The sequence below is a fragment of the Oratosquilla oratoria genome, chromosome 17 (assembly GCF_046742065.1).
Source record: "Oratosquilla oratoria isolate Oo_2021 chromosome 17, ASM4674206v1, whole genome shotgun sequence".
NCBI classification, from domain to species: domain Eukaryota; kingdom Metazoa; phylum Arthropoda; class Malacostraca; order Stomatopoda; family Squillidae; genus Oratosquilla; species Oratosquilla oratoria.
The window spans coordinates 32,462,129-32,534,217 of record NC_134793.1 but is presented as its reverse complement, the minus strand read 5'-3'; the positions used below and the strand labels follow the sequence as shown (position 1 = coordinate 32,534,217).

Here is a 72,089-nt window from a genome sequence, read left to right as displayed (position 1 = left end):
AAGAAAAAGAATATGTAAAATACTGGTACAACAAAAGTTGTAGGGAGTTAAAAGACAAAAGAGACAAAGCCTGGACCAGATGGAAAAAAGACAGAAGACCTGAAAAATGGAAAATATATACCTGTTATAGAAATGAATATGTACAAACGTGCAGAGAGGAAAAGAGAAAATATGAAAAAGATGTCATAGAAAAGTGTAAAGATCAACCAAAAATATTCTACAGATTTGTAAACAATAAACTGAAAAACAAACAAGACTTGGAGAAATTAAGACAGGAGGGAGTTGAATACACTGAGGAAATGGAAATGGCGGAAATTATGAACAAATTTTTTAAATCAGTGTTTACAAGGGAAAACAAAGAATGAAATATTAACACACTTGAGTAATCTTGATGTCAGAAAATCGCATGGACCAGATGAAATAGCAAACTGGATACTGAAAGAATGCAGGAATGAACTGGCAGACAAAATACATAGCATACTAAATAGTTCCTTGAAAGAAGGAAAAGTTCCAGAAGATTGGAAAAAAGCAAATATAGTACCTATATATAAAGGAGGAAATAAAGAAGAACCTACCAACTATAGACCAGTCTCTCTAACAAGTACAATAGCAAAAATTTGTGAAAGAATTATCAAAAGTAGATGGGTAAAATATTTAGAAAAAAACAAAGTGTTAAATCCTAGGCAATTTGGATTCAGACAAGGACGATCATGCGTCACCAATTTAATATGTTTCTATTCAAGGCTAATAGATATAATACAAGAAAGAAATGGATGGGCGGACTGTGCATTCCTAGACCTAAAGAAAGCTTTTGACAAAGTACCACATAAGAAGTTGCTTAAGAAATTAGAAACTGAAGGAGGAATACAGGGCAAACTACTGAATTGGATGGAAGACTTTTTGCAAGAAAGAAAAATGAGAGTAGTGATAAGAAACCAGCACTCAAAATGGGATGAAGTAATAAGCGGTGTTCCGCAGGGAACAGTTCTGGCCCCAATAATGTTTGCTATATATATTAATGATATGGATGAAGGAATTGAAAGCTATATGAGCTTCTTTGCAGATGATGCAAAACTACTGAAAAGAGTGAAAACTGAAGAAGATTGTGAATCACTACAGACTGATCTAAATAAAGTACAGGAATGGAGTAGGAAGTGGGAGATGGAGTTCAATACAAAAAAGTGTAGTATAATGGAATTTGGAAAAAGCAAAAACAGAATAACAGGAGCATATAAATTGGGAGAAGAAGGAATAAAAAAAGTAGAAAATGAGAAGGACCTGGGAGTCATTGTTATGAATAATATGTCACCTGAGAAACATATAAATAAGATTTTTGGAGAAACTTATAATCTAATAAGAACAATCAAAGTTGCATTTACATACCTGGATGAAGAAATGGTGAAGAAAATCCTAATCACCCTGATAAGACCAAGATTGAAATATGCAGCAACGATATGGTCACCAAGTACAAAAAAAATGTATAAAAAACCTCGAAAGAATACAAAGAGCAATTACAAAATTGGCACCAACACTCTCAAAACTATCATATGAAGAGAGACTAGCAAAACTTGAACTACAGACACTAGAGCAAAGAAGAGAGAGAGGAGATTTGATAGCCATTTACAGAATCATGAAAGGCATAGAAATTACTGACAGAGAGAATCTGATAAAATGGGATGACAGAAATACAAGAGGACACAGAAAGAAAATAAAAAAAGACAGCTATAGAAGAGATTTGAAAAAGAACAGCTTTCCTCACAGAGTAATAGACAGTTGGAACAAGTTAGATGAGAAAGTGGTGTGTGCAAAAACAATACATGAATTTAAAAATAGTTTAGATAAAATGAGATATGAAGACGGGACCCCACGAGCATAGCTCCCCTTCCCGTAAAATACAACTAGGTAAATACAACTAGGTAAATACACACACACACACACACCCATGCATGCATGCACACCCACATACGTGCGTGCCTTTCACATAACTAGATTTTGCAAATATAAATAAACAAACAAATAAATAAACGAAATAAGAATAGATAAATGGATAGATAAATAATAATAAAATAATAAATCCCTTTCCCGCTACATTCGTACCCAAATATCTAAAACTATCCACTTCCTCCAGTCTTTCACCCTTAATACTCTATTCCAGTCTGCTGCCACTGTCTCCCCTTGTACATCTTATTACCCTACTTTTAACCACATTTATATTCAACTTCCTTCTTTCGCACACCTTTCCAAACTCTCTCACTAATTTCCTCAATCCCTCCTCTGATCCTGCCACAAGCGTAGTGTCGTCAATAAACAACTTGTTTATCTCCCACTTTTCTCCATTTTCTTTCACTATCTTCAATACCCGACTCTACCCTTGCATTTATCTCTCACACCACCCCATCTATGTATAAATTGAACAACAGACGACATAACACATCCCTGGCGAAGTCCCACCTTTACCTCAAACCACTCACTCTCTCCATTTCTAATCCTAACACACGCTCTACTACTCTCGTAAAAACTCTTGACTTCCCGCAAAAGCTTTCCTCCTATCCCATATATCTGCAATACCTCCCACAGTTCCTTCCTGTCCACCCAGTCATAAGCCCTTTCCAAAGCCTTAAAGAACCGAAAAACGTCCTTACCCTTTCCTAAAAATTTCTCACTAATCTGTCTTACCACAAAAATCTGATCCACGCAACCCCTACCTGTCCTAAACCCACACTGTTCCTCACCAATTCCTGCCTTTATTCCTCTCCTAATCCTCTCACTCAAGACCCTCCCATAAGCCTTCCCAACTACACTTAAACTGATCCCTCTAAAATTACTACACTCACATTTATCCCCTTTTTCCTTGTAAAGTGTAACTATACAGGCACTCCTCTAGACTAGTCCTCCAGCACTCTACCCCCTTTTAAACAACCCAGGGACCTTATCTGCTCTCATCATTTCAACAACTGCCTTCACCTCAGCTTTCCTTATTTCTCCTCCATTTTCCTCACTCATCACTCTCATTTTCTTAACGCTTCCCACTGCAACTACCTTTTCCTCCCTATCCTCCTTCACATTTAGCAACACCCTAAAATATTCGTACTTTGCCCATCTTCCTCTTACTGCCGTCTCTTCCATTATCATCTCTCCATCAGCACCTTTTACCTTTTCTACGCTACTTAATTCGTCTCCTCTTCCTCTCTTAATTTCTTTCCAAGACATCTTTTTGTTACTTTAAAAAAAGTTTGTCATACTCTTACCCCATTTCATATCTGCTCTCCTCTTTGCCTCCTTTATCTTATGCTTTACTTCTCTTTTCTTTTCTTTGTACCTCTCATATGATTCTCTCGTCCTATTTTGTAACCAATCTGTGAATGCTTGCTTCTTCTCTTCTACAACCTTCTTTGCTTCCTCATCCCACCACTCACTACCCTTCCTTCTATTTCCTTCCGTCCTCCTTGTTCCACACACTATCTTTGCACACCTTGTGACTCCCTCCTTGAACCATCCCCATTCCTCCTCATATATAATATTTGTATTTATTTCTTCGCTTACTTCACTTACAAATCTTGATTTTGAACACGGTGAAAAAATTGGCTCTATTTAATGTATTATATATCTAACAATATAGTTTGATGTCTAATGTGCACCTTCACATATTGATTAAGTAGGATTGAAATTCTGCATTACACATGAATTACCTTCATAGTGAGTCCAGCCATTATTAATTATCTCGTTTAGCCTACTGCCTAATTTAGGCCACCTTACGAGGCAAGAAAACATTACCTGTCTGAGCAGGGTCTGGGAACGCGATACAGCTGTACCAGTTATAAGTTCTGGCGTTCGATAAGGTGCCACACCAGAGACTACTAAATAAAATCAAAGCCCATGGCATAGGAGAGAAAGTGTCAGAATGGATTAGAGCTTGGGTTAGTAACAGAAAACAGCGGGTCACCATAAATGGAGTAAAATCTAGGTGGGGCAATGTTACTAGTGGGGTCCCCCAGGGCTCGGTTTTGGGTCCTTTGTTGTTCATTATGTACAGAAACGACTTAAACGACGGGATAAATAGTGATGTTAGTAAGTTTGCGGACGACACTAAAATAGGACGCCTAATTAGGTCAGGAGACGACGCAGAGCTTTTGCAGAATGATCTTAACAAATTGTTCACATGGTCGGTGAAATGGCAAATGAACTTCAATATCTCTGAGTGTAGCGTGCTAAACGTAGGGCTACACAACCCCGAAAATAGATACAACTTAGATAACACGCCTTTAAAGAAAACTGAGTGCGAGAGAGACTTGGGAGTTCTAGTGAGTCCGGACCTTAAAACCAGGAAACAGTGCATTAGCACCAGGAATAAAGCTAACATAGCCTTAGGTTTCATTGCTAGGACGGTAACGAATATAAGTGCAGAGGTAATTATTAAACTCTATCTAGCGATAGTTAGACCCATCCTTGACTATGCGGTACAGTTTTGGTTTCCGTCCCACAGAATGGACATCAATTCACTGAATCAGTACAGAGAAGAATAACCAAAATGATACATGAACTCAGAAATTTGCCTTACGAAGAGAGGCTTAAGCACCTTAACTTACACTCTCTGGAACGACGCAGAGTGCGGGGTGATCTAATAGACGTGTTCAAGTGGATCAAAGGGTGATGCAAACAAGGTCATCATATTAAAACAACAGGGCAGGACTTGCAGTAATGGTTATAAACTGGACAAATTTAGATTTAAAAAGGAAATAGGAAAGAATTGGTTTACTAATAGGGTGGTCGACGAATGGAATAAACTTAGTAACCATGTAGTAAGCGCTGAAACTATCAGTTGTTTTAAGAAACGATTAGACAACTTTATGGGGATGACAGGTGGTGATGGATACGGAGCTGCCTAGTGTAGGCCTTATGGTCTCTTGCAGTCTCCTTCATTCTTATGTTATTCTGTTCTTATGTACATGCATGCATGCACACACATATATATGCATACATACATACATACATACGTATATGTACATAATATATGTACATGATGTATTCTTCACCTATGACATCAGCCGCACAGGAAAATCATAAATTTCCACGTGATCCCTTAGCTTACTCAATGACGTAATCAAAATATGGAAAGATACAATAAGAATATCTACTGCATATACCAAGGTGTAAATATTAGATCAGTTCACTTTGAAAATATCACTGATAATATGACGTCATATGAGGGTACGAAAGTTGACTAATTTGACTTGTATATTCATTTTTCTCATGGGATCCTGGCGCACCTCATAATGACGTCATGTCGTCATTTCTCTTCCCAAAGTGAAAAAGCTGTACTTATTCAAACCTTGAAGTACGTGTTTCATACTTGAGCGAACATTTGATCAGTCTCGTACTCTCTGCAACTCATGGTGACGGTAAGTAGATTACATTATAAGAACCTTAGGTGATAACAAAACCGTCATTTCCAGCCAACGTGTTTGGACTGACAGGATAAGTCTAAGTCACCGTCAGCCATTGGATTCGAGCCCTGGTTCAAGAAATATCAAATGAAATCGAAACCAGCGCATCACAGCAGCATAGTATATTGCTCCTTTTTATATATTTTTTGTCTACTAGAGAGAGCACGTCTAGAGTATCACGAAAGTTGTTGCACGTAAGTGGTTAAATAAAAGTTCGACACCTTCCACAGTGACGTGAAGAAGAAAACAATAAATGGCGTCGTCCGAATCGTGACTTTTCGACGTCGTCCTCCCGCTTTGTCCTGGCAAGGTCAAGGAAGGAGAATGAGAAAGAGTGATACAACGGAGAATGAAGTGAGAAGGGTTGAAGGAAGAAGTGGAACTAAAGATGGTGGTATGAAGCATGTATAAGCAAGGTAATCGTAATGTTTGGGAGAAACTGATGAGGAGGGAAATCACCTTGAACGTGGGTATGAAAGGTAAAGAATAATGTAGAAGCTCAAATAAAATAAAAGAGAGAGAGAGAGAGAGAGAGAGAGAGAGAGAGAAGCACAACAATATACTGGGAAACCAAAAGAGAACATAGTAAATGGGAAGAGAAGACCAATTTACACAGAGAATATCTCAAGGATGGATGAAAATCAAATATACGTAGCTATTGCCTTCTCCTGCCACGCAAAGGGGGACGGTGAGTCACCGCTCCCATTTCGGGGGAAGTGGGGAGCCTCCCCCCACCCCACCCATCCTACTGCTTTGGTAAAACGCAATACAACGACGTAACCTCCAAGTACCCCGAGAGACGACACCAAAGAGATGATTGTAATAAGGGAATTCACCACAGTGTCCGGTACCTCTTCCACATAATAATTCCTCTTTCATCATTTCCCTACTCCGTCTTCCTCCTCCGTCCTGATAACATTTCCTCCTAACCCTTCACCTCCATCACTCCCTTCTCTCCCCCCCCCATTACTCTCTCCTTATCCTTTCTATCCTCCCTTTCATCTCCTAGCCAATGCATATATATATATATATATATATATATATATACATACAATTTATATATATATATATATATATATATATATATATATATATTTGTGTGTGTGTGTGTGTGTGTGTGTGTGTGTGTGTGTGTGTGTGTGTGTGTGTGTGTGTGTGTGTGTGTGTGTGTGTGTGTGTGTGTGTGTGTGTGTGTGTGTGTGTGTGTGTGTGTGTTCACCTTTTCACCTTGGTCTTTGGATCACGTGTTGGACTCGTGATCGACAGCTATTTCCCTCCCGGAAGAGAGCTCAGAGCTCGTATGACCGATCTATGGGTAATGCTGTGTGTGTGTGTGTGTGTGTGTGTGTGTGTGTGTGTGTGTGTGTGTGTGTGTGTGTGTGTGTGTGTGTGTGTGTGTGTGTGTGTGTGTGTGTGTACGAGGAGATTTTGAGTCTGGGACCCATATTGGAAAATTGTAAACACTAGACTCAATTGAGGGTCTATTTGCCCGACGTTTCGATTCCCGTCCAGGAAACGTCTTCAGGGGGTATAATGGTTACAAGATTGTGAACTCAAATATAAGTCGTCAAAGTGGTAAACCTGGGAAAGACACACTTTCAATCACATACACAAAGCAAACCTCTTTACAATATCAAATACACTACAATTGAAATAAAATATTGGCACCAATTGAAATAAAATAAAATATACAAATAAAATAAAACAAGTTATATGGCTGTGAACACAAACGTAAAAACACCAGAACATAGGACAAAGACGCAAATGGAAGTTGACCAAATGTTCGCAACGACCTCTGTGAGAATCAACACCGCGTGCGAGATCGAAACCTTTATTGGTACGACGTTTCGCTTGTTACCAATAAAGGTTTCGATCTCACACGGTGTTGATTCTCACAGTCTTGTCGGCTTTTGCCATTGTGTTTCAACGGTCGACCTCCCTTTGCCGCTAGTTAAAACAGCAATTGAGGGATCTCTGCGTAGTTCCGCTTAAGCTTTGGTTTCTTCAGTGGTCAGGGAACGGCTGGTCTGTACAAGCACTCTACAGAACAACAGCACAGGATTGATTGGGATGGAGTGACAACTCTACACAAAGAAAATAACAAAAAGAAAAGACTATTCTTGGATGCATGGGAAACTAAGAGCAACTGCATAAACAAGTGCATTGATCTCAATCCTATTTATCTAGGAACGAGGAGTAACGCGGTCTAATTAGTCCAGTGGCTAAGGGGGGTCCTGTGTGCACTACAAGGTCCCCTAAATTAGTTAATAGTTTCATGTTAGGGACCACTTCAGGTGTAAAAAAAACTTGGGTAGACATTCTGAATCATGGTAGCAACTCTGGAAATCACGATTTAGTATACGTCAAAAACGGCTACCTCGTATGAAATTTCCGTCACTATTTTACTGTGAATATGTTAGATATAAATGTCAATACGCATGTTTTTGTGCATAGGAATGATTATATGTTGAGATCTCTTAAATAACACTTTCTTAATTTTTCAGCAAAGTAGTGAAAAAGCAACAATTTTGTTCATTACATTATCGCTTTTTCACATTTTTTGACACATGAAGAGTAGATGCATGTTAGTTATTGAAGTATTTTCTATTTCGGGTAAATAACTAACATCATGGAGGGCGTTCCACTAAAGAGGAGAAGACCGTCAGAAACAGACTTTCAGAGGTGCATTATAATCCAGCAAATCACAAACTGTGCGGTGACCAGCACTGAAAATGGCCGAGAGCGTATTCTTCAAGCGGCAAATATCAGACAAGATATTGTTCATGAGCGGCTGCTGCAAGGAAACACTTCACACTTTGTTTATCACATGAACAATGATTGCTACAAAAAATACACATTGAAAAAGACCTTAGATAGAATTAGTGACAAAAAACTATCACAGGGCTCTACGCCTGGCAGTGTAGAGACTACTGGTGACCAGAGCAAAAGGTTCTCCACACGATCCAAGATAAAACCACGTGAGTCCCCTAATCCTGCAGACATTTATTCAACAGCATGTGTCTTATGTGGTCAGATCAAGCACAAAGGTGTATGTGAAAAGTTCCGCATTGCAGAAAGCAACAGAGCAGAAGTATTCCTTAAAGCAACAGTTTTTTATCAAGATGACGTTTACACAAGAACATGTGATCTTCAAGACATTCACTCAGTATTTTAGTGGGGCGGCTAGGGGAAAAATCATGCATTTGATGATACAAGCACCAAAATTGGCTTGATGACTTCATAAGGTATAATAACAGATCTGTCCGACTAGCCACCTAAAAATCCAAGATGGCGGCCATTTTTCAAGATGGTCGCCATCAGGAGCTCGCGATGACGATATTCCTCATAGATTGGTATCCATTCAACCGATTTTAGTGATCTTGGTATCAAATGGTATGTTTTTGGGTATGCTGAACTCATTTATGATACGCTTGAAAGCATTTTAGCACCACTTACATGACTATTAATGAAATAAACCAAAAATTACATCAAAACACATTTTATTAACGACATATCATATACTAGATTAATAGACTGAATGATTATAGAGTCTAAATCAAAAACTGACTTAGTTAAACATGAACATGACATTAACGCTGAAACAATAATGCACAAATTATTCAAAATCTTCTGTCAAATGTTCGAGAATTGACCTCGGTTCACTACAACATTACTGGTCACAAACACAGCTGCATAGAGCGGTACAAGAAAGTCCGGCGCGGAAACATTTGCACCTCTTGAGGCAGTCTTTCTTGCAACAGCATTTGGCTAATTCCTGGTAGCATGCAGCTATTGATGGAAGGGTTGTCCAATGTATTTTCCACACCTCTTCACTTTGAATCCAACCCCAGTCAGCAGGGGTACTGGTTTCTGGATTTGAGGCAGTCGCCTGACCCCATATGACTCCACCCTGGTAGGCCGCACGCTTAGCGTGCTCCCTCAAGGCAGCTCTAGTTGGTGGAATCGCATTTGGAGCTGATTTGCTGTGTCACAAAAACTGTATCAGGTCATACATCCGTAGATATGAGAAAGACACAGGATGTAGTGACCCCCAACAAGAAGTTTCTCCAAAAATTAAGGTATTTCATGAACTTATTGCTTCTGTAGATGCTAATCTCCTTAAAGGTGTTGGGTATCCTCTTTGTGACATTAGAGACATGGCAAATGTGCTTGGTAGTGAAGTACAATGCACCTTTAGTAATAGGGAACTACGCATCTTGCTTTGTCATCATTACAAGGGAAACTTATCGATTTCATTTCCAAGAGAGCCAAACAAGTCTGGTATGGTGTTCTTGAAGGATACCACATCAGTAGAGGACATGGCGGACACAATACGATCTATTGATCCCACTACTGCTTGTGCCAAAATGATTCGGGAAGCATTGATGGCAGAAGATTTCCACCTGAAAGACAAATTTTGTGATGCAAACGACCTGGAGACGTCATGGAACAGCATTGTTATACCTCCTGTAGTGTTGAAGTTCCTCGAAGTCTTATTCCAGTTTGATCCCAATCAATTCCCACAAGTTGAAGGACTGATGGCTGATGATGTTGATGGTGAAGACGATGATGGCCAGTCTACTGTATCTCACAGGATAAGGAGACGAATGATTGCACTGTACCAGATACTCTACTACAATGTCCATCATTGTAGGTAAAGAACACCTCTACACATCATGAATGCTCAAGCTATACATGAGGCTTGCAAAAGTTCTACTCTCATCGATTTGGCCTCACTATTAGCTATGATGAACTTCTTCGGTATCATAATGACATGGCAAGTTTGATAGTTCAGTCAGAAAAAGAACAGAAATGCACAGAAGATATTAGACATAGCTCGGGTCAGGGGATGTGACATGAAAGAAGTTTTTCGATATGACCTACTGCCGACAAGCAGCCTCATAGATGGTGATGGGTATATGACGAAGCCCACCAAAAGTTCACTCATAATAGAACTTGAGAAGGTGTTAGCTGCAGAAGACTACATACATCCCTTTCAGTGGGACTACACATTTCCAACAACCTATATTGTTGATGTTATGGCATATGAGACGCATCAGGACTAAAAATGTGAAATCCTTTGGAGAACTGTGTGAGCATCTTTGGAACATGATCTTCAACATTTGCAAAAATCCAAAAAGCATTGATTTTGTCTTTGACAGCTATGTAGAAGGTTCAGTAAAGGATTCAGAAAGATCCAGAAGGGCCACTGGCAGAGGCATAGAGATCAGTGCCTTGAATGAATCATTTCCTTTGCCAGTCTCAATGGAATCCTTCTGGGCCTCAGCATCAAACAAAACAAAACTCCAGAAACTTTTTTCTGAATGGCTGAAGACTCACCGTGAATCCAACTGGCCAGATGTTGTAATTAGAGGCATGAAAAGTACCGACGACTTGGGCACACAGCACTGCCAACTTACCCGTGATGAACTAGAGGTTGATCTACCACAACTTGATATTGCCATTGAGGAGGCTGATGTCAGACTGGTTCCCCATGCAGTACAGGCAACAATAACTGGAACCAAGGGGATATGTGTTTTATCTGCAGATACAGATGTACTTGTTATTGCACTTTATCACTGGCAAATGCTCTGCCAGCATGGGCTAGCTGAGCTTTGGATGAGAGCTGGTGTCGGCGACTCTACAAGGTACATTCCTCTTCACACACTTGCACAGAAGATTGGGCCCCTGTGTGATGTACTCCCGGCAGTCCATACCCTCACAGGCTGTGACACAACAAGTAAGTTCGGTACCAAAGTAGGTGCCCTGAAAGCAAACTCACTAAGCTTCCTACAAGGGTTTGGACTAAATCCTAATGATCCTTCCATTAAAGTTTTCATGACAAAAACAGAGGCATAATTGGTTCAGGTGTTGAAGCCAGGATCATCATGCAAAACAATGGATGAACTGAGATACCAGATGTATCGTCAAAGTAAGGCTGTAACGACTGATCAACTTCCTCAAATTCTCGTGCCACCTTGCAGCATATTCGTAGAAGCTTTTATGCTGCACACATACAGATGAACTGCCTCAACGGAACCTCTCTTTGTCCACTACAATACAGCTTCATAGAAGTGGATGGTTTGTTAATGCCAGACATCAACATTCACATGCTGCCAGATGACATTCCCTTCACCTGTTCCTGCCAGAAATGTGCAGCAAAACGATGTGTCTGTAGGCATAATCTTGCCCCATGCTGTGTATTTTGTAAATGTCAGTCTGACATATTACAATGCATGAACCCCAATAGACTATAATCTGTTTGAATGTGCCTGAGAAAACATGAATGATTCATAAGATGGAATTTTTGAACAATGCATTTTTACTTGTGTTCTACTGCATACAATGTGAATTGCTTGGTACAATTTGAATTGTCTGAATTCTGTAATACACATAATATGACTATATGTGTGTAATATGAAAAAGTAATCAAAATGCTACATTGTTAGGTATCAAAAGGAACTTGGTCCGAATTATTTTGCATGGTCTTTTAATTAAACTGATATATTTTATGTCGTTTTTTAAATTTTTATGCTAAATGCCCACGTTAAATTTCATGAAAGGCACTATATGTAATGTGTATAAACACAACAACGTTTGAGAAACACAAGATGCAGCTCTTTTGATACTTTTTATATGGTTTATAACTTTTATTATGTAAATTGAAAATCCTTGTTTTTCGGCTCTCGGTAACGTTTAGGGGCATTTACAAACTAATGATTTCCCAAGTTGCTACCATGATTCACCATGTCTACCCAAGTTTTTTTTTTTGCACCTGGGGTGACCCATAACATAAATCTGTTGAGTGATTTAGGGGACCTTACAGTGCACACAGGACCCCCCTCAGCAAGAGGACTAAATTCCTTTTTCTGTTTTTCCAGTTTCTATCTGCTTCTTTGCTAAGTGACATTTGTTCACCAGGTGGCTTTTGTCCGACCTCCTTTCTCGAAGGCGGTCTTCCAATGCACCTTCCCTGATTTTTTTTCTTCCTTTTTTCAGTTTTAGTCTGCTTCCTTTTTTTCTCTTCTGTTCTATCTTTCTTTTTATCTTCTTTGTATCTCCTTTTTTATTTGTCTGTAATTGAGTCGTTTGCTCTTGAGACCTTTTCCTCCTCCTGTTCCCCCATCCTTCATTGTGGACATTTGATCCACCTCCACTTGCGCCTTTGGACTATGGTCTGGTGTTTTTTTTATGTTTGTGTTACTTATTGATGTTTTTGGCTACACTTGTTCTGTGTTCACAGCCATTTAACTTTTTATCTTGTTTGGTTCTTATTTTTATTTATCTGATTTTAATTTAGTCGTTTGTTCTTGACACTTCATTGCGGACATTTGGTCCACCTCCATTTGCGTCTTTGCTCATTGTTCTGGTGTTTAACGTTTGTGTTACGTATTGATGCTTTTTCCATACACTTGTTTTATGTTCACAGCCTTATAACTTGTTTTATCTTATTTGTATATTTTATTTTAATTAATACCAATATTTCATTTGTAGTGTAGTGTACTCTGTAATTAATACTGTAAAGAGGTTTGCTTTGTACATATGATTGAGAATGCGAACCTTTCCCATGTTTACCACTTTGACGATTTATATTTGAGCTCACAATCTTGTAACCATTATACCCCCTGAGGACGATTCCTGGACGGAATCGAAACGTCGAGCAAATAAACCCTTCAATTGAGTCTAGTGTGTTTACAATTTTCCAATATATATATACATATATATATATATATATATATATATATGTATATATACACGCATATATATATATATATATATATATATATATATATATATGTATATATATATATATATATATATATATATGTGTGTGTGTGTGTGTGTGTGTGTGTGTGTGTGTGTGTGTGTGTGTGTGTGTGTGTGTGTGTGTGTGTGTGTACACACACACACACACACACATATATATATATATATATATATATATATATATATATATATATATATATACATATATATATATATGACAAAAGCGGAGTAGGAAACACAGGAGTCTTAGTCTTCAGTTTATTCCTCACTAGTTTCGCAGGTATGTAAAACTAGTCAGGAATAAACTCAAGACCAAGACTCCTGTGTTTCCTATTCCGCTTACATCAACCTGTCAGAATGTCTCAATATATATATATATATATATGTATATATATATATATGTATATATATACATATATATGTATATATATATAGAATTGAATACGACAGCATTTTGACAATTTGTACTAATGTTTGACTTTCTTCCTAAACACTGTATTTGCTATCATCACCTCTCTTTCTAGACACATCTCTATAATCAACTCTCCAATAAGATTTTTTCCAGGAACTCCACATATCTCAACCACTCCGTTTATTGGTTCATATCCTACCCTAGAATTGAGGTCTCCCAATACCACTACATTCACATTTCTCCCTAATCCACCTATGCACTCATTTAAATCCATCTAAAAAGCTTCCCTTTACTCTACATTCTTCTCACTATTAGGCCAATATACACTTACAAAATCCCACATCTTCCTTCCCAGCTTCACCTTCATCCATATTTACCTTGAAGAAACCTCCTTCCACTCCACTACACGTTTACCTATCTCTTCACTTACTAGTATAGCCACCCCTTCTCTCCCTTGTCCTCTCTTCACTCCTGAGAACCTCCCAACTACACTTACAAACTCACACTCCCCCCTCCCACTCAACTTAGTTTCACTCAATACCAACACATCCATCTTTCTTCTCACAAACATACTGCCTATCTCTTCCCTTTTACTCTCATCTGCACCACAAGAAATTTGTTGGTAGAACATGACAGTGAGAGGAGGAGCAGGCCTGTGGGTAATGTACTACTGGACATGACTATGGAATATACATTGACTCCGTGGGTCAGTGAAAACACCAGATACAGAAACAACGAGGAGCCGCCGAAACTAGATTTGATATTTACAACAGAACCTGAAATTGTGGATAAAATCCAATACAAGACACCAATTGGAAAGAGTGACCATTTTTTCATTGAGACTGAACTAAAGGAAGAAATATACATGGAGAGAAATTAAAAGCATAGGAAAGGAAGATTGATGTACAACAAAACGGACTTATGAAAACTAAAGAAATTCTTCCAGAGTGCAAACTGGGAACAATTTTACATGGAAGAGACAAAAGTGGAAGAGAAATGGGATATCTTGATGGATAATTACAATGAAGGGGTGAATAGGCACGTACCAAGACAGAAGCTAGAGAGAGTGTACATTAAATGCTGGCTCAACAAAAGATGCAGTGAGGCAAAAGATAGAAGCGACAGAGCTAGGAAAAGATGGAGAAAAGATCAAAAACCTGGAAAATTCAAGTTTATATAAACTATAGAAATGAGTATGTTAAAGTGAGAAGAAATAAAGAAAAGGAACCATGAAAAGAATATTATATATAAATACAAAGAGCAACCCAAGAGACAGAATGGTAAAGAGTAGAAGAATTTTACCAAGAGCTTTACTCGTTCGAGACCATAGTTCAGTCAGTATATCTATATGTAGACGTTAGAAGTGTACCAGAGATTACAAAGGAAGTAGAATTTACTCTAAAAATATGAAACGGGGAAAAGCACCTGGGCAGGATGGTATATCGATAGATCTTTTGAAAGACGCAGGGAAAGAAGTTCATATCAAATTAGTTCAGTTGCACACCTAGTGATTGCGTCAAGAAAGCGTTCCTGAATCGTGGTGCAATGATATAGTGATTTTGCTTCATAAAAAAGGAGACCAGAAGGACCTTAGTAACTACCGACCGATTGGTTTGCTGTCAAATATATTTATAGACTAAGTGAAGTTTTAGATGGAAAACAACCGAGAGAACAGGCAGGCTTTAGAAGCGGATATTCGACTCTAGATCATTTGCAAGCGATGAGCAAAGTAATCGAAAAAACAACAGAATACAATATTCCTCTTTGTTTAGCTTTTGTAGATTACGAGGTCTTTCACTCGGTAGAACAAATAGCAATACTAAACTCGTTACGCAAGCAGGGTACAAACGAACAGATCGTAAAGGTTCTAGAAAAGATTTATGCGAAAGGTACCGCTGTAATTCGACTACATAAAGATACAGAAAAAATCAAGATCGAGAAAGGAGTACGGCAAGGCGATATAATTTCACCCAAATTATTTACAGCTTGCTTGGAAGCTATTTTCAGAGGATTGAGTAGGCAAGAGAAAGGTTTGAAGATTAATGGCGAATATTTTAACCACCTGATATCTGCAGATGACGTTATTTTCATTTCAGAAAGAGCAGAAGACTTGGAAGGTATCAGGGGAAAAAATACTTTTTTTCAAGAGCCATTTTTTTTTTCTTTTTCTTAAATTTCACCAGAGCCATTTTTTTTTTATTACCAGGGCTTTTTTTGATACTTCCAGAGCCATGTTTTTACAGGTTCGATTTCCTTCAAACTATTGGAAGGCTAAATCATTACTCATGTGCATGAGGGTGGAAATGCACGACAAACCTTGCAATACACCGTTAGAGTACCATCACTGCCCCGATCCACTTCAAGCCAATCTAGGTTCCACAAGCGTATAGTAGATTCATGCTTTACTGGTTTCGTTTTCCTTGGCCCTTGCCCGTAGAGTTTGAATTAGGCTTTGCTGGTCCAGAAGCGGTTCCTGCCGTCAAAACACTCTCCCTCGATTCTGAAAAGACTGAATCTGAGGGCAAACCATCTTCACTCATCTTCACTCGCTTCACTAGAAATCGCTCCATAATGTACGATCATCGAAAGTTTGGCATGGACGTGACGTACAAACGTAGACCTAGCTACCGTAAACCTAGCTACCGTAAACCTAGCTACCGTAAACCTAAGCTAGCTAACGAATAATTTTTCATTTTTGTATTTTCTATTCTCCCTCCAAAGATCCATATTTATGAACTAAATATGTAATTATCAAATGTTCATATTTATACTTAAATTTATTTACTTTCAATTACTAACCAAACATTTGATTCTATTTTGTTTTCTCATAAATACGCGAACGAGGTTATAAATGGGATTTCCCAGTTTCCCTCCTAGGCCTCGAGCGAGTTTGCATATGTACAGTGTACGTATGCATGCGGTGATGTGGTATTGGGTATGGTGCATTGTACATGTAGTCAGCGCGTTGATTGGGCAGCTAGCTGCATGCAACCAATGAACTTCCCTGCATACAGGTACCATGCGGTTCGCAACTAGCGACATTATGTAGCACGATAGTCGTGTAGAGTCTAGTCAACATGTACTAGTATACGCGCGCATGCAGCTGATACGAAGCTAGGCTAGGTAAGCCATTGAACTCTAGCAGCTATACCGCGTACACATACGTACGTACATCAACAAATTAAAGTTGATTGATGCGTTGCGTTTATGATATCGATTGATAATGCAATGATTGATCACGGTTAAGTTGTGTTTGCTCTGATCCTTTCATCAATGGTGATGGGATTCAGGGATTGCCAAATGATGGATAATGCATGAAAAACGTTGAATCTTGCCGCGGGAGCGATTTTTTATTTATTTTTTATTTATTTTTTTTTTGGGGGGGGATCGCTCCCGCTATTTGATTTGCGAGAGCGACATTGGAACTTTCCCGAGCGAAATCGCTCGTCGCTCCCGTGAATTTTTTTCGCTGGAAGGTATGCTGAGTGCTCTGAACAAGGAAAGTTTCAAAGTAGGTTTAAAAATGAATATAAAAGTAAAACCAAAGTAATGTTCAACACAAAAGTTCGAAGTAAAGAGATCATAATCGATGGTGAGAGTCTTGAAGAAGTTGAAGAGTATAATTACTTAGGCCAGATGGTAAAAGTGGCCAAGAATCATGATAATGAAATAAAAATACGTATTGCAATTGGTTGAAAAGTGGTAAGTATAATAAAATCCTGAGAGGCTCTCTACCTCTATGTCTGAAACGCAAAATTTACAATCAGTGCATTCTGCCAGCAATGGTGTACGGGTGTGAGACTTGGAAACTGAGGAAGGCGATGGAGACAAAGCTAAGAACTGCACAGAGGAGAATGGAAAGATCAGTGATGGGAATAACGCTGAGATACCGAAAGAGAGCAAGTTGGGTGAGAGAGCAGACTAGAATGAAAGATGTTGTGGAGGCGTTAAAAGAGAGGAAGTGAAATTGGGTAGATAAGTTAGTGCGAACGACTGATGAGCGATGGAGCAAATGTGTTACTGAGTGGACGCCGCGAGATGGGAAGCGTGAGAGACCAGACAGAAAGTGGAGAGACGAGATAGAGAAGTTTGCAAGAGTGTTATGGCAGAGGTTGGCGTGGTTATGTGAAACATGGAATGCTATGAATGAGGCCTTTGTTCAGAAGTGGACTCAGTATGGCTGAATTTATTTTATCATTATTATTATTATTATTATATATATATATATATATATATATGTGTGTGTGTGTGTGTGTGTGTGTGTGTGTGTGTGTGTGTGTGTGTGTGTGTGTGTGTGTGTGTGTCAATCAATCAAATCAGCCATCCTGAGTCCACTGCTGAACAAAGGCCTCATTCATGGTATTCCATGAATCACACGATTGCGCCATCCTCTGCCACGTCACTCCTGCAAACTTCTCGATCTCGTCTCTCCACCTTCTGTCTGCTCTCCCTCTTCCACGCTTCCAATCTCGCGGCGTCCACTCAGTAACACACTTGCTCCATCGCTCATCAGTCGTTCGCACTAACTTACCTGCCCAATTCAATTTCCTCTCTTTTACCGTCTCCACAATATCTTTCACTCTAGTCTGCTCTCTCACCCAACTTGCTCTCTTTCGGCCTCTCAGCGTTATTCCCATCATTGATCTCTCTATTCTCCTCTGTGCTGTTCTTAGTTTTGTTTCCATTGCCTTCGTTAGTTTCCAAGTCTCGCACCCGTACATTATTGTTGGCAGAATGTATTGGTTGTAAACTTTACGTTTCAAACATAAAGGTAGAGAGCATCTCAGGATTTTATTATACTTATCAAACACTTTCCAACCAATTGTAATACGTCTTTTTATTTCATTATCATGATCTTTCGTCACTTTCACCATCTGCCCTAAGTAATTATACTCCTCAACTTCTTCAAGACTCTCACCATCAATTACAATCTCTTTACTTTGAACTTTCGTGTTGAACATTACTTTGGTTTTATTTCTATTCATTTTTAACCCTACTTTGAGACTTTCCTTGTTTAGATCACTCAGCATATCTTGCAAGTCTTCTGCTCTTTCTGAGATAAGAATAATGTCATCCGCAAATCTAAGGTAGTTAAAATATTCGCCATTAATATCTAAACCTTTCTTTTCCCAACTCAATCTCCTGAAAATATCTTCCAAACAAGCTGTAAATAATTTGGGTGAAATTGTATCGCCTTGCCGTACTCCTTTCTCGATCTTGATTTTTTCTGTATCTTTATATAGTCGAATTACAGCGGTACCTTTCGCATAAATCTGTTTCTAGAACCCTTACGATCTGTTTGTTTGTACCTTACTTGCGTAACGAGTTTAGTATCGCTATTTGTTCTACCGAGTCAAAGACCTTCTCGTAGTCTACAAAAGTTAAACACAGAGGTATATTGTAGTCTGTCGTTTTTTCGTTTAGTTGGTTTATCGCCCGCAAGTGGTCTAGAGTCGAATATCCTTTTCTAAAGCCTGCCTGTTCTCTTGGTTGTTTTCCATCTAAAACTTCACTTAGTCTATATGTAAGGGTCTTGGAGAATACTTTATATACATTTGATAGCAAGCTAATCGATCGATTGTTACTAAATTCCTTCTGGTCTCCTTTCTTATGAAGCAAAATCACTATGGCATTGCACCACGATTCAGGAACGCTTTCTTGACGCGCTGGGTGAACAACTCAGCTAATTTAATATGAACTTATTTACCTGCATCTTTTCATAGATCTATCGATATACCATCTTCCCTATGTGCTTTCCTCGTTTCATAGTTTTTAGAGCAAATTCTACTTCTTCCTTTGTAATCTCTGGTACACTACTAACGTCTACACATGGATGTACTGACTCAACAAGTAAAGCTCTTGGTAAAATTCTTCTACTCTTTTTTTACCATTCTGTCACTGCATTTAGTGATTTCTCCATTTCTATCTTTCAAACTTACCATTTGCTGTCTTCCTAAAGCATGTTTGCGCTCGGTCACTTTAATACTTTTACCTCTCCGAATAGTTTCCTCTATTTCATCCATGTTTATCTTTCTTTTCTCTAATGACTGTCTTTTGTTGATATGCTTGTTTAGTTCTACTCTTTCTATTTCGTCTCTCCTGCTTTTAATCTGCATGGTCCTTCTTCTTTTAATTAAGTCATTTGTAGCTTCGGAGTATTTGTTTTCTCTAATGTTTTTTGCGCTTCCTACTTTCTCTGCCGATTCCCTAATGATATTCACTAAATTCAAATTAATATCTTCCACGATCACCTCGTTATGTCTTAGATCTTCGAATCTATTTTTAATTTCTAACTGAAATTTCTAATTATTATCCTTAACCTTTGCAAGGCTTATTTTCTTTCTTAGAATTAGTTTATTTCTCTCGGCTCTGAAATTAAATTTAGCTGTGCAACCTACCATTCTATGGTCACTACCGATGTTGACTTTATTTATCACCGTAACATTACTAACGCTTTTGCTCTCGCCTCTTAATATGAAGTCTATTTCGTTCTTTGTTGTTCCACTTGGACTTCTCCACGTCCATTTATGACCTACTCGCTTTGGGAAGAAAGTGTTCATTATCCTCACGTTGTAGTTCTTTGCAAGATTGACTAACATCTCGCCTCTGTTATTTCTTTCACCTACCAATGTACGTTTCAACTCCCATCTTCTTCCCCACTTTAGCATTAAAGTCGCCTATTACCAACATGTACTTACTTTTTTCTTGATCCATTATCTGACTTAAATCATCATAGAACAACTCAATTATATATCAATTATGTATATGTATATATCAATTATATAGGCAATATGAATATATGTATGCTGATAAGAACACGGGTACGTCTGTACACTCATGCAAAGTAGACCAATTGGAAAAAGTGGTCTACTTTGCATGCATATATAAATGTGTGTGTGTGTGTGTATGTGTGTGTGTGTGTGTTTACTAAATGTATTTACCTAATAGTAGTATACAGGAAAGGAGCACTCTTTGGGTACCCTCTCCAATTATCTAATTTTCTTACATACCTAGACTCAAATACATGTGTGTGTGTAATATTTTTATGAGTAATCAAAATAAAGCAATTGTTAGTAAGTACCTTTTCCCCCAAGAAATATACTATTGTTGCGAGAGATGTGTATATTCGGATGGTGAGTCATCGTTTGTTTACAATCGTCAGCTGGCAAAAGAAAGTTGTTGGATTGCATTAAACCCGTATGGGAATTTAAGGTAAGTGAAATGTTTATGTGAATTCCATAAACGTTTATGGCGTGTATATATTTCTCTCTATTATCACACCCAGTGTGACCAACTCATCCAAGAGTTAACCTTAGGTCTCTGCGGGTAGAAAAGTCGAAAAATCCAGATAAAATGAAAAAAATCCGGAAATAAAACAAATGAAAATAGAGTTGTGAGGAGAAAATATTTAGCATACAAGATCAATGTTAAAATCTGCATTTTATAACGTAATTATTTTTGTCGTGTATTGATCGTTTCATGTTAATGTGCCTTATTAAGAGAGGGATTGTGTTATACCTTGTGTGTGTAACCACCTTTTGAAGTACACATAACACAGGAACTACGCCCGTGATATGTCTTTAAAATCCATGTCATATATATTATAGTAGTTTGGTAAATAGTTCATGGTTTTAGCTTCAGATATAATATCAACTCAGTTCTAGTTGATGCATCAATTGTATTTACCTGATTCATTGGTATACAAGAAAGGAACTACCAATGCGTGATTCACTAGTGACTATGGTCTTGGATCATGAATTGGAATCATGATTGACAGCTATTACCTTCACAGAAGAGAGCTCTGAGTTCATTAATGGCTTGTTCTATGAGTACTGTGACCTTACACTGTATACACCCAACTGTGCCCACCAGAGCTGGGGAACTTGTATTGCTGAAATATTTTTCAGCTCTGGGCATTGACTCCAATTACTGAATTAGCTGTTAATTGTAGTACCATTTCACCATTAAGTGAGCATACTAGAACTTTGTGTAGGGGTGGGGGGTTACATATTTATTTACCTATTTATAATATACAAGGTTGAAGCAGTGCTCTTGTAGTTCCATCTGAGTGTAACACATGCACACACACTCGCACACAGTACAAAAATTTAAGAACAAAGTTGATCTTGTGAGATACAAAAATGGGTCACCATGAGCATAGCTCCCCTTCCTGTATAATAACACTAAGTAAATACATATGAGGAAACAGTGAGTGCAAAAATCATACAAGAATTTAAGATCAAACTGGAAATTCTTTTGAAACGCAAGTTGGGAAGAATTCTACAAAGAAGAGACACAAGTGGAAGAGAAATGGATGATTTTGATGGAAATTTATAATGTGTGGATAGATACATACCAAGACAGAAACAGAAGAAGTATATCAAGTGCTGGTTTAACAGAAGGTGCAGTGAGGCAAAAGATAGAAGAGATAAAGCTGGGAAAAGATAAAAAAATCCAAAAAGGGGCAAATATATATCAACCAAAGGAATGAACATGTAAATGTGCACAGAGAGGAAAAAAGAAACTATGAAAAAGATATTAAAGAAAAATGTAAATAGCAACCTAAGCTATTCAATAGATATGTGAATGGTAAACTTTAAAAAAAAAAAACCAGGAAATGGTGAAACTGCATCATGAAAATATAGAGTACACAGAAGATGTAGAATTGGCTGAAGTCAAGAACAATCGCTTGAAGTTGGTTTTCACTAGAGAAAAAGTACAGCATTGGGATGAAGGGAGTGAAGTGAGATCTCCCCTATGAGGGAAATAGTAGTAACACAAAAAGAAATAATGGATCAATTAATGAACTTTGATGTCAGGAAGTCACAGGGCCCAGACAGAATTGCAAATTGGATACTAAAAGAATGTAAATAAGAGTTAATGGACAAAATATATAATATAATAAGTTGCTCACTCAAAGGAGGAAATACACAAAAGGACTGGAAAATGCCAATATTGTACCAATATATAAAGGAGGAAACAAAGAAGATCCAACAAATTACTGTAGCTAAAATTTGTGAAAAAGTTATTAAGAATAGATAGATAACACATCTAGAAGAAAATATAATAAACCCAAGACAATTTGGATTTAGACAGGGAAGATCATGTGCCACAAATTTTATATGTTTCTACTCAAGACTAATAGATATAATACAAGAAAAGGACTTTCCTGGACTTACAAAAAGCCTTCGACAAAGTACCACATAAAAATTATTAAAAAAAACTGGAAAACGTAGGAGGGATACAAGGTAAACTACTAAACGGGATGGAGGATCTCTTGCATTAAAGGAAAATGAGGGTAGTGCTCAGAGAAAAGAGTTCAATTTGGGAGGAGGTGATTGGTGTAGTTCCACAGGGATCAGTATTGCCTCCAATAATGTTTGCTATTAATGTGAATGACATGAATGAAGATGTGGAATGTTACACAAGCTTTTTTGCAGATGACACTAAATTGCTGAGGAAAGTGAATACTGAAACAGATTGTGAATCACTGCAGAGAAACCTGAACAAGGTTTGGAAATGGAGTCAGAAATGGGAAGTAGATGTCAACATTATGAAATGTAGTATAATGGAATTTGGAAAAAGAAAAAGAATATCAGGCCAATATATAATCAGAACAAAGTAAAGAAAGTGGGATCTGAAAAAAACATGTCCCCTGATAAACAGATAAACAAAATTGTTGGAGAATACTGCAACTTGCTAAGATCAATACAGGTGGCTTTTACCTATTTGGACAAAGAAATTGAGAAAAAAAATACTAGTCACACTGGTAAGGCCTAAACTGGAGTATGCTACAACACTATGGTCACCAAGTACCAAAAAGAATATAAAGAAAATTGAAAGAATCCAGAGAGCAACCATGAAGATGGCCCCAACACTTTCAAAACTGTCATATGAAGAGAGATTGTCAAAACTTAAATTACTGACTCTGGAACTAAGAAGAGAAAGAGGTGACCACCTAATCATCTACGGAATCATGAAAGGCATGGAAGTCCTTGATAGAAAGGACTTACTAAATTGGGATAAGAGAAATGCAAGGGGACATGAAAAGCAACTGAAAAAGGACAGTTATAGAAGAAACCTGAATAAAAAAGTTTTCCACACAGAGTGGTGGATGTCTGGAATAAAATGGACAAAACAATAGTGTGTGCAAAAACTATACATGATTTTAAGAGTAAACTAGACACTGAGATACAAAGATAGGACACCACAAGTGTAGCTCCCCTTCCCGTAAGGTACAACTAGGTAAATACACATTATATGGATGAAGAGATGATAAAAAAAAACTCACTTTAAACCCTGATATGTCCAAGACTGGAATATGTGTCAGTAGTATGGTCCCCACAGAGTGAAGGATATAAGCAAGATTGAGAGAATACAAAGGGCAGCAACCAAACTGGTCCTCAGCCAGGCAGATAAACCATACAAGGAGAGACCAAAAGCACTGGGTCGACCAACTTTGAAAGATCGAAGAGAAAGAGGTGACATGATTACTGTGTTGAAGTCACTAAAGGGGATAGACTGCATTGATAGAAGAGATATCCTTGTTAAAGATGGGAGGGCCTTAAGAGGTCATAGGAATAAATTAAGAAAGACCACATTTCGAAAGGATGTGAAAAAGTACAGTTTTCCATATAGGTGTATAAATATGTAGAATAGCTTAGGTGATATAGACCAAGCTCAAACAATGCATGAGTTCAAATCTAAATATGACAATTGGAAATCAAAGATATAGATTAAATTTTAACTGTACATGAATTTGAGTCTAGGTATATTAGAAAATTAGAAAATAGGAGATGGGATCCAACGAGCATTCCCCCTTCCCTGTATACTACAATTAGGTAAATGCACAGGAGACAAGACCCAATGATCATTGTTCCTCTTCTTCTCACCTTTTTCTCACCATACACCAGGTAGGGTTTCCCCTGTCAGTCATGGTGCCTCGTGAATGCTCTCCACTCTCCTCTGTCTGCAAACAACTCCGTCTCCTCAACATGGTCTAGCGTCTCCCCTCGGGCAGCCACTGCTTCACGTATTCCATCTTTCCATCGCTTCCTTGGCCTTCCGACGGGTCTCTTACCAGCTGGATTCCATTTGTAGTATTTCAACGGTCCTCTATTTTCCTCCATTCGCATGACATGCCCATACCATCTTAACTGAGCTCTTTCGATAAAATGTAGTATCGGTTCCACGTCCAACTCTTCCCTTATGTCATCATTCCTTAGCCTGTCTCTATGTGTCACTCCCTTGATGAGCCTTAGTACTCTCATCTCAGCCGCCTGTACTTTACTTTTTAATTTTGTTGTCAGCACCCAGCACTCACAACCATATACTACAATTAGGTAAATGCACACACATACATAAGAGCAAATTGAGAAAGACCACATGTCTAAAGGATGTAAATAATACATTTTCCATATAGATGCATAAATACTTGGAATAGCTTAGGAAGTGATATAGCCCAGGCTCAAACAACACAGGAGTTCAACTTTAAATATTATAATTTGAAATCAAGGATGTAGATTAAGTTGGAACTGTACATGAATTTACATCTAGGTATGATAAAGAAAAGAAAAAGAAATAGGGAATAAGAGACAGGACCCAACAAATGCTGCTCCTTTCCTGTGTACTACAATTAAATACACAAATACACACATAAACCCTTACCCAAGGGAAAAGATAATGGTTTGCAGTGTTTTGATGCTTTTCACACCCAGAATGGGGCCCAGTCTTGGTTCAATGTGAATGGTGATAGTATGGTCAAAACTAAGACAGATAAAGAAGAGGTAGATGTACTAGCTAATCAGTTCAACAAAGTATTCACAGAGGAATCAGATGGAGATACACCCAATATTCCAACAAAGCAAGAACTTGAAATGTCTTATGTGGAGTTCTCATTAGTACACATTAAAAAAGCCATTAAAGCCATGAAATAGAATTAATCACCTGGACTGGATGAATTGCATCCTAAGATAGTGAAGTGAAGGAGAGCAAATGACAAAACCCCTGAAAATATTATTTGAAAAAGCATACAATACTGGACAACTACCACTGAACTGGAGAACTGCGAATATAACTGCAATATTTAAACAAGGAAGCTGTTGTGACCCAGCAAACTACAAACCAATTAATCTAACAAGTATTGCGTGTAAATTGATGGAGTCATTAGTCAAAAAACATCATGAATCACATGAGATCAAATAAACTATTTAACAAGAAGTAATTTGGATTCTTACCAGGTAGATCTACAGTTCTTCAACTAGTAAAGATATTAAACAGATGGAGTCAGATATTAGATGAAAATGCTGCAGTGGACATAATTTACTGTGGCTTTATGAAAACCTTCGATAAGGTGTCACATAGGAGACTTTTAGAAAAAAACAAGAGGTTACATCATCAGAGAGAAGTGCTTGAAGTGGACCAGAGGTTTTATGGAGTCCAGAAAGCAGCAATGTGTAATAGAGAATAGACAAATCAGAATGGCATGATATGAAAAGTGGTGTCCCTCAGGGGTCTGTGGTGGGACCATTATTGTTCATCCTTTTTATGAATGATCTCCCTGAAGTATTAAAAAATGGAAATGAAAGATATTTGTATGCAGATGACACCAAAATCTACAGGCAAATTAAAACCAAAGATAACATGAAGCTTCTTCAAGAGGACATAGACTGTTGAAGTAATGGTTGGATAAATGTCTATTACTATTTCATCTAAAAAAAAAAGTAAAATTATGCATATTGGTGATTATAGTGTAAGAAATGATGGATATAGCATGAATGAAAAGATGATAGAACCAAGCTCTGAAAAGGATATAGGGGTAATTATAGACAGCAAACTACAGTTCTCAAACCTTCTCACAAAAAAATGTAAACAAAGCAAGTAGAATTGCAGGGATCATCAGAAGAACCTTTGTTTCTTTGGATGAAGGAATTTTTAAGTTGCTATGTGACACTAATCAGACCACACCTGGAGTATGCAAACCAAGTATGGGCACCATTTTTACTGAGGGACATATAACCTATAGAAGGAGTGCAACCAAGTTAGTACCAACTGAAGGAATTAATCTACAAATAGAGATTGAAGAAACTGAGACAACCCACACTATTGTATAGATGGGCATGGGGTAATATGATCAAAATATTTAAGATCCTAACAGGAGTGTACAATCTGGAAGTATGTCAAGATATTTTTGTACTAAGGGAAAATGGTAGAACCACAGGACATCTTATGAAAATAGGGAAGAATAGATCAAGGTTGAATAAAAGGAAGAACTCATTTTGTAATAAAGTGGTAAATAATTGGAATGTATTACCCCAGCATGTGATAGATTCAATATCCTTATTAAATTTGAGTGTAATCTGGATAAAGCATGGAGTAAACAAGATTTATTATATAATTATAGAGCTAAAATTCAATATTATAATATTATTCAAACTGATACCACCACCACTTATTCAGTTCAAAGTCGAGAGCTAGATGCACAGGCCTGACCTTGGCCTCTTGCAGAAGACTACTGTGAGATGTGCTTGTGTGATTTATTAGAGAGCACCATGTTGAAAAATTGCATTGAATGAATGGGAAGATGAAGGTACTGTGTCATTTCAGTTGATAAATAACCCACAGTAGTAGGTAATATTTTCAGGATAAAAGTAGTATCCAAGACAAAGGGTTTGTATCCAGATGAGATGCACAGGGATGGGCTGGCCTTAGGAACTGGTTGACAAACAATAACCTATATATGGTATGAAATGCGGTTAAGTTTGGGAATGTGGGACAAAAGATCTTGGGTTCATATCATGAGGCAGTTATGTTTTATACCTCTATTTTACTGACCACCAATCATGTGAAGTAAGAATATGACAAGAAAATTATATGTGATCATAAATTGAAAACCATTGTGGTCTTATTTACAAAAATTATATTGAAACAATTTTACTGGGTTTATGTTTAAAGCTGTGGAATATCACATGAAAAACACCACTGTCTAAGTGAAAAATAAAAGTGAAGGAATAGAAATTCTATATAATTTGATTACTAGCTGCAGTCCTTTTCAGTAGAATACAGATAGAGGTGTTGAGGAAATAGAACTACCTTTAACAGTGATGTTTTTCCATGCTATTCATAACTATGCTACTACATTTTGCTCCAGTGATCAATCAGTACTTTCTTTTACATATTATAGATGTTTGCAATGATTAGAAATTATCTGCTTCATGAAATAGACTTTGATTTAATGAGAACAGTAGGGACCCATAAATGATAGATAATATTAGTAGACAGAAAAGTAGAAAGAGCTAATTAGATGTAGAGAGGGACATGGTCATTTTGAAGTGTTGTGAAGTTGTTAGGTTTTACCAATCCTTCCATTGCCCCAGGTTTCATGATGGAGACCCAAGGTGATTTGATGCATTTGCAACCAGGAGGTGATGGTATCTCTATTGGAGTCTCCCTCTCTCTCTTGACACCACTGACATATGCCAGCACACCATGTAGATTTATGTTAGGTTTTAGAAAATTAATAACATTGATCAGTTTGATTATTTCCATAAAGGCCTATGATACTTCTTGTTAATTATTTCATTCTATGAATCTGTACTCACTTATTGTATCTAGATGGAAGACTCCACCAATGTGGTTGTTTACATTTTTTTTTGTGTGTGTGAACAAATAATATAGCTCCACTGTGTATTGTTAAATGTAAAAATACTCAAAGGACAATAAAACAGGGAAAAATTCATACTTGCTAGAATATCAGATAGAACTTCCCAAAAATATAGTTGTCACAAGAGTGTGTAGTGTCCCACAATACTCCAGTTAATTGAATATTGGGATGGTTTGGGCATGATTTTACAGAGTGTCTTGTATAGACTTTAGGTTATGATTATGTAGTCATGGTATATAAGTTCAACTCATTCCACGCGAGTTCCCAAATATTTGATAATTGTGGATGACATGTACAAGTTTATTCCATGGCATTAAATGAACTGTGTTGAATACAGTCATAAGACCAGTAATACTCTTGCTGAACAATATCCACTGTTATCTCACTGCATCATAGTGCTCCATCATTTATTTATTTATTTTATTTATTTATTTATTTTTTATTTTTTTCCAGGTAAACTTTCACAATGGCTGCAGAAATCACATCTCTTGAACATCCAACATTAAAGGTTTGTAGCCCAGCAATTGTAATCACTATTAATTTTTGTTGTTCTTTCTCTCAGATTGGATATAATATAGCTTAAATTTGATCAGGTGACTATGTTATTGATTCAATAATTTATATAGATTTTATGTTTATAGGTGCCATATGAAGTGTTAAACAAAAAGTTTCGCCTTGCTCAGAAAACTCTTGACAGAGAAGTTTGTCATGTAACAAGTGCAGTGTCAGATTTAGAGCACACACTGTTCTCCCCCAACCAGTCTGCAGCAGAAATATCTTCCATACTCGGGGGTGTGGTGGAAAAATTAACTGTTTTCAAGAGGAAGGTTTGTCCACTATTTTTTTTTAAATTTCAGATCTTGTAATATACTGCATGGAAAACACGTTCATATGAATTACTCTAGAAAATCTGCATACCATTTATTTCTTTCACATGCTCTAATAGGCTGAAGAAGCAATTAATGAAGAAATAGAAACGGCAAAAGTTGTGAAGCGTCGTATAGAACATCTCAAGGAACATGACTCTTTAAGTCCTGCTGTTGTAACAGAATGGAAAAAAACACGAGTTGACCGCATGCTAATCGAATATCTCCTTAGAGCTGGATATTACAACACAGCAATCAAGGTAATCAATGTCTATATACCAAAAGAAATCTTCTCCCTTATGAGGGAGGTAACCAGCCAAGTCGTACATTCATCCCCCCCCCACCCACCCATTTCATGCTCATCCCTCACCCATTTGTTTCCCCTTTTTTCTTAGCTCCTTGTGGATGAAGGCCCATCCCTGTCCCCACCCACTGCCTGGGTCAGAAGCAATGCAGGAAGACACAGCACATCCACAGCTGGGCTCAACACCCTAAGCTGGTTTACCCTCACCACTTCATTCAAGTGGTGACCTTCCCTTCTCGTCCCTTTGTGCATGAATAGAAAAGAGAAGGAAATATCTCTTCAGGATGTATCAATTTATTATCCATTTAGTCACTCTCCACTCACACCTGTCTCGCCCTTTCCATTCCCTGATCAACAGACATTCTTCTTGTACCCACCCCATGTGAAGGTAATCTCAGTACTGCAAAAATGTTAAATATAGTTAGAGATATGATAATAAGATAAAACAAATATGTATTAGTTTGCTTGATGCTTTGCAGTTAGCAAAATGCCGAAATCTAGAAGGCTTGACAAACATGGAGGTGTTCTTGGTTGCAAGGGATGTGGAGAAGTCCTTAGGAGAACATGACACATCTAAGTGCCTTGCTTGGTGTCATGACAACAAGAGCAAATTAAGGAAACTGAGCTCTTCGTTAGAATTTAATGTTCGACTTCAAGAATTTATTGAACTTATCAAGAGTGACCAGAAGATGGAAGCTGTAAAGTATGTTGTTGATATTTTTATATATATGCTTAGGATATTGCTTGATATTTAACAAAGAATAATTGTTGCAAATTAATTACTTCAGATCATGAAATCAAAATAAATTAAACTTTTCAGCTCTTGTGATTTTACAGCAGCGGCGGCGCCAGGAATTTTTAGTTGGGGAGGCTAAGGGGGGCTGAGCAAATTTTTGGGGGGGCTAATAGTAATATGATAATACACATATATTATCCTCATTTCAGAAGGGGAGGGAATTAATGGTAGGGCTAGCACTGATGGCTGACAAATCTTTAGCCCTGGCAATTAAAAATTCCACTTAATAAAATTATTTCAATGAGTGTTTTAAATTTTCAATTTGCTCATTTCAGTTGGGGGGGCTAATGGGGGGGCTGGCCCCCCCCTGGTGCCGCCAGTGTTTTACAGGCAGAATTCTTTATTATATATGTACCCAAATAATTCTATATGTCTTGTATATCACTTAATTTATATTATTGTGTAAAATATGTACATGAAGGATTACATATACAGTATATATATATATCAGAGCTGGGTGCATTACCGAAAAATCTGGAGTGCATATCCATCAATGTGTTACCAATTTTAATTTCCTTAGAATGATCCACATTACTGTGTATGTGTGTGTATGTATATATATATATATATATATATATATATATATATATATATATATATATATATATATATATATATATATATATATATGCATGCACACATAGGCAGTAATGCAGATTGCTCTAAGGAAATTAAAATTGGTGAAACATTGACAGAAATACCACCCCAGATTTTTCAGTAATGCACTACCTGTCTGGCAGTAATGCACCCAGCTCATATATATATATATATATATATATATATATATATATATATATATATATATATATATATATATATTAGTATAAATGGGCAGTAAGTTTTCTTGTAGACATGTTCGATTGAAGACCTGAGCTATTTCAATATCCACTATCTTCTTAGTGATTTTCTCAATTTTCTGAATAGTTTGTATCTTGAAGGGAGGTCAAACAAAAGGCTTCCAAGATCCATGGTGTTATTATAAAGAAAAACATTACACAAATTTTAAAATACGAGCTTTCAGTTGACTCGTACAACCCTCTTCAGGTAAGTAAGAATAACTGTTACAAAGCAGGAGTTTGAATAAGAGTTAATGAAGGAACTTGGAGAGTTAGGTCATAACTAGGCGTCAGGTACTGGACACAGGTGAGGTCTTCGTTTCAGCAGGATGTAGCTGGACATCAGATCACAGTAGCCGGACGTTTGGTCTCTGTTGCCTCGCAGCCTCGCTGTGGAGTTGTAAAGTACTAACTGTATCCATCTGTATATTAATGATACAATACACCCCTATCAACTAATATGTGGTTACTTTTACTTAGTGGTGTCTTATATTCAATCTTGTCCACTACTTCAGGTTCTGTGATTATTAGGTCCAGTCTCGAAGGTTCTTCCTCATTTCTATACCTAATATTCTCTTGTATCAATTGTGTCATTGTATGTTCTATAATTATATCAAGTATTACATTTCTCCATAGGTCATCTCCCCCTTTCACTGTCATCTCTTCCCAGCAGATTTCCTTACATTGAAAGTTACCCATTATGACTATTCTTCCTCCATCTTCCATTATCTTATTTAGTGTTATCCTTGTGTCTTCTAACATATTTTTGTGTTCTCTCTCTTCCCACAAAGCCGTTTTAGGGGGCATATAATTTACCACAAACTTCCTGCTCTTCTTGCCCCTGTCTATTTCCATCATAATCATCTCTACTCTATTCTTTCCATATGTAACATTCCTCATATTTATATCCTTCTTAATCAGGAACATAACTCCACCATTTTGTTTTACTTCTCTGTTTCTAATCCAGTAATTATATGCACCATGTCCTACACTGTTGGGTGGTAGTGAACCTTTCAATTTTGTCTCTTCAATTCCCATTATGTCCGGTTCTTTTTCCTTCAGTTCATTCAAGCCTGTTATTAATCCATCTACATTTGTGAAAGACACTTTTAATTTTCTGTTACCTTCATCCTGTTTTCTTTTTCACTTCATTTTTCTCCACTATGTACCATTTCCTCACTTTCATATCCACTACTCTCCAATGGAATTTCTCTTTGTCTGACTCTGTTCTGTTCTCATTTTTTTCCTTAACTTCGATTCTTTTTGTTTTCTCTTCCTCTCTTTCCTCTTTATTCATCCCTCTTTTATCCATACCTGTTTATACTGATTACTTTTTGCTAGTTTCCTTGTTTTTGATAAGACATTGTCTTTTGGCTACCTCCTGTGTAAGTGGGAAAAAAGCCTTTGGTATATGTATGTGTATGTGTATATATATATGCATGAGAAATCACATAAACTCGTGATTCTAAATATGCGGAAAAACCACCAAGGAAAAAGATAAACTGATGACCAAGTGCTTTCGTCTATTCAGACATCCTCAGGGTACATAGAAATGAAAAAGGACACAAGAATATACACAGAGTATAAGGTCAGGAAGGGAACCGGGAAAGGTTGTGAGGCTCTATTGTCAACCTGACCCGTTCTCGGCAGCGGACGTTTGGGTTACTACCTTTTTCACAATAGTATTGTCCAGTTTGTACATACCATGACTTAAATTTAAGTTATTGACAAATGTATCTTTGATCAGACTGGATTCTATTATATTTCTAGTCAAATATGACTTATTTTTAACAATTTCTTTAGCACCCTCCCAATTTATGCAATGATTAAAATCCCTTAGGTGAATAAATAATGCATTAGAAATTTGCCCACTCTTGATGCTATACTGATGTTGTTTTAACCCAACCGACCCATAGAAATCAACACAAATAGTGGTCACAGCTCTTGTGGCCAAAGAACCACAGAAATCTGTATCAGTTGTCTTGTGACTTCTGACATTTGAGCAAAACTCCACCCACCTGTTGCAATCCTTCTCTTGTCTCAGTCTCCCTCAGGCAGTCATGCAAAGAGTAGTTTTTGTCCTTATTCTTTTCATGGGACTAGTTATTTTTGTGTTCTGCTGGTCATTATTAGTGTAAATACGTTAGGTAGGCAATGCCCAAAATTTTGAGGTGAGACTTTTAGTGTTAAGCCTGACCACAACCTCACTTAATAGTGACCTACCCTTGGGACTAACCTGATTACCAAGGATCTCAAGAAAGGGCCTAGTTTAAACATACCTTCTGTTAAATCATAATTTTTGTACCTCTAAATCCATAGACTATGAAATTGTTCATATTTTTGTAATCATTACATTTAACAATAATTTCACTAGAGTTCCAGTGAGTTTAATGGTCATTATCACATGCATAAACAAAGTCGGCATTATTTGTGTTCCAGTTAGGCATGTCATGTTTATGTTCTTTTATTCTAATAACTAAACGTCTCCCAGTTTCATCTATATATACCTAAATACTCTCTTTACACAGAATTTTGTATACACCAGCATTTGGTTTTTCTGTGGATGTGCTGTGTCTTGCGACACTGCTGCTGACCCAGGGCAGTGGACAAGATGCAGGGATGACCCGTCATCCAGGAGGTGCCAAGATAAGAGGAAGGGTAGAGGGTGGAGGGGAGTAGAGTGTGTTAGGGATGGAATGGGTGGGAATGGTTTTTATGCCATTGTTTTTTGGCCACCTCCCTTGTAAGGGGGAAAAAGCCTTTGGTATATGTATGTATGTATGCACTAACATCAACTTAATGGAAGAAGTGTGCCTGATAGCTATAGTTATATTCAGATCACATTTTATTGTAGGATCATCTGCGGTATGTAGAAAATAGCTTTCTAAACCTGGGGCTGTATTTTCACATGAGACCTACATGTGATGGGCCTAGCATTTGTCCCCATATTTTTAGTTGGGACAAATACATGACATGGTACCCCGGGCAAGTGTCCAAGTTGCCAATAACTTGAGCCAGCAATGCCAGGAGGGTAATAGCTGTCAATCACAAATCCAACACAGAATCCAAAACTGTGATGACAAAAAAAAAAAAAAAAAATTGAAGATGAATTGAGTAATTATTAAGGCAAAAAATGAAAGGGATTTAGAGAGACCAGACTGACCTCTCAGCCCACTTTCCAGTAGAAGAAATTGGCAAGAACACGCAGAGAAAATGAAAAACAATTTAGAGACCTTCAACATAGACTAGTTTCCATCCATTGACAGAACATTGGAAGAAATATCAGAAACCATTTACAATGCCAAGATGGTATACATTTCAAGAGGCTATAGGAAAGATATACAGTATATATATACAACAACTACATTCAGGAAATCTATCTATATACTAATAAGCTTCTTTCCCCTTGTAAGTGGAGAGAGAACCAAGGCAAAATGTAGATTTATCATAATTAGCTTTGAAACATTTCCAGAGAACTTTTGATAAATATGTACTTTATTTCTATTACAGACATGCAAGAAAGCATTTTGCAGGACAGGATCCTTGCCATTTACCTGATATCCAGAAATGCATGGCCCTTATTGCCTTTCCCCTAAACACAGGTTTGCAAGTTTATGTGGTGTTTTATTTGTAGTTAAGTGAATAGCATTTTCTATATGCAGTGTGTTGAGAGATATGAAATATATGATACTTTATTCATGAGCAGCGGTTGGTAGAAATCTTATAGTCCTTGCATTACAAGGAGTCTGTTCAGGGTGGGGCAGAATTGGGAACTCTGAGTGTAATGTTGTCAATTTGACCACCAATTATTGGATTGTCACTGTCACCAGTCACCCAGTGAAACATCAGCATGGCAACATGCCACACTGCCAAGTGTCATAGAATTTATTTAAATCTTTGTTTTAATCCTAAAAAATTATACTCATTGTACTGTACAGCTTCCTTTACTATGTGATGATATGGTTTAACGTCACACACTCCCCTCTATCGGGAGGCTAGGACGGTGCCCCTCACAGAGGGCTTTGTAGCGTGGAATTTAATGAACCATGCCCTTGGTTCAATTTCGCTGGTGGCAGGATTCGAACCACCCTCACCTTGACCTTCGCCGCAAGTAACGACGCCCTAACCCGCTCAGCCAGCAAGCTTCCTACCTAAGCATATCAAACCCCTTTACTATGTACAGAATATTAAAAGAAATCAAAGAGCATATAGATGGGAAATAAGAGAGAGAAGCAACTAAGGTTGATTTGGCAGAAAGCTGACAACGTACGCCACACCATGAACAGACTCCTTAGAGTACAAGAACTACATACATACATATACCAAGGCTTTTTCCCCCTTACAAGAGAGGTAGCCAAAAGGAAAAAGGCATAAAATCATTCCCACCCATTCCATCCCTGAATACACTCCACACCCCTCCACCCTCCCTCTTATCTTAGCACCTCCCGGATGACGGGTCATCCCTGCACCTTGTCCACTGCCCTGGGTCAGAAGCAATGTCGCAAGACACAGCACATCCACAGCAAGGCCGCTTCATTAAATCGGCGACCCCCCCTCTCCGTCCCCCCATGCATAAAAGGAGAAGACGGGGAAAAATCCCTTCAGGCTGCGTCAAATTTTGCTCACACATACTACCTCACCCCCCATCCCCCTGCCCATTCCACCTCATGCATCACAACATCATCCATATACAACCATTCTCCATTCACCCCTGTCTTCTGTCCTCTCCCGTCCTTCCTCAACAGACATTCCCCTCTTCTCCAAAGCCCCCTTCACCCCATCCATCCACTTCATCCTAGGACATCCCCTCATGTTCACTCCCTCCACATCTGCCTTCCATACCTCTTTTACTAGTCTTTCTTCACTCATTCTTTCCATGTGTCCAAACCATCCTAATACTCTTTCATCAACCCTATCTCCCAACTCCCTTTCCACCCCTGTTCTCCTCCTCACCTCCTCATTTCTCACTCTATCTAGCCTAGTAACCTCCATCATACTTCTCAGACACTTCATCTCAAACATATTCAAACTCCTTCTCTCTTCCTCTCTTATGTTCCATGTTTCTGTCCCATACAATGCTGTTGGCACAATTACTCCTTCATACAGTCTTCTCTTAGCATCCATTCCCAAATGTCTATTCCTCATTACACTCTTCAATCCACTAAGGCATTTACTCGCTTCTCTCAATCTACATTCTACCTCCACCTTCACTCCACCTTTTCCTGCCACATTTGCACCCAAGTATCTAAAACTATCCACTTCCTCCAGTCGCTCTCCCTTAATGCTCACTTCCAGTCTACTGCCACTTTCACCCCTTGAACATCTCATCAGTATCTAGGTAGAGACAAGGAACTAGTTTCATATATGTACACCTTATATATATATATATATATATATATATATATATATATATATATATATATATATATATATATATATATATATATATATATATATATGTATATATATATACTGTTATATGTATGTGTATATGGGTGGGAGTGGATCTTATGCCTTTGTTTTTTGGCTACTTCCCTTGTAAGGGGGAAAAAGCCTTTGGTATATGTATGTGTATTTACATAGTTTTACTTAGTTGTATTGTACGGGAAAAGAGTTATATTCATAGCGACCTGTCTGTGTATCTTTCAGCATCTAGTTTGCTCTTAAATTCTTGTATAGTTTTTGCACACACTGTTGCCTCATCCAATTTGTTCCAGATATCTACCACTCTGTGTGGGAAACTTCTTTTCCAGATCTCTTCTATATCTATCTTTTTTGAGTTTCTTGGGAAACTTCTTTTCCAGATCTCTTCTATATCTATCTTTTTTGAGTTTCTTCTCATATCCTCTTGTTTTTCTCTTGTCCCACATTAATAAATCTTCTCTCTCAAGGACTTCCTTCCCTTTCATAATTCTGTAAATGGCCAGGTACACACAAACACTGCACTGGCACTCACCAGAGGTATTTACGCAAGCAATTTGTCACAAGCAGAACGAGCTCTGTGTTTACATTTTAGTCACATCAGCACCTTTGATCGCCGCTCCAACCCATATTTACAATACAAGATGGTAAGCTTGAATAAGCAATTCAGCAACTTGCCATCGGCCATTGTATCATAACAACTGAATAAAATTTACATATTATTTCACCTACCCCTTGATCTACCTAAATGTCTACCTCTATCTACCGCCCTCTTACAGTGGCCTTTTCTTCCATATACAAATGATGGCGGACCAAGTGAAACCCATTTAACCACCTTTCCCATCTCAGCCCTTCAGAGATGAAAGGGCTCCCTCCTGTCACCCACCACATTGTATGAATCTGAAGCAGTGCAGTGAGGCAGAGCTCATCAACAACAAGCCCTAACAACCACTTAAGGGTCTACCCCCATCACTTCACTGTTTTATTCATGAGCATGTCACTAGACATCTAGCATAATCTTATTGCACTTGATCAGTACCTACTTAGAAATAGAAAGAAAGAACTCATATACATACACAAATATATATATATAGATGTACATAGATACCTAAGTGTTTTTCTTCCTTATATTTGGGGGTAGGAGGTACACATCAAAGTGGGACAAGGTGAAACCAAGAGGACATGAAAAGAAACTCAAAAAGGATAGTTATAGAAGAGATCTGAAAAAGAACAGCTTCCCACACAGAGGGGTGGATATCTGAAATAAATTAGATAAGGCAACAGTGTGCAAATACAATTCAAGAATTTAAGAACAAACTTGATGCTGAAAGATACAAAGACGGGTCACTACGAGCATAGTTCCCTTCCCGTATAATACACACAACACGGTTTTAGACCACTACACTCCACACACACTTTTAATAAACCTCACAGAAAGAGTTTTTGATTGCATCAATTCAGATAAACCTCCACACAAAACACTTCTCATAGCACTAGACATTTGTAAAGCTTGTCGTGTGGGCAAGTATAAGGGCCAAGGTTGGTTTTTATGTTACTGGCTGTTAGGAGAAGTGGAAGGCCAGGCACTAGAGTACTGATCTCTTTATATTGAAAAATAGAAATATAGAGAGTGGTAATAGTTGGGAGTCATGTAGGAGAGAGAATTGATTGACTGTGGTCCAGTCTGAAGACCAGGAGCTGGTTTCTTAGGGGTGCACCTTCATGAGAAGATAGGGGTTGGTTGTGTCCATTTGATGTTGGCAGCAGAGTATGGATAACTACCGTCCATCTTCAGAGCATAACATGTAGGGGAAGTAATTGATAAGAGATGAGTTAAGGAGATATCAGTAAGACATTAACATTCATTATATCTTGGCAGATATAAGTCCATACAAGGAACTCTTATCAGATTCACGTTGGGAAGAGTTAGTTGAACAGTTCCGAAGTGAAAACTTGAAACTTTATCAGCTTTCATCACAGTCTGCCTTCTGTGTTGTTCTTCAGGGTGGCCTTTCAGCTCTCAAGACACCACATTGTTATCGGGTAAGTGCAAGTGGTTGTAATAACCACTTTTTTTTTTTTTTTCATAAGAATTGTTATAGAAAAGAACCTATTTTCACATACTCCTGAAAACACTCTACCACAAATCACGCACCCTAAGCATTACCATTATCACAAGCAAACACACAGAGCTGCTTAATCTTTTTATAGATACATCATATACATAGCACCAATACATGAAACTAAAAATAGCACCACAGTCCACACTACCCACATTCACTGAATACACAACAGAGATGACATATTAACACAAAAGAGGACTCATAACTAATACACAGCAGCATACTCCTCTCCAGTAAAACAAAAGACAGTAAATAATCATCAACAAGCACCACAACAAACCAAATACAGATGAAAAAAAAAATATCTTAGGATATTACAAATATCTATATGCCACCGACCACATCAGCACCAGGACTGCATCCAACTTCTCAACTAATTACAAATTCATATTCAAGCAGGTGACATGAATGCACACCACCTAGTGGGGCTAAGCACACAACCAGATCTAAGAAGAAACAAAATATTAAAGTCTCCCAACCTAAACATATTAAATTCCAGTAACTACCCCACCAAAAAGTATCTTACTCAAACATTGTGCTCACCCTCCCTCCAAACACAAACAACTTTGGAAAACATAATGGCCTCCCCTCAGACCCATTCACATTTGAGATCACCATAGGAAAAAAAAAATATATATATATATATATATGTGTGTGTGTGTATATATATATATGCAAAGTAGACCACTTGGAAAAAGAAACTAACAAAGCAGAGTGCTTTTGTATATTACATCTTCAGCGCAAAAAGTACTTTTTGCACTGAAGATGTAATATACGAAAGTGCTCTGCTTTGTTTGTTTCTTCTTCCAAGTGGTCTACTTTGCATAAGTGAACACACACATACCTGTGTTCTTATTAGCATATATATATATATATATATATATATATATATATATATGCAAAGTAGACCACTTGGAAAAAGAAACTAACAAAGCAGAGTGCTTTTGTATATTACATCTTCAGCGCAAAAAGTACTTTTGCACTGAAGATGTAATATACGAAAGTGCTCTGCTTTGTTAGTTTCTTTTTCCAAGTGGTCTACTTTGTATAAGTGAGCACACACATACCTGTGTTCTTATTAGCATATATATATATATATATATATATATATATATAACCAGCCTCTGGGAACCTATCCCTCAACAAACTGAAAGACAACACATTGCTGCATGCCAGACCCCCTGATATCCATCCCTCTGAATCCTCTCTCCCCTGAAAGGACAGAGTCCACCTGGCCAGACTGCAATGTGGCCACCATCCAGCCCTTCTAAGCTACCAGAAGAGGCTGGATGACTGCATTGCAGATAACTGTCCAGGATGTAACACTTCACCCCATACTATACAACACATTATGGAAGACTGCATTGTACACAATCATGCATGCCAACAACACAATATACACTCTATAAAGGATTTGTGGGAAACCCCCATTTCAGCCGTGGCATTCTTTAGGGAGGCAGGACTTCTTGACCAGATAGTCTAGGGAATAACAACAACATCACTTCATCTCACACTAACTCACCCTAACTTTACCGAGACATTAACATAACATGATATTTCTTCCGTGAGTGACTCGTAGGCCAATTCATTGGCTCTTGCCACTTACTGTACCTGGGAGCATTGGGTCTTCTGCAGGAATGGTCTGGGGCAATGGATTAATTTATTCACATCATCTAAACAGAGGTGGGAATATTATTCCCACCCTCCCATTCCTTTTGGTTTGGAATTGGATGAACTTTACTGTGATCGCTGAGTAGACAATCCCTATAGAAGTAAAATCCAGTATATATATTAAAAAATAAATAAATAAAAAAAACTCAGAGTTTTGTTTGTAGACTGATAAACTTTTTCCTTACAGGGTGGAATGGAACGTAATCCAGACTGTCCCGCATGCCATGAGCCTCTGAACACCTTAGCTGCACCTCTTCCATATGCCCATTGTTCCCAGTCTCGCCTTGTTTGTCACATCACAGGAGAACCCCTTAATGAGAATAACCAGCCTCTCATGCTTCCAAACGGATATGTGTATGGTGAAAAGGTAAGTAGTTAATTGGAGCCTGTCATACTACTATGAACAGCCCTCCATCTCATTGGGGAATGCCCTTATCCTCATCCTCTTCATCATCACATGAGTTGTTGACATAAAAACAAACCCACACTAACACAATATAGTCATCCCAGTATTCTTTGATGAACCCTATATGCCAGTTCCTTATCCTCCCCTGATCTCCATCTCACCTCATTTCTCACTCTATCCATCCTCATGACCCTCTCCATACTTGTAAAACACTTCATCTGAAACATATTTAGATTTCTTCTTTCTACCTCCCTTACATTCCCAAGTCTGCACCTTACAGTGTCATTGGTACAATCACCCCTTCCTATAGTCTTCCCTTTGCATCTGTTCCCTAATTCTCATGACATTTTTCATTCCCCCATCCCCCCACCCATTCCACCTCATGCATCACAACATCATCCATATACAACCATTCTCCATTCACCCCTGTCTTCTGTCCTCTCCTGTCCTTCCTCAACAGACATTCCCCTCTTCCCCAAAGCCCCTTTCACCCCATCCCATCTCAATCTAGGACGCCCCCTCATGTTCAATCAAGAACACATTCACATTTAGATCATTAACCACTTCAGTATGATGACACCCACATAGGTGTCATCAGGAGCAAGTAGGTACACAAGAATGCCAGTGTCAGCATCTTGATTATATATTTTTTACAGTTGTACACGAGTTACCCCTGGATTCTGTGAACTGGTTTGATCACGTTTTCTGTGTTTATTATTACTCAGAGTAAAAGAGAACAAGTAATACAGCAGTGACTTTATATTTTATAATGCGAGTGGTGTGATGAATTGTACGTTTGGCAGTCGATGCTGCACGCAAGAATTTGAGTCATACTGAAGTGTGGTTAAACAAACTCTCCAAGACAGACCACTAAACTCAATACTCCACCAACATCCCCCAAACATCAGCCCCATAGAAATATCCCTCTCAAGAGAACTAAGAACCACACTAGCATGCTTGCATTCAGGACACCATCCAGCATCAAAACAATATCAGCACAGAATAGTTTTAGCCACAGAAGCAAACTGCCATAGATGCAATCACACCACACAGAAAACACAGAGCAATTAATTCTAAAATGCCTAGTACTAACAGTCCCTGGATAATACAGTGTGTTTTCCCTGAGTGACTTGTGGATCCATCAGGTGGCCATTGTAGGTTTCCTTTTAGCTATAGGTCTTGTAAGAGACACCTGGGATGACAGATTGATTGACGTATTGGCCATCTCCTTGATAAGGGTGAAAGGGCACTTTGATATATGTATGTATATATGTGGATATACTGTGTCTTGCGACACTGCTTCTGACCCAGGGCGGTGGGCAGGGTGCAGGGATGACCCGTCATCCAGGAGGTGCTCAGATGAGAGGAAGGGTGGGAGGGGTGTGGAGTGTATTTAGGGATGAAATGGGTGGGAGTGTTTTTATGCCTTTCCCTTTTTGGCTACCTCCCTTGGAAGGGGGAAAAAGCCTTGGTATATGTATGTTTATGTATATATTTATATAGTCTTTATTCATTCATTATTTGTTTTCAGATATTGCAAGACCTGGCAAGGGAAAACAATGGAACATTTTTGTGTCCAAGGACCAAGCAAACCTTTAATATTAAGGATGCAGAGAAAGTTTTTGTTATGTGAAAATCTCCCCTAGTTTCAGTTCACTATGCTATCTTTTTATGACTTCAGCCATTATTTTTCGTGATCAACAGTATGCAAGGCATTGTTAAGTTAGTTTAATTTTTAATCACAGATACAGGTGATGTTTACTATGTAAACAAGACAATAACATAAATGTGGGCTAGCAAGGCAAATAGAAATTAATGCAGAGATGTGGCCAGTCAAGGCTGTTATGAATATTAAAAAAAGATGACAAAAGTAAAGTTAGTTATAATGCATGGAGTTAACCTTTGTTAAAGCATTAATTTTTCTATGAATACATTTTGCCATTTTAGTTTTAAGTATTGGCTTATACATGTTTATAAGTAATGGGTTATAGCTAAGATTATAAGTAAGATGTAAAAGACAAATAGGATATGGATAAGTCAGTTTTATCATATCACCATTTAATGTGTGGTATATGGGAGGATTTTTTAAAGTTTTCTAAAGAGCTTCATGATAAAATTAATACTATTTTTTCTATTCTTAATATTTACTTTATACACTAAAGCACTACAGTCACCTCTTCTAGTTTATTTACACTTTTAGTCAGTCATAATTTACAGCTTCTCCATTTTGGTGCCTTGAATTCATTTCTCAGAAACTACTTTGGTACTTTGAAAAAAAAGGAATGAGCAAAAAGAGCATGTATACGACTGTAAGGCCTTGTAAACGAGTAATGATTTTTCTGTGTTTATTATGGACTTGAAAGTCTTATTATATGTTGCTCTGTTATATCTATCTTAGTCTTCTGATAAAAATTAATCATGATGAAGACCTGTGTTCATTGGGGAGAATGGTTTCAGCTAAAATTTAAGCAGTGTAACTTCAAAAATATATGTAGAAAACCTTTGTTTCTTTTATTTTCCAGTGAAGATTGTTATGATGAAATATAGCCACTAGTAGAGTCATTGCTGTTCTCCCATATCTGTGCCCTTAGAAAGGATTAATGGTGGGCATTAAACCAACCAAATGAGACTTAAACCCCAGTTCATAACCACTGTACCTTCTCTACAATGTTCTCTGACTTGCCAAATCTAGTGGCATCTCCATAACTGAGTATTTAGCTGCATATGAAGTTCAATAATTTAAATATACAGGATGACAAAAAAAAATTCACTATTGTCCAACAACACATGAACCTTAAGAATGAATACAAAAATGTATCACTACCACTGAACTCTAAACTTTCACAAGATATGTCATACAACTACTGCAAAGAACTCGGACAAACCTACCAACAACATCCATTGGCTGTTTAAGATTTTGCAATCCACGCCACTCCCCATTTCTCCAGCCTATTATCACACTGGCCGATGGAATCTCACAATAGGTGAAATCCTCATTAACCAATTCTCAAGCCTGGATCAAAACAGATTCAGATGATGTTGACTGGGTCAACATCAATGACCTAGTCAGTGTCCTAGAATTAACCATATACTTCATGCCTCCCCCCCCCCCCCATGTAAACAGGAAGCCCTCAAACACCTGGGTGCGAACAATACCACTTGTAACCCCTATGTTTTAGACATTGTTAAAAAAATGTGATATCAGTAAACAGGGCCAGTGCTAGAAATTGCAGAGCCCCATTAGAAAATTGGTAGCAAGGCCTCAACTCTACAAAAGTTCAAAATTCATGTTTTATTTTCGTGTAGTATGACAGTCTTCACTGATAAATCCCTCAGACCTGTGAGGCTTACAGCATTATTGTTTTCTTAAAAGTTTAAACGAATTCCGTCACAGTGTTTTCTGTTCAAAGCCTAGGCTCAAGCACTTCCGTGCGGGGCCTCCTTGAGGAGCGGGGTCCAACTTGATCAAATTGGTCAAATAGGCTTAAAACCGGCCACATCAGTAAATTCAGTCAAACACACCCAGCCAAGATAAACATGATGCCTGTTTCAACAACCCAACAGGCAAACCATCACCAAACCCCTCCCATACTTCAGGCCCAATCAAGTGAAGTTACAGGAAATCGCTGGTACACCATACATCAGACAGACTCTCGTAACACCCAGGAATATCACCTTAGACAACAACAGCTAAAATTTTATTTCTACCACAACATAACTTCCCATTCTGACAAGACTGCAGGAATCAAAATTCATACAGGAAGACCCAACATAAGTGATTCTCCATATAACACAACTCATATAAACACTCAGTGAATGCCTCCAACAAAACCTCCATGCATCCCCAAAGGCCCCCCAACAGTTTAAATACTACTCATTTCACAACTCGTATAAACACTCAGACAGTGAATGTTTCCTAAAAAATCCTCACACTCCTGCAGTAGGCTGTCCAAGAACTAAATGCTGCCAGTACCATGACTCTTACTTCCACTCAGATGGAGTGCTTTATACAAAACACCTATACTCAGCCCTTTGTCCAATATCAAAGACAACCTTATTCCAAGGGAGACCTTCATGTTCCACACAGAGTAGGAACACCTCAAACTGACAAACCCCACAGACTCAACATTTGAAAGAAGTATTTGAAGGATTGATAGGACACAATGTATTCGTGTATCTCAATGACGATATAATTGGATTTTTTTTACACATCTTGCACAAGTAGGGCTCAAATTTAAACTTTCCAGTTCTTTCCATAAGAAAGAAATACACTTTCTAGGACATGTATTAAATTCCCAGGAAATTATTACTTCACAGTATAAAATTAAAGCTTTGGTAGAATTTTCATGCCTTGCATCTGGCATTGAGTGGAACTAAGTTGAAAGGGAGGAGCAAGTTTGAGTTTGGGAGTGTAGTTGGGAGGATCTCAGGAGTGAAGAGAGGACGAGGGAGAGAAGGGGTGGCTATACTAGTAAGTGAAGAGATAGGTAAGTGTGTGGTGGAGTGGAAGGAGGTTTCTTCAAAGTTAATGTGGATGAAGGTGAAACTGGGAAGGGAGATGTGGGTTTTTGTAAGTGCATATGGGCCTGGTAGTGAGAAGAGTGTAGAGGAAAGGGAGGCTTTTTGAATAGATTTAAATGAGTGCATAGAGGGTTTAGGGAGAAATGTCAATGTAGTGGTATTGGGAGACCTTAATGCTAGGGTAGGAAATGAACCAATAGATAGAGTGTTTGGAAAGTGGAATTCCAGGCCAAAATCATAATAGTTGATGGTGATGTGTCTAGGAAGAAAGTCAAGCATACACATGGGAGAGGATGGTAGATAGACTGTTAATGGACTATATAGTGGTAAGCAGGAGAATAGTAGGAAGAGTTAAGGATGTACATGTTCTAAGGGGAGAGAGTGGGGAAAATCCGATAATTTTTTGGTGGAAGATAGCTGACAGTGGAGGATAGATGGAAAAAGAGGAAAAGCACAGAAGGTAGGGAGGTGCTTAAAGTAAACTGCTTAAATGAGAAAGAAAAGGAGGGATATAAGAAGAAGCTGAGAAAGCAGTGAATGATAGAGTAGAACTAGGAATGGAGATGGTTCAAGGAGGGAGTCATAAGGTGTCCAAAGATGATGTGTGGGACAAGCAGAATGAGAGGAAATAGAGGGAAGGGTAGTGAGTGGTGGGATGAGGAAACAAAGAAGGTTGTAGAAGAGAAGCAAGCATTCACAGACTGGTTACAAAATAGGATGAGAGAATCATATGAGAGGTACAAAGAAAAGAGAAGTAAAGCATAGGATAAAGGAAACAAAGAGGAAAGCAGATGTGAAATGGGGTAAGAGTATGACAGAAGTTTTTTCAAGTAATAAAAAGATGTTTTGTATAGAAATTAAGAGGGGAAGAAGAGGCAAATCAAGTAGAGAAGAAAAGGTAAAAGGTGCAGATGGAGAAATAATAATGTAAGAGAAGGCAATTAGAGGATGATTGGTAGAGTATTTTAGGGAGTTGCTAAATGTGAAGGAGGATAGGGAGGGAAAGTTAGTTGCAGTGGAAAGTGCTAAGAAAATGACCGTGATGAGTGAGGAAAATGGAGGAGAAATAAGGAAAGATGAGGTGAAGGCAGTTGTTAAGATGATGAGAGCAGGTAAGGCACCTGGGTTGGATGGGTGTCATGCAGAATATCTAAAAAAAAAAAAAAAGGAAGTACAGTGATGGTGGACTGGCTGGTGAGGTTATTTAATGTTTGTTTAAGAAAGGGTAGAGTGGCAGAGGACTGGAGGAGTGCCTGTATAGTTCCACTTTAAAAGGGAAAAGGGGATGAGTAGAAGTGTTGTAGAAAAAAAAACATACACACACTGATAATAGCAATGAGCTAGAGAGAGATAACGGGGGGGGGGGGAAATATAATAATTCCAGTCTTCCTTAGCGTTTCACATTTTTCTTCAGTGTTTCACAAAGAGAAAACGGAAGCAGCCTGGTGACGTCAGAGGCTGCGCAGAATAGCTCAAATGGTTAGACCTGGTATATATATATATATATATATATATATATATATATATATATATATAGACCTTGATTTTCACTTACCATCCTTCGGCTTCACCCCAGGGCTGCCTTTTCGTAGAATTTTGTTCCAAAATGTAGAAAAATAGCGGCATGTGGCAACTGCACAGGGACATGAGGAAAAATTTTCTACATATCAGCGGGCTGTTCAAAACATTTAAAAACTCAAACTTTTGTTTAAAAATCATATAACTAGTTATCAGATAATAAATGGTATATCAAAATATTACTTTTATTGGTAATTGTGTTACTTATGAAATGTACCCCAAAAGATACGTTTTTACCGTGTAGAAAAAAATTCTACGCTAAAGTTTCAGCTTTCTTTTAGCGATAATATAAAAAATGTTTTTATATCTTAGTGAATATGTTAGGGCATTGGGGCCTTATATACATTCAAGAATAAAAAACTAGAACCAACATTTGACAAGTATATCTTGCTATGAAAGTCTGCACACGCCCGAGAAAAATGTATGCCCCGGTATGGCAACACTCCCATTCTACACGGCAGTGTAGAAAACGCGGCAACCCTGCTTCACCCATACCTCTTCCCCCACCTGTACTGAGGCAGCGGCCTCTTCAGTATTGGCCGATATAAGAATAAAGTTTTTAGTGGCACCGAGTCTTCGTTTTGGACCGACCTAGGGGATATATCATAACAGAAGGCGGTATTAGCGCCCTCGCAGATGGATTTGATAGTGCAGTGGTGTCCTTATTCTATTACGTTTCCTCTCGGCCGGTACTCAGCACTAAAGAAGCGTCTCGTACTCCACTTGTCCAACATTTCTTTCAGTGGTCTCGACCGAAATGCGGTGCTGTCATCCATCAGGACTTCATCCACTGGACCCCGTTCCAGAAATATCTCATTCATCACCCTTGCAATTTTCTCTCCCGTCTTTGTCTTCAGCCACCACCAGACGCCGAATCGTCCTGGGCTAGTCAACCATCGAAAAGTACATACCCCGTCGATAGTGGGTTACATCGACCGCCAACCTCCTCCATATTTCTTCTATGTTGAGTTCCCCTGTTGCATGCAGTCTAGGGGCGGGATCTACTAACATCGGACACGTGCACTCACCGCCCGCTGGACTTCTTCCCAAGTTAAATTCGGGCCAGCTTTTCTTTCTAAAAACAATGACCTATCAACACCCAGGTGATGTGTCCCATGCAACGCTTTCGCGCATGGGGACCCTGCGGCGCACACTTAAACCTTCTTCCTCTTCCGGCACTCTTAGCCAACTTTTCTTTCCTCTGGTTAGCGCATCCGCTTTATTCACTCCTGACGGCACTTGGGTTACGCTCACCTTCACGCTGAACTCGTCTATTAACTCCCTCAGGATCCCAAGGCGCCGTTTCACAATGACCTTTGCTGCCCCTTTAATGCGTATTCTCTTCTCAGCCGTCAGCATTGATTTCTTCCATCTCGCCACTGTGGCTGAGTCTGTCCTGATTTCAACCTCACGTATCCCCCACTTCAGCGCCAAATTGGCTCCTTTTACAACCGCATCCAACTCCGATACGTTAATGTGATGGTAGTTACCTTTTTTTTCGCTGCCACGCTCCATCTTCGACCACCAAACCTCGTATCTCCAACACAACGCCGGTTGTTATGCTGCTAGCCTCACACTATATTATTCCCATGCTCTGTTGTTGTGCACTTCAATGTCCTTTCACTGGATCCTCGCGTCTCATCTGTCGTACGACGTCACGTATCATCGTGAGCGTGTCTTTATCAACTTTGTCTCCCCAATCCGTCGACCCTGACTGCCTCTTGATAACTGTACGCTACACGGAGTAAACCGGCGATCGGGTTGTGAGCAACCAATTTGCCACACAGGGATAAGAGCTCTCGTCTGATCATCTCGTCTATTACATTTGGGATCTCATTGCCTCTCATGAACGTCAGGTTTCCGCTCCCGTCTCTCTCTGGACGGAGTCTCAACACCGTTCCTTCTTCCATCGTCTCCGGCTTCTTCGTGACCAATCTGAACCGAGCTAAATGTTCCACTACGCCCGACGCCGGTACAACAGTATCATCCACCAATATGTCATCGAGGTAGGAGTCCGTGCCCTTCATCACTTCAGTCTTCTCCAATACTGTCTTCAGGATCCTCGTATTTATCCTCGGAGCTGAGCACAACCCAAATTCCTGTCTGGTCAAGCAATATATTTTACTTTTATATTTTATTAGTTGGTATTACCATAGCTTCTTTGCCATGTGAATTTGTAGGTAAGCTGCCCATAGATTTACAATCGTGGACGCCCCGCCCCCCCATTTGCGTAGGGTCTCGTTACATACGTCTACAAAATCATCGCCAATATGACACCCCACAAACTGGTTCAGCTCTCGGAAATCCAACACCGGTCGCACTTTGTTCTTGGTTGGCTGCACCACTGCCATCAGCGGCAAGATTCCATCCTCTACCGGCTCCTTCCAGAGACTCAAAATTCCCTCATCAATCCACCGCTCTACTTCGATGTCAAAGGTATCCCTCACCCCCTCTCCGAGAGTCCGTTCGTAGCAGTCGAATTTGTTCTTCAACAGAGGCGATTTTTTTTTCCAGGTACCACTCTACCTCCCACTTCTGGCCATCAAATTTCGCCAGTCTGTCTTTGTCCTCAATTGTACAAGGCACCGCCTTCTTGTTGGGGTTGAGCTTCGTGGTAAAAACGCCCTTCATGGCCCTCATTGTCATCCACACGTCTACTTCCGGCCTCTAACAGCTCCTCTCTTTCCACTCAGTCCTCGAGTCGCTTGTCACTCGAACCCTCACTTGTCCGGCGACAAACGCGACTTCTCCGAGCCGTGTGATTGCATTTATTCCCAGTATCACTTCAATTCCCTACATGACCATTATATTAACAAGCGCTCTTAGTCGTATCGCAATGCCCTCCTCCGTAATTTTTACTTCACTTCCTGGTCGCCCTCACACCTCGTCTCCCTCCCGTCAACTGTCATCAGGGCCATATCTCCCTGTCTGAATCCTTTAACCCCTTCCATACGGTGCCGCATACGTAGGCGAGCGAAGCGAGGACTGACGTCATATTTTTCTGGTGTTTGATCAAACATTTTGGTGTTTTATGATTTTTTGTTTTATTTGACCAAATGACAAGACATCTTGTCATCGGAGTTGAATGGGTTAAGTAATATAGTGTTTGATGCAATAATTTAAAGTACAATTACTAATGAATGAGGAAGATTGGAATGGTAGGTTCTAAGGAGAAGGCAGAAGGAAGGAAAGATACTTGCTCTAAGATTTAACTAGTGGAGAATTTGATAAATGGTTTGGTTACAAGTTTGGACTTAAAATATGTATTAGGAAGGTTGATTTATGAAAATACAGCATTCAGCAAATGTTATGGATCTGTACTCTGTGCAAGTTAGATAACCTAAGATGATAGATGATCTGCAGGAGGCAGTGAATAGTTGAATTTGCCCCCATATTAAATTGACTGAGCTTTCTAGTACGAGTACTGATGAGAATCACAATACAGAGGTATTGAAAGATTCCCATTATTGATACAAGGATTTCACAGATTGGCAACCTTGTGGTTGATTTTCCAAATGAGAAGTATACCGGTAGTGACATGCTTATATGCTTATGCATGCCTAAACATGTGTAGTGAAGTAATAAGATCAAATTGATAACTGATTAAACTGTAATAAGATACTGGTTCTATTCTAGTAGCACACTTATAATTTGTTTTCATTAGTATCTTTTTTTTATCTATTTATTTTTTTGAAAGATTATTTTTTTCTATGGAATTTCTTTTCAATATAATATTACCAATTATATATAGTAATGATGCCATTTTATTCTAAAAATAGGTTAAATATCTGCACTTGTGTGTTTCTGAAATTTTACAGCACATCCCTAGCAGAGCCACTTTTTACATGGCAACCCATCCCCTCCCTCCCTGTCCCCTCATGCACAAAATAGAGAAAACAGGGAGAAATCCCTTAAGGTTGCATAAAAAAAAATCATTCATACACAACCATCCTCCACTCACCCATATACCTGCCTCCATCCTCCCTTGCTCAACAGCCATTCCTATCTTGCTCAAAGACCCTTTCTTCCCATCCATTGATCTCATCCTTGGATGGTGTGAAAGGGTCATGAATGAAAAGATTATGAAATTAAAGATGATGTGATTTTAGGTATTTGTGGTAGCAACAAAATAGATAATTTTCGACACACATAAATACATCAAGTGTATTTGAAGAGAGAAGTGTCACTTAATAAATGCCTTTGAGATTTTTTGGATTTTGGGTCATTTTGGTCACTTCCTCCGATTTACCCGCCATCTCACCCACAGGTCGAGGGTGGCTAGGGCTGCCATGGATTCCAGTTTGACACCACTCAGGCCAACGGTATGGGTGCCAGAGGCCAAATGGTGATTACTGGGTGAAAAGGCCCAAATTTGGAGGGGTGCCACTGCCACGCCCTTGGACTCAGGCTGCTCATGTTTACCTTGTCGTGCACTTTGACCGACTCTCTCCCTGTGGGGCAAGTTTGGACCAAATCGGTGACCTTCGAATTTTCGACTAAATTGATGGGGTTAATCCTTTGAGATTTTTTGGATTATGGGTCATTTTGGTCACTTGCTCCGATTTACCCGCCATCTCACCCACAGGTCGAGGGCGGCTAGGGCTGCTGTTGATTCCAATTTGACACCACTCAGGCCAATGGTATGGGTGCCAGAGGCCAAAAGGTGATTACTGGGTGAAAAAGCCCAAATTTGGAGGGGTGCCACTGCCACGCCCTTGCACTCAGGCTGCTCATGCTTACCTTGCCGTGCACTTTGACCGACTCTCTCCCTGTGGGGCAAGTTTGGACCAAATCGGTGACCTTCGAATTTTCGGCTAAATTGGACTCAGGGTGCTCATGTTTACCTTGCTGTGCACTTTGACCGACTCTCTCACTGGGGAGCAGGTTTGGACCAAATTGGTGACCTTCGAATTTTCGAGGGCGGCTAGGGCTGCCGTGGAGTCCAATTTGACACCACTCAGGCCAACGGTATGGGTGCCAGAGGCCAAAAGGTGATTACTGGGTGAAAAGGCCCAAATTTGGAGGGGTGCCACTGCCACGCCCTTTGACTCAGGCTGCTCATGTTTACCTTGCTGTGCACTTTGTAGACATTCTTATTGCTTATCATTCTCTAATGTAAAGTTTGTCTCCAATTTGGCCCAAACTTACCCCACAGGGAGAGTGTCCATCACAGAGCACATTAAGGTAGACGTGGGGAACCTGGGCCCAAGGGTGAGGTCGTGGGGACCAGCCGGGGCACGTCGGCTGGAAGGCGCTGGCTAACCCCGCCCACCGTGGACCAGCAGTCGGCCGACATCACTTAGTTCGTCCGTGGGGTCCTCCGCCACGGTCAGCGGCCGGAAGGTGCGGGCTAACCCCGGCCACCGTCGACCAGCACTCGGCCGACATCATTTAGTCCGTCCGCGGGGTCCTCCGCCACGGTCAGCGGCTGGACCGGGGCACGTCGGCCGAAAGGTGCGGGCATGTTTTTGTGTGTCGTTTTGGTTACCTGCTCCGATTTGCCCACCATCTCAGCCATAGGCCTAGAGGGGTCAGGGCTCCTGTGGGGTCCACTTGGACAGCGCTCAGGCCATTAGTAGGGGCGCCAGTGTACTAGTGTACGTGTACCTGTCTGTAGTAGTATACGTTTTCTAGTACTAGTGTATTAATCTTATACAAGTAGTTTGATATTTGTACTAGTAGAATAGAACACTAGTACATTTTTGCGCTAGTTCAAGCTCACTAGTTTTTGTGTACTAATGCAGTAGTACTAGTAAACTAGTGTAGCAAGGTCATCCCGTGAATTGTTTTCTGCAGAATTTGCACACCATAAGTCAGTTTCTGTATTAATATTGTCACTCCGCTGAAACTTGCATTATGGAAGCATAACTTTATTTGTACTATTATGTCCCACATATCTATATGTAAATGACTGTAACTATTAGTGCAATTATTCCATAATGTCTAAATTGCAATACGTAAACCAAATTATTCGCGGTGCTCCTGAATGTGTAATATGTCATTTTTACATAAAGAATTGTGTTTCGCCGACAAGACATCGGCATTACTCGCCTATACCACGGTTTTTAATTTCAGTAAACAAGTCCCAAGAGAATGGGAACATAACACTACATTAAAACACCGGGACACGTACCCTAGTACACGCACACTGGTACACGTATACCAATACACTAGTACACTAATTCACTAGTGCTAGTTCACTGATACTAGTACATTTGTACTATTAATACGCTTGTAAACAAGTATTAGTACACTAGCACTGATGATGAAACGCTGGAGGACTTTGCTACGTACTCAAACAACTTCTATCTGGAGTAATTCTTTATTATCCATTTTTTCTTAATCGAGAGAATAAACAACAATATCACAAATAAACATGCCCTCATACCTTTGGCGTGGGTTGGCCGAGCCGACAGAGGGAGGGAGTGGCTGGGCGCAATTCTTTGCCTAAAAACTTCAGAGTAAACGTCTAGTTTGAGGAAGAGAAGGAGAAACAGGAGGAGGGCTGCTGGCTGTCTAGTTGGTAGAGGAACAAGTGGATGAGCAGCAGCTGCCTGGTTAGTGGAAGAGGTGGAGCAGCAGCTGCCTGGGTAGTGGAAGAGGTGGAGGAGCTGGTTAGTGGAGGAGGAAGTGGAGCAGCAGCTGCCTGGTTAGTGGAGGTGATGGAGCAGCTGTATGGTTAGTGGAGGAAGTGGAGCAGCTGGTGCCTGGTTAGTGGAGGGAGTGGAGCAGCAGCTGCCTGGTTAGAGGAAGAGGAGCAGCAGCTGCCTGGTAAGTGGTGGAGCAGCTGGTGTCTGGTTAGTGGAGGAAGAAGAGCAGCAGCTGCCTGGTTAGTGGAGGAGGAAGTGGAACAGCAGCTGCTTGGTTAGTGGAGGAAGAGGAGCAGCAGCTGCCTGGTTAGTGGAGGAAGAGGAACAGCTGCCTGGTTAGTGGAGAAGTGGAGCAGTTGGTGCTTGGTTAGAGGAACAAGAGGATGAGCAGCAGCTGCCTAGTTAGTGGAGGAGGTGGAGCAGCAGCTGTATGGTTAGTGGAGGAAGTGGAGCAGCTGGTGCCTGGGTAGTGGAGGAAGTGGAGCAGCAGCTGCCAGGGTAGTGGAGGTGGAGCAACAGCTGTATGGTTAGTGGAGGAAGTGAAGAAGGTGTTGCCTGTTTAGTGGAGGAAGTGGAGCAGCAGCTGCCTGGTTAGTGGTGGAGCAGCTGGTGCCTGGTTAGTGGTGGAGCAGCTGGTGCCTGGTTAGTGGTGAAGCAGCTGGTGCCTGTTTAGTGGAGAAGCTGCCTCGTTAGCGGAGAAGGAAGTGGAGCAACTGGTGCTTGGGTAGTGGAGGTGAAGCAGATGGTGCCTAGTTAGTGGAGGAGGAGCTGGTGCCTGGTTAGTGGAGAAGCAGGTGCCTGGTTGGTGGAAGAGGTGGAGTAGCTGGTGCCTGGTTATTGGAGGATGTGGAGCAGCTGGTGCCTGGTTAGTGGAGGAGGTGGAGCAGCCGGTGTCTGGTTAGTGGAAGTGGAGCAGCTGTTGCCTGGGTAGTGGAGGTGGAGCAGTAGCTGCCTTGTTATTGGAGGTGGAGCAGCTGGTGCCTGGTTAGTGGAGGTGGAGCAGCTGGTACCTGGTTAGTGAAGGAGCAGTAGCAGCAGCTGCCTCGTTAGTGAAAGAGGAAGTGGAGGTGGAGCAGCAGTTGCCTGAGCAGTGGAGGAAGTGGAGCAGCTGATGCCTGAGTAGTGGAGGAAGTGGAGCAGCTGGTGCCTGAGTAGTGGAGGTGGAGCAGCTGGTCCCTGGGTAGTGGAGGTGGGGGCAGTAGTTGCCTGGGTCGTGGAGGAGGTGGAGCAGCTGGTACCTGGTTGATGGAGGAGTAGTAGCTGCCTGGTTAGGGGTGAAGGACCTGGTGCCTGGGTAGTGGAGGTGGAGCAGCTGGTGCCTGGTTAGTGGAGGAGGTGGAGCAGTTGGTGCCTGGGTAGTGAAGGAGGAAGTGGAGCAGTTGGTGCATAGGTAGTGGTGGAGGAGCTGGTGCCTGGGTAGTGGAGGAGCAGCAGTACCTGCCTGGTTAGTGGTGGAGAAGTTGGTGCCTGGGTAGTGGAGGAGCTGCAGCTGGTGTTTGGTTAGTGGAGGTGGAGCAGCTGGTGCCTGTTTAGTGGAGGTGGAGCAGCTGGTGCTTGGTTAGTGGAGGTGGAACAACTGGTGTATGGGTAGTAGAGGAAGTGGAGCAGCTGGTGCATGGGTAGTGGAGGTAGAGCAGCTGGTGCCTGGGTAGTGGAGAAGCTGCTCAGTTAGTGGAGGTAGAGCAGCTGGTGCCTGGGTAGTGGAGGTGGAGCAGCTGGTGCCTGGTTAATGGAGGTGGAGCAGCTGGTGCCTGGTTAGTGGAGGAGGAGGAGCTATCTGGTTAGTGGAGAAGGAGAAGCTATCTGATTAGTGGAGGAGGTGGAGCAGCTGGTGACTGGGTAGTGGAGGAGGTGGAGCAGCTGTTCACTGGGTAGTGGAGGAGGTGGAGCAACTGGTGACTGGGTAGTGGAGGACAAGTAGCAGCTGCCTGGTTAGTAGAGATGGAGCAGCTGGTGCTTGGTTAGTGGGGAGTTGGAGGAGCTGGTCCCTGGTTAGTGGAGATGGAGCAGCAGATGCCTGGTTAGTGGAGCAGCTGCCTGGTTAGTGGAGCAGCTGCCTGGTTAGTGGAGGTGGAGCAGCTGATGCTTAGGTAGTGGAGGTGGAGCAGCTGGTGCCTGGGTAGTGGATTAGGAGCAGCAGTAGCTGTCTGGTTAGTGGACGAGGTGGAGCAGCTGGGGCCTGGTTAGTGGAGGTGGAGCTGCTGGTGCCTGGTTAGTGTAGGTGGAGCAGCTGGTGCCTGGTTAGTGGAGGTGGAACAGCTGGTGCCTGGGTAGTGGAGCAGTAGCTGCCTGGTTAGTGGAGGAGCTGGTGCCTGGGTAGTGGTCAAGGATCATCTGCCTGGTTAATAGAGGTGGAGCAGCTGGTGCCTGGTTAGTAGGGAGGTGAAGGAGCTGATGCTTGGCTAGTGGAGGTAGAGCAGCTGGTGCCTGGGGTAGTGGAGGTAGAGCAGCTGGTGCCTGGTTAGTGGAAGAGGTGGTACCTGTGTAATGGAGGTGGAGCAGCTGGTGCCTATTTAGTGGAGGAGGTGGAGCAGCTGGTGCCTGGGTAGTGGAGGAGCAGCTGCCTAGTTGGAGGTGGAGCAGCAGGTGCCTGGTTAGTGGAGGTGGAGCAGCTGGTGCCTGGTTAGTGGAGGAGCAGCTATCTGATTAGTGGAGGGGGGGAGCAGCTGGTGCCTGGGTAGTGGAGGACAAGGAGCAGCTGCCTGGTTAGTAGAGGAGATGGAGCAGCAGCAGTAGCTGCCTGGGTAGTGGAGGTGGAGTAGCTGGTGACTGGTTAGTGGAGGTGGAGCGGCTGCCTGGTTAGTGGAGGTGGAGCAGCTGCCTGGTTAGTGGTGAAACAGCTGGTGCTTGGGTAGTGGAGGTGGAACAGCTGCCTGGTTAGTGGTGGAACAGCTGGTGCTTGGGTAGTGGAGGTGGAGCAGCTGGTTCCTGGGTAGTAGAATAGGAGGAGCAGCAGCAGTAGCTGCCTGGTTAGTGGAGGTGGAGCAGCCGGTGCCTGGTTAGTGAAGGAGGTGGAGCAGCTGGTGCCTGGGTAGTGGAGGAACAGGAGAAGAGGTCGCTGCTTGGCTGGTGGAAGAGGAATAGAAGGAAGAAGGGAGGGAGGCTGGCTGGCTGGTGGAGAAGCTGCAACTGAAACAGTGTGTGGATTTTGTATATGTATCTACATGTCTGGGTTTGTGTGTTTGTCTGGGTTCAATCCCCCTCAAAGCTCCTGAATATGGCGATGGTAGATATGACTCACTCTCTGGATTTATTTACACAGTTTTGATTTCTCAAAGGAAAAGGAAAAGGGGGTAAATGTGAATGTAGTAGTTTTAAAGGGATCATTTTGTTGAATGTAGTTGGAAAGGCACGGAGAGTAATTGGTGAGGAACAGAGTGGATTTAGGAAAGGTAGAGCATGCATGGGTAATTTTTTTGTGCAAAGACAGATTTGAGAGAAGTTTTTGGCTTAAGGTAAGGATTTTTTTAGCCTTTATGAATTTAGAGAAGGCATATGACGGGTGACAGGAAAGCACTGTGGGAAGTTTTGCACACGTATATGCTAGGGGGAAAGATGTTACGGACAGTCAAAAGCTTTTACGTGAGTAGTAGAATTTGTGTTAGGGTTTGATGTGGTGAGAGTGGGTGGTGTTAGGTGAAGGTGGGATTGCAACCGAGTTGTTTCATGTTGCCATGACTGTTTAATGTGTACCTGGATGGTGTGGTACGGGAAGTAGATGGTTAAGGAGAACTGATGTGGGAGGTAAGCCAGTTGTTCGCTGATATATGATACGAGGGACTTGAAAGTAAATGTAGGTGAAAGCAAAGTGATGATATACACAAAGGAGTGAGGATGGCAGTAAGCTGTCTTAAAGAAGAGAGGTTAGAGGAGGTGGATAGTTTTAAATATTTTGTGTCCGACTCTCTCCCTGTGGGGCAGGTTTGGATCAAATCGGTCACCTTCGGATTTTCGGCAAAATTCATGGGGGGTTACTCCTTAGAGATTTTTTGGATTTTGGGTTATTTTGGTCATCTGCTCCGATTTACCCGCCATCTCACCCACAGGTTGAGTGCGGCCAGGGTTGCCGTGGAGTTCAATTTGACACCACTTAGGCCGACGGTATGGGTGCCAGAGGCCCAAAAGTCAATACTGGGTTAAAAGGCCCAAATTTGGAGGGTTGCTACCGCCACGTCCTTGGGCTCAGGCTGCTCATGTCTACCTTGCTGTGCACTGTGTCCGACTCTCTCCCTGTGGGGCAAGTTTGGATCAAATCGGTCACCTTCGGATTTTCGGCAAAATTCATGGGGTTACTCCTTTGAGATTTTTTGGATTTTGGGTTATTTTGGTCACCTGCTCCGATTTAACCGCCATCTCAACCACAGGTTGAGTACGGCCAGGGTTGCCGTGGAGTTCACTTTGACACCACTTAGGCGGACGGTATGAATACCAGAGGCCCAAAATTCAATACTGGGTTAAAAGGCCCAAATTTGGAGGGTTGCTACCGCCACGCCCTTGGGCTCAGGCTGCTCATGTCTACCTTGCTGTGCACTGTGCCCGACTCTCTCCCAATGGAGCAAGTTTGGATCAAATCGGTCACCTTCGGATTTTCGGCAAAATTCATGGGGTTTGAGATTATTTGGATTTTGGGTTATATTGGTCACCTGCTCCGATTTACCCGTCATCTCACCCACAGGTTGAGTGCGGCCAGGGTTGCCGTGGAGTTCAAATTGACACCACTGAGGTTGTATGGGTGCCAGAGGCCCAAAAGTCAATACTGGGTTAAAAGGCCCAAATATAGAGGGTTGCTACCGCCACGTCCTTGGGCTCACGCTGCTCATGTCTACCTTGCTGTGCACTGTGTCCGACTCTCTCCCTGTGGGGCAGGTTTGGATCAAATCGGTCACCTTCGGATTTTCGGCAAAATTCATGGGATTACTCTTTTGAGATTTTTTTGGATTTTGGGTTATATTGGTCACCTGCTCCGATTTACCCGCTATCTCACCCACAGGTTGAGTGCGGCCAGGGTTGCCGTGGAGTTCAATTTGACACCACTTACGCCGACGGTATGGGTGCCAGAGGGCCAAAAGTCAATACTGGGTAAAAAGGCCTCTTCCACCAACCAGGCAGCTGTTTCTCCGCTTACCAAGCACCAGCTCCTCCTCCACTAACTAGGCACCATCTGCTTCACCTCCACTATCCAAGCACCAGTTGCTCCACTTCCTTCTCCGCTAACGAGGCAGCTTCTCCACTAAACAGGCACCAGCTGCTTCACCACTAACCAGGCACCAGTTGCTCCACCACTAACCAGGCACCAGCTCCTCCACCACTAATCAGGCAGCTGCTGCTGCTCTTCTTCTAACCAGGCAGCTGCTGCTCCACTTCCTCTAACCAGGCAGCCGCTGCTCCACTCCCTCCACTAACCAGGCACCAGCTGCTCCACTTCCTCCACTAACCATACAGCTGCTCCATCACCTCCACTAACCAGGCAACTGCTGCTCCACTTCCACTAACCAGGCAACTGCTGCTCCACTTCCACTAAACAGGCAACACCTACTTCACTTCCTCCACTAACCATACAGCTGTTGCTCCACCTCCACTACCCTGGCAGCTGCTGCTCCACTTCCTCCACTAAACAGGCAGCTGCTGCTCATCCTCTTGTTCCTCTAACCAACCAGCTGCTGCTCCACTTCCTCCACTACCCAGGCACCAGCTGCTCCACTTCCTCCACTACCCAGGCACCAGCTGCTGTTCCACCTCCTCCACTAACTAGGCAGCTGCTGCTCATCCTCTTGTTCCTCTAACCAGGCACTAACTGCTCCACTTCGGCATTAATTAGGCAGCTGTTCCTCTTCCTCCACTAACCAGGCAGCTGCTGCTCCTCTTCCTCCACTAACCAGGCAGCTGCTGTTCCACTTCCTCCTCCACTAACCAGGCACCAGCTGTTCCACTTCCTTCTCCACTAACTAGGCAGCAACTGCTCCACTTCCTTCTCCACTAACCAAGCAGCTGCTGCTCCACTTCCTCCTCCACTAACCATGCACCAGCTGTTCCACTAACCAGGCAGCTGCTGCTCTTCTTCCTCCACTAATCAGACACCAGCTGCTCCACCACTAACCAGGCAGCTGCTGCTCCTCTTCCTCTAACCAGGCAACTATGCTCCACTAACCAGGCAGCAGCTCCTCCACTTCCTCCACTAACCATACAGCTGCTCCATCACCTCCACTAACCAGGCAACTGCTGCTCCACTTCCTCTTCCACTAACCAGCTACTCCACCTCTTCCACTATCCAGGCAGCTGCTGTTCTACCTCTTCCACTAACCAGGCAGCTGCTGCTCATCCACTTGTTCCTCTACCAACTAGACAGCCAGCAGCCCTCCTCCTGTTTCTCCTTCTCTTCCTCAAACTAGACGTTTACTCTGAAGTTTTTAGGCAAAGAATTGCGCCCAGCCACTCCCTCCCTCTGTCGGCTCGGCCAACCCACGCCAAAGGTATGAGGGAATGTTTATTTGTGATATTGTTATTTATTCTCTCGATTAAGAAAAAAAGGATAATAAAGAATTACTCCAGATACAAGTTAAGTACGTAGCAAAGTCCTCCAGCGTTTCATCATCAGTGCTAGTGTACCAATACTTGTTTACAAGCGTATTAATTGTACTAGTATCAGGCACTATTGAATTAGTGTACTAGTGTATTGGTATACGTGTACCAGTGTGCGTGTACTAGGGTACGTGTCCCGGTGTTTTAATGTAGTGTTATGTTCCCATTCTCTTGGGACTTGTTTACTGAAATTAAAAAGCGTGGTATAGGCGAGTAATGCCGATGTCTTGTCGGCGAAACACAATTCTTTATGTAAAAATGACATATTACACATTCAGGAGCACCGCGAATAATTTGGTTTACGTATTGCAATTTAGACATTATGGAATAATTGCACTAATAGTTACAGTCATTTACATATAGATATGTGGGACATAATAGTACAAATTAAGTTATGCTTCCATAATGCAAGTTTCAGCGGAGTGACAATATTAATACAGAAATTGACTTATGGTGTGCGAATTCTGCAGAAAACAATTCACGGGATGACCTTGCGACACTAGTCTACTAGTACTACTGCATTAGTACACAAAAACTAGTGTGCTTGAACTAGCGTAAAAATGTACTAGTGTTCTATTCTACTAGTACAAATATCAAACTACTTGTATAAGATTAATACACTAGTACTAGAAACCTTATACTACTACAGACAAGTACACGTACACTAGTACACTGGCGCCCCTACTAATGGCCTGAGCGCTGTCCAAGTGGACCCCACAGGAGCCCTGACCCCTCTAGGCCTGTGGCTGAGATGGTGGGCAAATCGGAGCAGGTAACCAAAACGACACACAAAAACATGCCCGCACCTTTCGGCCGACGTGCCCCGGTCCAGCCGCTGACCGTGGCGGAGGACCCCGCGGACGAACTAAGTGATGTCGGCCGACTGCTGGTCCACGGTGGGCGGGGTTAGCCCGCGCCTTCCAGCCGACGTGCCCCGGTTGGTCCCCAAGACCTCACCCTTCGGCACAGGTTCCCCACGTCTACCTTAATGTGCTCTGTGAAGGACTCTCTCCCTGTGGGGTAAGTTTGGGCCAAATTGGAGACAAACTTTACATTAGAGAATGATAAGCAATAAGAATGTCTACAAATTGCACAGCAAGGTAAACATGAGCAGCCTGAGTCCAAGGGCGTGGCAGTAGCACCCCTCCAAATTTGGGCCTTTTCACACAGTAATCACCTATTGGCCTCTGGCACCCATGCCGTTGGCCTGAGTGGTGTCAAATTGGACTCCACGGCAGCCCTAGCCGCCCTCAACCTGTGGGTGAGATGGCGGGCAAGTCGGAGCAAGTGACCAACATGACCCAAAATCCAAAAAATCTCAAAGGACCCCATCAATTTAGACGTAAATTCGAAGGTCACCGATTAGGTCCAAACTAGCCCCACAGGGAGAGAGTCGGTCAAAGTGCACAGCAAGGAAAACATCAGCAGCCTGAGTCCAAGGGCGTGGCAGTGGCACCCCTCCAAATTTGGGCCTTTTCACCCAGTAATCATTTTTTGGCCTCTGGCACCCATACCGTTGGCCTGAGTGGTGTCAAATTGGACTCCACGGCAGCCCTAGCCGCCCTCGACCTGTGGGTGAGATGGCGGGTAAATCGGAGCAAGTAACCAAAATGACCCAAAATCTAAGGGCGTGGCAGTGGCACCCCTCCAAATTTGGGCCTTTTCACCCAGTAATCACCTTTTGGCCTCTGGCACCCATACCGTTGGCCTGAGTGGTGTCAAATTGGACTCCACGGCAGCCCTAGCCGCCCTCGACCTGTGGGTGAGATGGCGGGTAAATCGGAGCAAGTGACCAAAATGACACAAAATCCAAAAAATCTCAAAGGACCCCATCAATTTAGCCGAAAATTCGAAGGTCACCGATTTGCTCCAAACTTGCCCCACAGGGAGAGAGTCGGTCAAAGTGCACAGCAAGGTAAACATCAGCAGCCTGAGTCAAAGGGCGTGGCAGTGGCACCCCTCCAAATTTGGGCCTTTTCACCCAGTAATCACCTTTTGGCCTCTGGCACCCATACCGTTGGCCTGAGTGGTGTCAAATTGGACTCCACGGCAGCCCTACCCGCCCTCGACCTGTGGGTGAGATGGCGGGTAAATCGGAGCAAGTGACCAGAATGACCCCATCAATTTAGCCGAAAATTCGAAGGTCACCGATTTGGTCCAAACCTGCCTCACGGGGAGACAGTCGGTCAAAGTGCACAGCAAGGTAAACATCAGCCGCCTGAGTCGAAGGGCGTGGCAGTGGCACCCCTCCAAATTTGAGCCTTTTCACCCAGTAATCACCTTTTGGCCTCTGGCACCCATACCGTTGGCCTGAGTGGTGTCAAATTGGACTCCACGGCAGCACTAGCCACCCTCGACCTGTGAGTGAGATGGCGCGTAAATCGGAGCAAGTGACCAAAATGACCCATAATCCAAAAAATCTCAAAGGATTAACCCTCAATGAATTTAGCCGAAAATTCGAAGGTCACCGATTTGGTCCAAACTTGCCCCACAAGGAGAGAGTTGGTCAAAGTGCACAGCAAGGTAAACATGAGCAGCCTGAGTCCAAGGGCGTGGCAGTGGCACCCCTCCAAATTTTGGCCTTTTCACCCAGTAATCACCTTTTGGCCTCTGGCACCCATACCGTTGGCCTGATTGTTGTCAAATTGGACTCCATGGCAGCCCTATCCGCCCTCGACCTGTGGGTGAGATGGCGGGTAAATCGGAGCAAGTGACCAAAATGACACAAAATCCAAAAAATCTCAAAGGAGCCTGAGTCAAAGGGCGTGGCAGTGGCACCCCTCCAAATTTGGGCCTTTTCACCCAGTAACCTTTCGGCGTCTGGCACCCATACCGTTGGCCTGAGTGGTGTCACATTGGACTCCACGGCAGCCCTAGCCGCCCTCGATCTGTGGGTGAGATGGCGGGTAAATCGGAGCATGTGACCAAAATGACCCAAAATCAAAATAATCTCAATTAATTTAGCCGAAAATTCGAAGGTCACCGATTTGGTCCAAACCTGCCCCACAGGGAGAGAGTCGGTCAAAGTGCACAGCAAGGTAAACATGAGCAGCCTGAGTCCAAGGGCGTGGCAGTGGCACCCCTCCAAATTTGGGCCTTTTCACCCAGTAATCACCTTTTGGCCTCTGGCACCCATACCGTTGGCCTGAGTGGTGTCAAATTGGACTCCACGGCAGCCCTAGCCGCCCTCGATCTGTGGGTGAGATGGTGGGTAAATCGGAGCAAGTGACCAAAATGACACAAAATCCAAAAAATCTCAAAGGATCCCCATCAATTTAGCCGAAAATTCGAAGGTCACCGATTTGGTCCAAACTTGCCCCACAGGGAGAGAGTCGGTCAAAGTGCACAGCAAGGTAAACATGAGCAGCCTGAGTCCAAAGGCGTGGCAGTGGCACCCCTCCAAATTTGGGCCTTTTCACCCAGTAATCATCTTTTGGCCTCTGGCACCCATACCGTTGGCCTGAGTGGTGTCAAATTGGACTCCACGGCAGCCCTAGCCGCCCTCGACTTGTGGGTGAGATGGCGGGTAAATCGGAGCAAGTGACCAAAATTACACAAAATCCAAAAAATCTCAAAGGATTTACCCCATCAATTTAAACGAAAATTCGAATTTGACCGATTTGGTCCAAACTTGCCCCACAGGGAGAGTGTCGGTCAAAGTGCACAGCAAGGTAAACATGAGCAGCCTGAGTCCAAGGGCGGGGCAGTGGCACCCCTCCAAATTTGGACCTTTTCACCCAGTAATCATCTTTTGGCCTCTGGCACCTATACTGTTGGCCTGAGTGGTGTCAAATTGGACTACACGGCAGCCCTAGCCACCCTCGACCTGTGGGTGAGATGGCGGGTAAATCGGAGCAAGTGACCAAAATGACACAAAATCCAAAAAATCTCAGACCCCATCAATTTAGCCGCAAATTCGAAGGTCACCGATTTGGTCCAAACTTGCCCCACAGGGAGAGAGTCGGTCAAAGTGCACAGCAAGGTAAACATGAGCAGCCTGAGTCCAAGGACGTGGCAGTGGCACCCCTCCAAATTTGGGCCTTTTCACCCAGTAATCACCTTTTGGCCTCTGGCACCCATACCGTTGGCCTGAGTGGTGTCAAATTGGACTCCACGGCAGCCCTAGCCGCCCTCGACCTGTGGGTGAGATGGCGGGTAAATCAGAGCAAGTGACCAGAATGACCCCATCAATTTAGCCGAAAATTCGAAGGTCACCGATTTGGTCCAAACTTGCCCCACAGGGAGTCGGTCAAAGTGCACAGCAAGGTAAACATCAGCAGCCTGAGTCCAAGGGCGTGGCAGTGGCACCCCTCCAAATTTGGACCTTTTCACACAGTAATCACCTTTTGGCCTCTGGCACCTATACCGTTGGCCTGAGTGGTGTCAAATTGGACTACACGGCAGCACTAGCCACCCTCGACCTGTGGGTGAGATGGCGGGTAAATCGGAGCAAGTGACCAAAATGACACAAAATCCAAAAAATCTCAAAGGACCCCATCAATTTAGCCGCAAATTCGAAGGTCACCGATTTGCTCCAAACTTGCCCCACAGGGAGAGAGTCGGTCAAAGTGCACAGCAAGGTAAACATGAGCAGCCTGAGTCCAAGGACGTGGCAGTGGCACCCCTCCAAATTTGGGCCTTTTCACCCAGTAATCACCTTTTGGCCTCTGGCACCCATACCGTTGGCCTGAGTGGTGTCAAATTGGAATCCACGGCAGCCCTAGCTGCCCTCGACCTGTGGGTAAGATGGCGGGTAAATCGGAGCAAGTGACCAAAATGACACAAAATCCAAATAATCTCAAAGGAACCCATCAACTTAGCCGAAAATTCGAAGGTCACCGATTTGCTCCAACCTTGCCCCACAGGGAGAGAGTCGGTCAAAGTGCACAGCAAGGTAAACATGAGCAGCATGAGTCCAAGGGCGTTGCTGTGGCACCCCTCCAAATTTTGGCCTTTTCGCCCAGTAATCACCTTTTGGCGTCTGGCACCCATACCGTTGGCCTGAGTGGTGTCAAATTAGAATCCACGGCAGCCCTAGCCGCCCTCGATCTGTGGGTGAGATGGCGGGTAAATCGGAGCAAGTGACCAAAATGACACAAAATCTAAAAAATCTCTAAGGACCCATCAATTTAGCCGAAAATTCGAAGGTCACCGATTTGGTCCAAACTTGCCCCACAGGGAGAGAGTCGGTCAAAGTACACAGTAATGTAAACATGAGCAGCCTGAGTCCAAGGGCGTGGCAATGGCACCCCTCCAAATTTTGGCCTTTTCACCCAGTAATCACCTTTTGGCCTCTGGCACCCATACCGTTGGCGTGAGTGTCAAATTTGAATCCACGGCAGCCCTAGCCGCCCTCGACCTGTGGGTGAGATGGCGGGTAAATCGGAGCAAGTGACCAGAATGACCCAAAATCCAAAAAATCTCAAAGGATTAACCCCCATCAATTTAGCCGAAAATTCGAAGGTGACCGATTTGGTCCAAACTTGCCCGACAGGTAGGTTCTCGAAGACCTTTGTCAAGGTATATTACAGTGAAATGGTAGTTTCTTGGTACAAACGCTGCATCTTTCACTACTGTCTTTGGAATTCACAGACATTCTTGTTACGGGGAAAGAAAGTCATGGGTGAGATTCCCCAAAGAATGTTTGTTACATGAAAAAAGGGAGCATACACACATTATGCAACAAAAAATATTTTGTCACTAAAACCATACATTTTTGGAAGATCTTCAATCAACTAAAGAGTGTGTAATTGATGAGGTAAATTCAATTGGAATAGAAAAAATGACAGAGCATATGGTAGACCTCTGCAGAATTAATATGGTATTTAGGACAATTTCTAATATTAGAACAGTACTAACACAGAATAGGCCTGGCCAGAAAATAAAACTGCCCTATGTGTAACCACCACACAAAAGACACAGAGCACTTCATCCCACATTGCCCCACACTAACAATCCCTAAAGAGCAACACAATATTTCTTCCCTGAGTGAATTATGGGCCTTCCTGGTGGCCCAATTCAGATACTTATGAGCTGTGTGTCTCCTACAAGAGACCTGGGGCAACAGATTGATTGATTGATGAATGTATTGGTTGTGGTCATGTCTACAGTTCTGTTGTTGACGGTACTTATAAATTAGACTACATTAATTTTTGAAATTATTAGAAAACCCTAACAATATTTGGCATTTATCAAGTGACACTTCTCTCTTCAAATACACTTGATGCATTTATGTGAGTCAATTTTTTTTTATTTTGTTGCTATCACAAATACCTAAAATCACATCATCTTTAATTTTATCATCTTTTCATTCATGACCCTTTCACCCCATCCAAGGATGAGATCAATGGATGGGATGAAAGGGTCTTTGAGCAAGATAGGAATGGCTGTTGAGCAAGGAAGGATGGAGGCAGGTATATGGGTGAGTGGAGGATGGTTGTGTATGAATGATTTTTTTTATGCAACCTAAAGGGATTTCTCCCTGTTTTCTCTATTTTCTGCATGAGGGGACAGGGAGGGGGGGTGGGGGGAGGGTCACTATGTAAAAAAGTTGCCCTGCTGGGGATGTGCTGTAATATTCCAGAAACACGTAAATGCAGCTATTTAACCTAACCTATTTTTAGAATAAAATGGCATCATTATTATATATAATTGGTAATATTATATTGAAAAGAAATTCCATAGAAAAAAATAATCTTTCAAAAAATAAATAAATAAGATACTAATGAAAAAAACTTATTAGTGTGCTACTAGAATAGCACCAGTATCTTATTACAGTTTAATCAGTTATCAATTTGATCTTATTACTTCACTACACATGTTTAGGCATGCATAAGCATATAAGCATGTCACTACCGGTATACTCATTTGGAAAATCAACCACAAGGTTGCAAATCTGTGAAATCCTTGTATCAATAATGGGAATGTCTTTCAATACCTCTGTATTGTGATTCTCATCAGTACTCGTACTAGAAAGCTCAGTCAATTTAATATGGGGGCAAATTCAACTATTCATTGCCTCCTGCAGATCATCTACCATCTTAGATAGGTTATTTAACTTGCACAGACTACAGAGTACAGATCCATAACATTTGGTGAATGCTGTATTTTCATAAATCAACCATCCTCATACATATTTCAAGTCCAAACTTGTAACCAAACCATTTATCAAATTCTCCACTAGTTAAATCTTACGAGCAAGTATCTTTCCTTCCTTCTGCCTTCTCCTTAGAACCTACCATTCCAATCTTCCCCATTCATTAGTAATTGTACTTTAAATTATTGCATCAAACACTATATTACTTAAAACCAATGTAGCTAAAATGCAATCTTGCTTGGTTACCCACCTTAGGGCCATCCTTTTGTTCATCTACTACTTGGACAAAATTTACATAAACTTTGTCTTGTTCTAAAAAAGTACTCAAACATAAAAATATTATAAAGAGATCTCTATAACTAAACCTCCAACTCCTTTCCTAACTTTGTTGGTTGAGGTGACCTCTTCAGTACGGAGTCTACAGACCAAAATTTCACGGGCAGCATTACCTGCCAGACGTAAGATGTGTCGTAATAATACTCGCATCATAAAGAATAGTCACCGCTTATGTCAATCGTTCTCTCTTTCTCCATGAATATTGATAACCATAGAAAATGTGATGAAGAGAGTTTAGAGCAGTGGTTCCCAAACTGGGGGAAATTTCCACCTGGGGGGAAATTTGAAGCTACCAGGGGGAAATAATTACACTACCTAACTCAAAAAAAATCTCTGATGGATTTTCTCATGTCTGAGAGAGAGAGAATGCCTGTTTATCAGTATATTTGTACATTTGAAAAATAAATTAGTAAATAGTCAAAGTGTATTTCAACTACTCTTTCCCTGTTACACATGAAGGGGGAAATCTGGATAGTTGACCTGGGTGTAGGGGGAAATGACAGAAAAAAAGTTTGGGAACCACTGGTTTAGAGAGTATGTCATTACGCAGGGGCAACTACAATAGATATAATCATGACGCCGATATGGCAGCCTCGCGTATCCACTTGCTCCTCATGCCGCCTACGTATGCGGCACCGTATGGAAGGGGTTAAGGGCAATATAGCTCACGACGTCTGTGATACCGGTTCATCTTGCCACTAATTCTGTCTTTTTGAGCCACGCAGAGACATCTCCATTCCCATTAACACAGTATAATGCTCTTTGAATAGTTCCTTTGTGCCAGCCGTCTTGGCCATGCATAGATAGCTGGAGCGATGCATCACCTTGTCCACGTTAGTTCCTGGTTCCTCTTCCTTTAATATGACACTCGTCTCTAGTTTCTTTCACTCGTATCGCCACCCAATCCTATGCTAGCTAAGTTCTATCTACATTTTTCTTCTATTGCACCTCTATTATTTGCGCCTTCACCCATATACACTGCCCACGCACGCCAGTCAACACCCGTTCGCCCTCCTTCTAGACTGTGAACTTTGACCATATACAATTAAAATTTATTTAACCATTCCTCCCATCTTAACACCTCTAGGATGAAGGGTTATTCTCGCCTCCATGACAACGATTAGGTCAAAAGCACAGCTCTTTCACAACAGGGACCATCATATGGAGCTGGTTTGATCCCACTACTTGGTATGGCAATTCCCTCTTCATCCACTCTAAAATAATTTTTGAAGCAGATGAGACCATCTCTTCCGAGTGTATCTTCCCTTATTCATTAAATTATTAACCATCACCTTCTTCACACTGTCTCTCCTATTCAATGGCCATTCAACACGCACCCAAAGCCCCCTTCATCTCATCCATCCCTCTCATTTTCCATTTTTCTCCAGTCTTTCCATGCTCATTTTTTCTATATGCCCAAAACACTTCCATATTTTCTGATCTACTCTATCTGACAGTTCCCTTCCTACCCCTGTTCTGTCTTACCTCCACATTTATTTCTGTATCCATTCCTGTAACACTTATCATATTTCTCAAATACTTTACCTCAAACATTCAGAATTTTCTCATATGCCTTCCTTATATTCTAAGTCTTAGTTCTAAAGCTGCTTGCTGGCTGAGTAGGTTAGAGTGTTACTATTTATGATGAAGGTCAAGGTGAATTAAAAGTTGAATTAAAGGCATGGTTCATTAGATTCCGAGCTACAAAGTCCTCTATAAGAGGCACCATCCTAGCCTCTCGATAGGCAGGATTTTTGCAACATAAAACTGAATCAAAGCAGCTCTGTTCCATACAATGTCATGAGTACAATTACTCCTTCATACAACCTTCTCTTCTTGTGGTACAAAGAATGAAACATGGAAACATTTGTGTAGGAGTATCAACTTAAACCATAAAGGTGCCAATGATAGTCTTGGAGATGGATTGTAAAAAAATAATAATAATAATGATAATGATAATAATAATAATCAATAATTATTAATTATTATTAATAATAATAATGATAATAATATTGATAAATAAATTAATAATAATAATAATACTTATGAAGTAGATAAAAAGGAGACATCATGTTACAACTACATGGTTCTTTACTGCTGTTTGTAAAAACTGAAAACAGCTCTTGCAGCAAATGCCCACAAATTCTTATGGACAAATTATTTAAGACCAATAAAGGACTGCCTATTTGGTTGCTTATAGGAAAAAGGGAAGCAATATTATGGAGAAAAAAAAAGGTTTAGAACTTTAAAAGTTTGAGGGTAATCAAATGAACACTTTCTACTTAACAAAATATGAAGACAAAGGAACTTCTACATTGTACATGGCAAGTACTTCAGGCCAGAATATAATACAGTGCAGATCTCATGATGTATAATATCAATGTACCACTAGTTTGCAAATACTATAGCCACATTGATGGGTTATGGACCTTTATACAACATAAAAGAATAGCTGACCTGAAACACCATGGGTAATTACAGTGAGTACATATGATGACAATCTGTACAATCCTCTATTGTATATACAATATGTATGGATGATGATGTGTTGCATGAGGGTGAGTGGGTGGGGGATGAGGAGGGGGGGAGTATGTGTGAAAAATAAAGCAGCCCGAAGGGATTTCTTCCTGTCTTCTCCATTTCTGTATGAGGGGACAGAGAGGGGAGGTTGCCGATTTAATGAAGCAACACTGCTTCTGACCCAGGGCAGTGGGTGAGATGCAGGGATGACCCATTATCCAGGAGGAGCCAAGATACGAGGGAGGGAAGGGAATGGAGTATATGTGGATGAAATGGATGGGAGTTGATTTAATGCATTTGTTTTTTGGCTACCTCCCTTGTAAGTGGGAAAAAGCCTTTGGTATATGTACAGTATGTATATCCTGACAATAAATTAATGTAAATCTTCAGAACTTAGTCATTTATAACAAAATATAAATAAAATAATATTCTTGGACGTGTTACTCTTTGCTGTCACAACACAAACGTTACAACAAATTTGAAAATAAAATCCACCATGCTGCTCATGATAAATATTAGGAGAGCTTCAGTAACTGTTCCCAGTATGCTAACCTATTTCCACTTTCCACATGATAAAAGATTCGTTCTTTCTGTAACTGTGAAGAATCAGTGAGTTTCATCTCAAACAAATTATTGTAAGCCTTTGAGACCTTGAGGCCAGCCTCCCTTGCCACCACACCTGTGAGCCATGCATCATCTACCCACAGGAAAGGTACATTACGACTTTCTTGGAGAAGACGAGATACAGACTTAGTTAGTGTAAGCCAAGCAAACCCTGAGCAATAGTCTGGGTATTTGGAGAATGGGTACTGTTTAAATGGCACCTGGTATCTGCCCTCCCGTAGCACTGGGCTCATACCAAATACATGACAGATAATTTGATCCTCTAAATCTGTTATTTTCAAACTGGCGAGAAATTTCCAAAACTGATAATGATTGATGAGTATGTCATCATCTGCATGAAGGGTCCACATCACATTAGAGCAATGACGATTGATCCATGTTAGTGCTGACATTGCCTTATAGGTCAATGATGAGTATTCATCTTCAAAGTCACCCTGAATGATGTCACGAAACTGTTTGCTTTCTTCTTCAACAATTTTGGTCTCACTCTCATTTTTGGCCTTGCCTACAAAAAAGACAATGCTCATCTTCCCAAAGGGGTAAAACATTGGGTTGCCCCACGTCTTTCGTGTCTCTTGACGCTTCTGGACATGACTAATGCTGGAATGCACATAAGCAATGATGCGCATCTCTTGACGACGTTTGCAGAAATCAGGTTCCTCGATTAAGTAGCTGGAATTCTGAGCTGGGGTAAAGCTTTCCTGCAAAGATAAAACAAATTTTCAGAATTTAAAGCAATAGTGTTAATAACAACATATATATATACATATATATACACATACACATACAATTTATGCTGCAACGTTGTGGTCACCAAGTACAAAAAAAATGTATAACAAAACTTGAAAGAATACAAAGAGCAATTACAAAATTGGCACCAACACTCTCAAAACTATCATATGAAGAGAGACTAGCAAAACTTGAACTACAGACACTAGAGCAAAGAAGAGAGAGAGGAGATTTGATAGCTATTTACAGAATCATAAAAGGCATAGAAATTATTGATAGAGAGAATCTGATAAAATGGGATGATAGAAATACATGAGGGCACGGAAAGAAAATCACGAAAGACAGCTATAGAAGAGATGTGAAAAAGAACAGCTTTCCTCACAGAGTAATAGACAGTTGGAACAAGTTAGATGAGAAAGTGGTGTGTGCAAAAACAATACATGAATTTAAAAATAGTTTAGATAAAATGAGATATGAAGACGGGACACCATGAGCACAGCTCCCCTTCCCGTAAAATACAGCTAGATAAATACAACTAGGTAAATACACATATGAATTTTTTTGCTGATGATGGACTGCAACTCATTGCAACAAGATCTGGACACGATATGGAATTGGACTCAAAAGTGGGAAGTGAAATGTAATATAAAGAAATGCAGTATAATGGAATTTGGAAAGAGTAAAAACAGAATATTAAAAGATTACAGAATTGGAGAAGAAAAAATAAAAAAAGCAAACTCTAAAAAAGATCTTGGAGTGATGATTGGAAAGGACATGAAACCTGATGAGCATATAAATAAAATATTCG

General features: G+C 41.0%; 2 protein-coding genes across 7 annotated transcripts in view; one reads left to right on the top strand and one right to left on the bottom strand.

Annotated features, from left to right (window-relative positions):
* Positions 1-20,654: 20,654 nt before the first annotated feature.
* Kaz (E3 ubiquitin-protein transferase Katazuke) lies at positions 20,655-43,211 on the top strand. Of its 4 annotated transcripts, none has more exons than XM_076200904.1 (9): positions 20,655-20,835; positions 28,739-28,793; positions 28,927-29,112; positions 29,232-29,411; positions 29,935-30,158; positions 34,598-34,689; positions 38,388-38,551; positions 40,490-40,669; positions 42,240-43,211. In XM_076200904.1, the coding sequence occupies exons 2-9, from the start codon at positions 28,752-28,754 to the stop codon at positions 42,339-42,341; spliced, it is 1,170 nt and encodes a 389-aa protein (XP_076057019.1). In that variant the 5' UTR covers positions 20,655-20,835; positions 28,739-28,751; the 3' UTR covers positions 42,342-43,211. The 4 variants fall into 4 exon arrangements, with proteins under 4 accessions (XP_076057019.1, XP_076057020.1, XP_076057022.1 ...); XM_076200905.1 differs by lacking the exon at positions 20,655-20,835 and adding an exon at positions 20,962-21,071; XM_076200907.1 differs by lacking the exon at positions 20,655-20,835 and adding an exon at positions 21,169-21,237.
* A 25,870-nt stretch (positions 43,212-69,081) lies between these two features.
* The window catches only part of LOC143034599 (lactosylceramide 1,3-N-acetyl-beta-D-glucosaminyltransferase-like), a 38,500-nt gene continuing 35,492 nt past the window's right edge, over positions 69,082-72,089 (bottom strand). For all 3 annotated transcript variants that reach the window (XM_076200896.1, XM_076200899.1, XM_076200897.1), the window contains one exon: positions 69,082-71,253. In XM_076200896.1, the coding sequence (XP_076057011.1) occupies positions 70,444-71,253 (810 nt within the window). In that variant the 3' untranslated portion in view covers positions 69,082-70,443. The remainder of the gene's footprint in view (positions 71,254-72,089) is intronic.

Bases quoted from the DNA above. Each gene is read 5' to 3' on its own strand.
- Kaz (XM_076200904.1), top strand. From the start codon at position 28,752: ATGGCTGCAGAAATCACATCTCTTGAACATCCAACATTAAAG. The intron at 29,412-29,934 runs GTAATCAATGTC...GATGCTTTGCAG, and splicing joins ATTACAACACAGCAATCAAG to TTAGCAAAATGCCGAAATCT. The intron at 30,159-34,597 runs GTATGTTGTTGA...TTTCTATTACAG, and splicing joins CAGAAGATGGAAGCTGTAAA to ACATGCAAGAAAGCATTTTG.